The following is a 66,425-nucleotide window of genomic DNA, read 5'->3' as shown; positions in this document are numbered from 1 at the left end:
TGAGCGCAGTGAAGTGCGTACTAAGCGTTCTGTGCACCAATACTACGCGGTCGGTTTCAAAAAGGGTGGTCGATATGTAGTAGGGTTACCATACTCTTATTTCTATTTTGTTGTCTCTTGATCAGAGTATAATGTAGGCCCTAATTACTGATTGAATAACCAAAGCCAAGTGCCGATCCAGGAATATCGAAAAGGGGGGACCGCCAGAACTATTTCTGGTGCCACTTCCGGGTTTCATGGGTTGACAAGCAAAAAAAAAAGGGGGGGGGGGGCTTCCGCTCAATTTTCTGCTCCCTGGTATCTTTTTTTTTTCTTTTTCTTTCTTTTGTTTTAACAAAAAAAGGGGGTGCGCCCGGGGCGCCCCACTCTGGATCCGCTTTATGATAATGACCACAATTTACAATTGGACTCAAGAGTCTAAATGCTGAATATCAATGAGAGTGCAGTGTGATTATGTTTGTAATTAGGTGACATGACACTTGCTCTATCTATGAAAACGTTAGTATACGTCAATCATTTGTCTGACTGTGTAGAAAGGGGGATGTGTTGATTCCTTGATTGTATTATTTATTAAAGATAACAACTGACTTAAATTGAATTTGAGATATAGTACTGTATGGTATAGATCTATGTATTGACCACATTCAAAATATCTTGATTACACTGTTCAAATTCATTAAGTGAAGCTTATGCACTTTAGATTAGACTTTGCACCTACGTGTAGTTGGTTACAGAGGTCTGGGTGTACTTTTAAACTACATTGTACACAAAAGTACAGTACATGTAATTGGTGAATAGAAGTGTGAGTACTGACATGGTTCTGAAATCTCAATTTCCTATGAAAACAATCAAATGGGCTGCAAATCTCTATAATATCTTTTTGGGAGCTCTGTATGACAGGGAAAGATAACAGGAAGAGTTTTACACAATTCCTCAAATAAACATGAATTTTTGTGAACCATGTTAAATGATAATTCCTTGTGCCATCAGTTTAGCCTAACTGATGCCAGAATAATGATATCCATCAGCTGTGGTCTGATTCACCCTGGGAAACCTGTTCAGTACATGTTTGTATGAACCTGCTCTTACAGAAAACAGATGACCCTGCTGGTACAGGGTAATCACAGCATTGCCTCATATCCATTAATTCATATGTGTTAAAAGTGATTATGTAGTGGGTTTAGCACCTTGTTCTGTTCTGTTTGTGGTGCTTGCGCTATTGTTATTAACCCTTTAGCAACTAAAGATTCCATACATAATGACCTTTTGTTCCCTAGAAGGTACAGTAATATTGCTCTCATTTCAACAACTTTCTAAATTATGCAAAATAGATCAATGTATGTTTATTTGAAAGCCTATTAAGATTTTACCAAGAGACTTGTGTGCCACAAAAATAATTCTGACATACTTTTGTTTACCTTTGACTCTTTCAAATAACATAATCATATATTCTATATGAAAACAATAAAAACAGTAAAGCGTAAAACTATAAAAATGCATACAGGCTGTTGAGGGAGTAATCTGACAGGCGGTTTCTGGTGGTTCAGTTACTTATGGGTTAAACCATCCCATCTGTCTGATTCCAATCCCAAGGTTTCAAGAAAGGGGGAGAGCCCGGCATGCCAGAGCCAAGTCTCCTGAGCCTCCTGTGGGCATAGCACCAGCCAGCCCATATCCTTCCCGTTCCATCCCGAGTGATACCGCGCTGCCAGTGACATCCAAGACGCGGAGGTATGCAGAACATTCAGACTGGGATGGTCAACTCTGGGCAGAGTCCTCACTGCCTTTGTATCTGTCTCATCCTCATGATGGAAGGGCAAATTTGGACAGTATTGAGCTTGCATAGCCATTTCACTCTGGGCGTGATGTATTTGCCATCAAGAAAAATATTTCAAAACACACCAGAGTGCCCAGTGATCGATGTATGTAACTCAACATCTCCAGACAAATGGATTGGACAGTGATAGAGAGCAGGAATGGCATCTGAAAGAAAAGGATAATTTCATTGTGAAAACCAGCATACTTTCTGAGACTGCATTCTTTTTTTCAAGTTGGATTCATGTCAATTTTGTTTTTCATACTGTAATTCTCAATTTTTTAAACCTCCTTCAGATGCAGATGTGCAATGTACTACATTGTATATGCTATGAAAATTTCAGTTAGTGCAAATTTTGCATTTTCCAAGGTTCCCCCTTTTTAGAAGTACACATGTACATTGCACAAAGGAAACAATTCAAGATTCTATTAGTTCATCAAAACTTGTCTGGACATTCAGAGTAATATCAGCTTGAATTGAAGCGCACATCTAAATCATAACCACTATAATATTAATTGGATCACAATTTGGTCATGATACCCAAACCTTGCTGTACAATGTATTATCAATTGATGTTACATCCTTATGATGGTGATTGCAGAAACACCAACTCTTCCTGTGTTCGCAGTAAATGTACTGTTCTTCCCAAATTGAATTACAGAGAAACTTGGATATGAGAGAAGCTAAAAACAATGAAAATTACCTTGGGTTATACATGTATCAGCTTTCTCACTATCTCGGGGGTACAAAAACAAAGAAATGTAAAGAGATGGGACCTGCCATGAAGCACCTTTTATGAGAAGATTTTGTTCATATCCAACCTCTATAACTACAGGCTCCACTGTTCTACATGTGTGTAATGCAGGAAAGGTAAAATACTGTTTATAAAGAAAAGAAAATATATGCCTTTTCAGCCCCTAGAATATTACAGTGCTGTTTGAGGATGGAGAAAAACAGTAATATGTATGCAGTATACTTTCAAGTCTGCAGATAACTTTAATAGCTAATTTTGTATTTATCATTTTTCAAAGAAATGCTAGCCAATTCATTGTTGCAAGCTCTATAGTTCAGTGCAGCTGTTCATCCTTTGTCAGCACTTTTTGCAGTTTTATATTGATTGTATTTCACGTACAGTAGACTTCAGTTAAGTTGACGAACACAAGACTGGAAATTAATTTCATGATACATGCGACGCAAACTTGATTTAGTTTACAGTGGAACAATAATAAAGTCAGAAAAAGCCAGCTTGCTTGATTCATCCACAGCGCAAACAAAATCATTATTGACAGCACTGGAAATTGAAAAAGGAAGGCTTGAACTACAATCTTCTGATTTGGGAGTAATGGCAAGACCTTACCCCCAGAAGAAAGTTGTTTTAGATGATAATTTCAACAACAACTATAATAGCAAATGTGCAGAGTAGAAGGTTTCACTACAAAAGCAAAGGGCTTGAGAAAGTACACGTGTAGTATAATAACGCATTTATTACAATATTTTACTTTTCTTTTAAATCGCAAAATGGAGCTGTAGTACAGTGAGCTGTGTAGCAATACTTCCGATGTCATTATCTGGGTATCATGTCTTCAGTTACAGCATTAAAGAGTTGAAGTTATGATCTAAGAAATAAAGATGTGTTCGATGATGTAAAGGTGCAATCAACCTTGCAAACCTTACATTGTGTGACTGAGCTTACTGATTACTGGATGTGCATTACGTTCTCTAATTGGAAATGTTTGTTGTAGTATTTAAGAGTGTTCTCCAAATTCAGCCTTTAAAGACAGATTTGTAAAAACAGTTACACACAAGCCACAATACATTCTTCATGTATACCATGGAATTGATCTTGTATGCAGTAAGCAGTCACTTATTATGAGGAACCCTCGGAGCTTGCTAAACATATTGACCATAATATGATGTAATGCATGTACAGTACACACAAAAATTGTGTTGTGTGTGTATATATATCCACACACACACACACACTGGAAGATAGATATACAGTGTAGATATAACATAATACATGTAATATGCAATGTGTGTGTGTGTGTGTTGTAACTAGGTACGTTTGATGTACATGTAATAGGATATTTGCTTTTTCATGTACATACTGAAATAATCCATATCTCTACATTTATATTATTCTCACTTAATGACTGAGCTTATAATATGCTGCATCCTCACATGCGGGACATAAATACTGTAGTACCCGTAAAGATGTCCATGCAGATTACTGTACTTGGTCAGGTTGCTCTAGGACCTACCTCTAAATTACTGTATATTACCTGTTATAGTCTATGCCAAACGAAAAAAAAAAGGAGAAATAAGAGGGATGATGGGTTGATGCACGATGATTTTGATGGTGATGATGATGATGATGATGGTGATGATGGTGATGGTGATAATGGAGATGATAGTTGTGGTGATGGTGGTGTTACTGCTGATCACAACTGTAGATTATGATCGAAGTACAACAAAATTACAAAAAAAAGGACAAATATTCGGTCTTTAATTTTGAATACAGGTTGTACACGTACTTGTATTCATGTTTGGTTTGATTTGTTTTTATTTCCGCGTTCAATCAAATACAAATTCAGTACAAATTTCAAAGACACAAAGACAAAGAATAACAAGTGCGGTGATTTAAAATGATAACATAATATTACACAAATAGATAAGCATAAGCAATAGTATTCTGCAGTAAACATATACAAAACACGCATATAAGATACACTGTAAGTATTTTCGAGTATATGAGAAATAGTTATGAATGCAGGAGACCACCATCGTGAGCGGTGAAGTTTGAATGTAACGGGGCCTTGTGTGTAAGGGATGGTAAGCCTATACTATTAGGTTAAACGATAAATGAAAAGAGATGGATTGAAGAGGGAAAGGGATGACAATGACAATGACAAAGACAATGTTTTTTTTTTTATTTTCCCATGTCACTCAAATAAAGAGTATTTGGGAAAATCAAATCATAGCACAGAGTAATAACACGAAAACGAAGAAAAATACAATTTATAACTACTGTGTACTATTTACATTATTTACAAATCAACAGCAAAGCTCAGTAGATAATATACATTTGATATATTGGCGAAAATCTTGAACGAAATGCGTTTGATAAACTATTTACATTATTTACAATCAGCAGTAAAAACAACAATAGAATAGATGCATGTATGCATGAATGAAAATCTTGACTGAGTATGTATGTGGTTAATTGATATATCAAAGTATGCAGATGGGTTTAAAAAAAAAATATCTTAGATTATATTGATTAAAATTTCTGCTAGGCAACACCGGGTATTAGCATTATCATTTATAATTGCTATCTGGATCGAATTCAAGACACTGTTACAATATGAGATTGAATTTAAAAAGAGTGAAAAACGAAACAAAACAATCCAAATAATTAAATATAATATACAGACAAGGAAAAAAAAAAACCCGACGAAACACAACTGTACAGTATATATACATAATAATGAAATAACAGAATTAAGATATCTAAAAGGGAACAATACTAAAGTTTTATGTTAAATGGATCTTCATTATCTCTATCGAAAATTTAGCTAGATTTAGCAGTTCCTTATCACATTCTGTATTGAATAACTGATTAATCTTCAATGTATTTGGGCGGATCCTATAATACGGTTTGACAAACTTTTTTCTGCATGACTCCATCTTTGGGCATTCAAATAAATAATGAAATTCATCCCCTATCCGACCCAGGTTACAAAAGCTACACAGTCTGTTTTGTCTTTCAATTCCGTTATATCTTCCAGAAACTACAGGTAAACGGTGGTTAAGACACCTAAATTTTGCAAGTGAAGTTCTATAAAAACATGGCAATTTAGTTAAATAAGAATCCAATGATAAGGAGCTCTTAAAAATCCTATAGTTGATGCACTGCGTGCTAGTGTTAACTTTATTCATCCAGTTTTGAGTATACAAATCACAAAGCCTGAGTTTAATTGCTGGCCTCAGCCACTTAATAGACAAGTGTCCATAGTCTTGCCACACATTCGACAGTCCTAAGTCGTTTAATATTTTCTGGATGTGTAGTAACCATGGAGAGGAATAAACGTCATGTTGGTGTAAAAGCTTTAGGATATTGCACATAATCGTAGATATTTTAACTTCTTTACCATTTATAGTTCGGAACCAAAAATTAACCATTCTTTCCTTTATTGTTCGCGACATTTCAAATCTCCCAAGCTCACCAAGGGCCATGCAGTTCATTGTAGTTTTTCTTAATCTTAACACCTGTTTACAATAATTTGTATGGAAGGCTTCAATTTCCTTTAGATTTTCGTAACCCCATACATCGCTTCCGTAGATGAGAATTGGCAAAACAAGTTTATCAAAAAGGTCTAATTGAATATCTAAAGGCAGCCTTAATTTTCTAGATTTTATCAACAAGTTATACATGGCTCTCTTTGCTTGACTGATTTGTTTATCTTGGGCATTTTTGAAATTATTTCTGTAGCTGAACACCACTCCCAAATATGTATACTCATCAACAACTTCTAATATTTCTGTGTTAAACATAAATGGTTTAAATCTCCTGATCTTTCCTCTCGAGAAAATAACCACTTTCGTTTTACTGATATTGACTTGGAGAGACCATGACTTACAGTATTCACTGAGAGCATTTAAAGCCAACTGTAATTCGTTTTCGCTTGTTGCTAGTATCAGCGTATCGTCTGCATACAGAAGCGAATAAAGTTTTAAAAGAACGTCTATGCCATTGTAAGTAAGTAATATGGATGATAAGAAATATAAGATTATGAAAATCATTCCACCTCATCAAACTATAGCTCTCGGCAGCTGTGTGTTACAACAGAGCAGTTTGATATAAAGATTTGAATGTTGCTTATGTTAGATCTTTCTAACCACTTGGAAACGCGTGTGTCAAGGGAGCCACAGAACTTGAGTGTGTGTGTGTGTGGGGGGGGGGGGGGGGAGGGCTCCGACCAGAGGATGAAGGTCAGCACTCGCGTGGCTGAATCATGCAGTCAATACCAAGCTCCCTGCCTTCGAGCCTCGGGGTGGAACCCTTGCAAAATGAAAGGTTTTCTTGTGATTATTCTTATTTGTTGTTTTGCTTTTCCTTATAACCTTATCGAGACTCAGTTTAAGTGCTTGTTTGGGGGCTGATATCAGGCACAAAAAAAAAAATGAAATAAAAAATGCCGATATTGTTACGAGGCTGACCTTGAAATGCTCGGTACAGACAGGAACACTTAACGCTTACATATCATATTGGTGTTTTGATAACACCGTTATTGAATGAAATGAGTTTCGTGGATGACAGCAGGTTTTTTTCCCAAGTCTAATATGTGTGTGTGTGTTTGTGCGTGTGTGAAGATGCATATCGACAACTCTGTTTTTGCACTATAGCTATATGGAGCGCAAAGGGCAGTAACGTTTGTTATGACTGTTATGTACCACAATAATGTCGTTCTTGGCGCATGCTGAAATTCATCAAAAACCGGCAGCGCGAACACAAGGAGAAGACGTGTAATTCAGAATTCTCGTCAACAGACTGATTACGAAGTCTGGAATTTGGAATTTCCTAGTCAGGTAGATATGATATTATTGCAAACTTGCTTTGATCTGTGATACAACGTTAAAAACATGGACGTATCATATACCGCTGTATATGTAGCAGAGATAGTCACAGTACAGCCTGAATTATGTATCCCAACATAATGCTAAAATATTACTTGACTGCCATTACGCATCATCAATCACGGATCAGATAGAATCTTTATCTCTTATCATGGCGCATATTACTTAAGAGTTTTAATGTCAATGTTTAATGCCTTCACTAAATTTGAATTCTGGAAGTCTGATTGATTTTTTTTTTTTTTTTTGGCAAAACAAATCAAGGTATGATGGCTGGATAACCCACATTCAGCTGCACTATCAAGTGTCGCTGGTCTCCCGTATTGTGAGTGGGTCCTATATGGGTGATCACTTTCTAACAGGGTTATCAATAGGCCTATGTACCCTACTCTTTACGATGCAATGAATGAAGAGGGCTCTTTTACGCCCGTGGATTGTGACTGACTCACAAACGATAGGCCTACATAGTATATTTCATGTCCTATCAGCGGTTGATGGCAGAGGGAGACTCAATGGGCTTCGAACCCTCTATATAGTCATTGATTACAAATAGGCACATCTATACGATACCGACTGAGCCACCTCTCAGTCGCCAATTTCATCATTAAATCATGTTTTTTTTTTGCTGAAGTGGAACAATAGTTGTTATTAGTGTTATTTATGTACAGAATAACGAGCGAAATATTTCATGTCGGCTCATGTTTATAATTATTGGGAAATTATTGATTTGATATTATTGTTCTTAAGTAGAGTCCATAAAATTTAGTCAACAGTCTAAGGAAAAATATCAAGATCCAAAATTTGGCTAGTTTAACGTATATACTAAAGTGGCATTGTTCAGCAAATCCTATTGGCTTTGATAGAAGTAGGTCGAAGGCAGACTTACAACACACGCTGCTTCGAAAAATTAAATAGACAGTAGAGATAATAATGTTATGCAAAGTAAAAAAAAAAAAAAAGATAAATACAATCCGTTGATTAGAAATAATAAAATGGTGGTGCTGAGATACACCCTTTAGGTGATGACGTATTTTTTATTAGATGCTTTATCGCGTGACGTTGTCATTAAAACTCCCTTGAATCTGTCACATGCGATATAGCCTTGATATTATCAATCAGAAGTATTGTCAGTATTGGCGTGAGGTGCTGGAAACAAAGTTGCAATATAGAATGACAAAACTCGCGACGAACAAAAGGTGTAATGTCCCAACAAAGAACATCTTATATTATTTTACGTATTATATCTCTCCTTTCAGATTCGTCAACCAGCCGTAACATCGCGTGGAAGTGCAAGACCCTTTCTGAGAAGGGTTCCAAGGTCCCTTACACGTCAAGAAAAAGCAACGATGATACGATGGTATCCTTGCCATCGCCACAGCCCACCAGCCAATAGGAACTTTTGCCAATGTCATAATTATCTTCTCTTGCCGTGACCGCGTCCAGCGATGCATCATCCTATAACCGTCATCGTTCAGACTAGGAAATTAGTAATAGTCACCAGATAAGTACACGCACGTGTTTGTAAGGCTGGAAATATTGGCATCTCGCATCTCGCGTTCCCTATGTATACAGTGTTGCCTGGTGTCATCATTGAAAGTTCGTCCGGAGTTGCTTTTGGTGTTCTCGCGTACTAACCTTAGCATTTACAGTGTAATAGACGTGCCGTTTTCCTCATGGTGATGGACACATCTGAATTCTTCATTTTCGACTTGACCTTTTGAAATAAATTCCAGGTTTTTGAAATCGCGATAAAACGTGTTACCATCATTTTTGTGGTCTGTACTCGACACGATAATCATCTCGTGGAGGAATAAGGACGATTCGACATCACTTCAAACAATGATGCTAATGTGATGTCAATATATTTCTCCGTACGTTGCCGTAAGTGGATCCTCACAAATGGTAATCTTACAATTACACTCGCATTATTTTTTTTTTTTTCACTTCATTATGACAACACTGGGATGAAAGCTATTTACGGCCGAACATTTTATTTCACCTTTGCCGGTTTCTCTTAATTCGCATTAAACAGATATCATATGATAATGTGCGATCTCGAAAACTGTACCGAGGACATATTTTCTGAACCGATTGTCTACGCCAGCTATAATGAACGAATAGTTTATGTCGCTATCACGAGTTTTATCTGTATCACTGGGTCTTTCGGGAACACGCTCGTCATTCTGGCCGTCTTCATCAGCAAGAAATTGCGAAACAAGACGAATACGTTTGTCGTCAACCTCGCCGTGGCTGATCTGGTCAGCTGCATGAATCTGCCCTGGATGGCGCTCGCCATACTCTGCGTCGACCATTGGCCTCTCCCATCCTGGATTTGCATGTGGGAAGGAATGTGCCTCATGGTGAGTACGGGGTGCAGTCTCTACACCCTCGGGGGTATTGCCCTGAGTCGCGCCTGCCTAATTACCCTTCCAACCCACCGCTTTCACGAGATGCTCACAACTAAGACACTGACGGTTCTCGTCGCCGCGTTTTGGATGATTCCCGTCGCGGTGGCGGCCACCCCATTTGCTGTATCTTACAATTTCTTTGGATTCAATCCCCGATACAGCATGTGCATCTGGAACACTACACATCCTTTTTCGCCAACATATAACCTCGTCATCGCTACCTCCCTCTATCCGATTCCTCTCATCATCATCTTTGCGAGCTACATCCGGATTTGGCGGCATGTCCGCGTCCATTCGAGACGCATGGCGCGCGTCACTGCGCAGATCGTCTCCGTGTCGGCAAGCATCGGCGGCGCGCCCAGACCGCGGAACGTCTTCAGCGCGCGCCAGATGTCCGTCACGAAAAACCTGTTCCTCATCATCATCGTGTTCCTTCTCCTGACCTCTCCTTATACCATCCTCCTCGTTATACCCGGAGGGGAGAGACTAGTACCCGCCCTGGCCATGATATTTCTTTTCAATTCGTGCGTCAATCCTTTCATCTACGGAACGCGGCATCCAGATTTCAAGGTGGCATTCAGGAACATTCTCCGCTGTCCGGCGATGTCGAACCAGCCCATGGAATCGACGTCATCCGTCGACGACCAGAATCCGCAACGAAACCAGCCGAACGTTAAGAGATTCATGGGACATCGGGAGAGAAAATTATCGAATATCAAACCACCATGGACTGCGTCGACTGCTTGACGACTTCAGTTTCCGGCCTTGCCCAACAGTGACAGTAGATAGACCTTCGGAAAATTTGCTGTTTTTGTTCGATAGTTTTTTAGGGATATTCCATATAATGTGTTTATGTATAAAGTGTACTAGTGTTTTGTTTTTGTTTTTGCCTGTTTCTGGTTCTGTGTATTTACTGTTTCAATGGTTGCATTTAAGAACTTTATATTTACTAATTTCATTCGTTCATGGGCAAGAATATCAATGCGAGTTCAAGTCTTTTAGATTCGCAAGACACACCACTGGTCACTGCAGCAGAATGACGTCATGAAATACATTCATAAAGCACATGTTTGTATCGTTTAACATGAACGCTGTTACTCAAGTATTAACTTACTGTAGGGAGGAAAAAAAAGGGGGGGGGGGAGAGAAAACGGGGACTCTGCGATGCTTTTATCCCACTTCCAACAGCTGTCAAACGATAACACTGCTCGATCAACGGTACAAATCTCACACACAAATTTATGGACAGGTAATTACTGTGGTACGCCAGAGGATTAAAGATGTTTGTATTTCAGTTTTCACTTTAGATATTGCTTTTATTGAATCCATTCAAAGATATTCATGATATGACATACGATATCTCCACAATGTACATTTAAACAATAAAGAGATCAAGGTGCAAGTTTTTCAACTTCAGCCGTAAAAAAATGCAGATCCTTATGCTGTGTCTTTGAAGCTCGATGTCCCAAGAATTTATTAATAGACCTTGATTATCATTCATCTTGTCCTGTTGAAAGCTGAAGGAACTTTACACTATGCATTGTATAGCCATTAACGTACACTTTCGCATCAAGATCTTCACACATTTCGTAAGATCGCAAAAGGAGAACCCCTCACATGCTATATCATGACATCAGTTAGCTCTTCTTGTATTTTTTTTTATTTGCAGTCGATGTCAGAATACATGTACCGTAATATCCTTTGTTTCCTTTGAAGGCGCTCATTAATACGTAAAGTGCACTTTAAAAACAAATTTTCTAGCATAGAGATGAACTTGTGTATCCAAAATATCCGTGTGTATATCTTATTGCCTTTACGCAATAAACGGAATAAAATTATTTACAAAGCAGCCTAAGCCTTATCAATCAGTCATGAGTGAAATTGAAAGAAAAAATGTATATAATTATTATTCAACTCCTATAAATACATGCATACAGACAATATTATACCTCAACAAATGCAGAGAGAGAGGGAAATGGGGAGAGGCATCGACGGATCGAGTATCTGAGAAAGAAAAATCATGAAAATAGGGGCCGCTAGTGGAATTAGACTATTTTCGTGTTGTGATAAATGCATTAATTTCTGTGTCTGCCCAGACAAGGTGGCAGGCAATTAGATACACCCTCCCCTATAGTCGTAACAGTGCAAAGTCGACTCACTACATCGTGGAGTTTTCCACATAAATTTACCTTTGGTACAGTCATGTTCTTATATACATCAATGTGTGTGCCAAAAAGGAAATACAAAATGACATAAGATAACAGCAACAACACACAAATATGATAGCTACATGTCTGTGTTTTGTACTGAATATTATAACATATGCATACACTTGTATAGAATGACCAATAGCAATAATCCACCTCTATGGACGAAATAGTCACCAACAATGTGGGTTTTGACACCGATAGACTTTTTGTTATTCAAACACGTCTATGAAAATACTGACATCATAGTCTGCGACTAATCGACAACAGGTCCTATAAGGATGACCAGCCCTATACAAACTAATTTTCCCTGTTCATCAAAGTACTGAACGCTACCGCCACGAGAGTGTGAGGGTTAAGCCATTTGCCATTGACGTTGTAACTGTTTTTGGTTTCCATTTCCCAAACCGTTCGAGCTAATATATTGCGTGTCACCGTGTTTATATTTCTCGAAGCGATAGCGAGAGAAGAGACAAAACGTGACATCATGCGTGAAAGATGGAAGAGGTCGAGCTATTGTCCCGGTGATAGGACAGTGCCGTTAAATTGCGTCCTCTTGTCACGGCATGTCAGTGAGCGGTAAGAGTATTGGTCGATTACACCGCACGAGCGGTATTGAAAAACAAAAGGGAACAAAGCAAAAAAAAAATCCCTTTTATTTTGTAGAAAAAAAAACAATCCGTATGTGACGTTTACTGCAGGGTATATTATTTCTCATTGTATTTCATCACGATAACAGACAGGTTCATTTCACCGCATAGGGGATCTAATAATTACTTTCCTAGCAAGTCATTTATTTTTTGAAGAAACCAGCAAGATGAGTCTATTGTAGAGAGTTCTTTTGATCTTCTCTAAGACTATTCATCACAAACAACAAGGTAGTCAGTGTTACTTATGCAGTGCATGGCAGCTGAATTTCAAAACTATTGAGTAAAACATCATAACCAAGAGGTTCATTAAGTATTTAGAATCAAATACCTCCAACTTACTATGAACACTGAAAACGTCAATAGTTATGTACGTCTTCAGTGAAGCCCTCTTTATTCTTGTATTTTGTTGTAATATATTCTGTATAATTCACTTATTTGTCTTGAGCCTGTCAATTCCATGGTCAGTTCGGAAGTAATCTCTAAAGTCACTCTAATATTACATTGTATAGACACATAAATTGCTTTTCGAAGTCGGTTATATAATTAGTGTGTGGGGCAAGAATAATTCAATGATGCACGTGCATAAAAGGGAATGACATAAAATGCATCACTGCAAATAAACAGCAAAAAGAAGATATGAGTCATACAAGAAAAATGAAATGTAAAGAAGCATATAGAAGGTTTTGAGATGACTTTTTTCCCCTCATTAACAGCGTACAGCAAAATGTAAACAGATGTAATCAAAACAATACAGTGTTATGTAAAATGTGCATAATAAAATAAAACGAAAGGTATTTGCATCAACAGAACTGATGATTTTTAGTAATTTAAAGATTGTCGTAGGAATAACTTATCATGTGTTGTTGTTGTTGTTGTTGTTGTTGTTGTTGTTGTTTGTAATGCAAGCAAGCACAATCAGAGCTTAAGCAGTGAATAAATCGAGGACATAGGATTGTGATGATTGCGAAGAAAGGAATTTATAGTCTCCTAGCTGGTATACCGTGTATGTATGTTTAGGCACATTGGACGAGAATTTGAGAAGGCAAGGAGACATCTTATTTTGATTTACCTGTGAGATGAAGACACAATTTTCTCTATTGATTCGCATGCGTGCATTTCATATATTCTCGTTGTCTACAGCAGTAGTCATTTTATGTCTTATAACTTCAATAGGCGTTCTCCATGGGTGCACGATAGGAGACTGACACCCACGAGTCTACTGCGCACGAGTCGTACAGCTTACGAGTTATACAGCCCACGAGTCATCTATACAGACAGCCCATGAGTTCGACAATTAGCAAACAAGGCCCACGAGATCGACACATATAAAGCCCCATGTTATCATGTCGAACTCGTGGGCTGCTTCTACCTAGTGTCGAACTCATTTTTGCATGACTCGTGGGCTGTATGACTCATGGACTTTTTTTTTTAATGTCGAACTGTATGGGCTATATGACTTGTGGGTAAAGGTCTCGTGGGACGGCCCCTTTTCCTCGTGCCTTAAAACTAAATATGCAGTGTTATACTCTCCTTTCTTATTTTTTATTCAAACATAATAAAATATGTATTTATCTGTCAATTACCTTTTTTTTCTCTGTGTTGTCTACGTAAACTTGCAAAATAGAAAGCGTTTAAAATGACGCCTGTACCGCACATTTGTAACGGCATAAAGTATTGGATTGAGTCCAGAATTGGCCCATTGCAGTAGGGTACAAGCGTGCCAAACCTCGCTACTGACGGGAGAGTGAAACGATTCGATTGTAAAAGCTACTTCGTAGGGCAGCCAACACAACACGAAGCAAGCAGCGATTACCGACAGCTTAACGGCAGAACGTCCCACCTTCCGAAAGTGCCTGACCTGCCGAATCGTCTGTCCTCTCCTCGGGTAGCGCCCTCCTCTCCATATTGTCTTCAGAGAGACGGACAATCTCCTTGATGTTCTCGCCTCATCGACTCCATGGAAACTTGATATGGTGTAAATACCCTTGGTCTTCTTTTCTTGGTCATTTTTTCTCCTTGGTCCGTTTTGCAGTAATTTTCTCGATTGGTTCCAGAGGCAAACGTAAGTGGCAGCGTTAAAGGTGACGATAAGCGCGATGGGAACGCATCCGTCAAATACAAAGTAAAGCACCGAAGCATAATCTGTAAATGCGAAGTCGATATCGCAGATCTCGTCGTCGTTCAATGTGTTAATGTCTTTTCCTGTGACAGCCTGCCAGGCGAATATCATGAAGGCGTAGAAGCCTCCGATGACCAACCAGAGACCGGTGATCATGACCTTCACCCGTCGACGCGTCTGGAACGTCTTGTATCGGGCACCCTTGGTGACGATCCAGAGGCGGTCCAGGCTGACGCAGACCACGAAAGCTGCCGAAAGCGCCGTGCAGGTGTAGTCCACGAGCAGGTACCACTGACACGGGAGTCTTCCCCATACCCATTGGTCCCAGTCGCCCCGCAAATAGATCACAAACTTGACAGGCAGGCTAATGGCTCCGACAAGGAAGTCGGTGATGGCGAGATGCACGATGATGAGGTTGGAGGCGTGCTTGCGAACGACCCCGTCCCTCACGTAGGACATCATCACGATGGCGTTGCCGATGACGGTTACGATGGAGAAAATGACGTAGACAGTGGACACCAGTAATACTTCAGGAAGTTGTCGCACATCCGGAGCAAAGTAGCAATGACCCGCTGTACAGTTTGAAGTTTCCATATCTGATGGGTTCGTGTATGATCTGGAAAACGTCTGATGCCCTCTCTTTTAATTTTCAGTGATAAATACTGATGAAGAAATACGAGATTTGCCTCCAGATAATGTCGAACGAACTATTCTCTTTTTCAGTGTGTAGAATATTATTGTCCTAACACATTCTTTCTAATTCTGGACAAATGTTACGGAATATTTGACGCCAAAGATTCCAGCAGCATAATGCCTCTCTTAGACTACAGAAAAACATGCTAAGAAGGGGAGGGGAGGGAGACGTGGAAAGGGGAGAAAGGGGGAAGAGAGAAAAATATAGAAAGGCAGACAGGAAAACAAAGGGGCGAGTTTGACGAGCAAGCTACGCGCCCGTCAAGAGCACTGTAAAGTTATAACGTAAACTACAAGGTTCGTGATTATTGAGGACATCAATGTTTGGCCTGTATATGCTGAAGCAACATCACGCGCAAGAATAAATTATGGGCGAATAGTGAGCTACATCGATGACAAGCTGATGTTAATCATAATATGAGAAGTGCATAACTGATCAATTGCGCACTCGGAGGCAAAATGTAAACATACATTAGATGTGATGCATGGGACCATTAGGCCTACTTTGTGATATTAGTCATGTTGGTGGCAACACAACTTTTGTTTTTTTTCAACAACCATCTGGTTACCATGACGACTATTATAAGATATTGCCACGAAAAGGTAGTCATTAACGTTCGAGCTCAAATCGCTGTCACGGGTGATGCCTCTCAGATTTGTGTAGACCATAATTATAGTCAGAGATAGCTGTCAGCGACAAAGCAATTTCGATTTGTTAAATCCTGTGTACAAACCACTGATGGAAATCTAATCGTCATTATGGCATGATTGGGGACCTATCGTCTTCAGCACCTGTGATCAATCATTATATTTGGCTCAAACATTGTGTCAAACGACACCCGGGCATTTTTATGTCGTATGTGACACGCATGCATATGAAGAGTTTGTTTGCAAAAACCGATAAGTCCATATTTGCCAAATGGAGATATTTGCGATTAAAGGTCAAGAAAAATAAAGAGAATGATAAGAAATTTTTTGCTTCTTTTGACCATAACTTCAAAAATATACCTCTATATGTAGTGACCAATATATCATTTAAAAGGTATTATTTTGTACTCTATGACAGAGATCGTACTTCAAAATCTTCAAAAATGGACTTATCGGTTTTTGCAAACAAACCCTTCATATATTGCAGAGTAATCATTTTCCCGCATATTGACACTGGATTTCGTCGAACTTTGATGATGACTGACATTAATGAACAGCCATCACATCCAAGTTTATGAGAGTAGATAGTAGTCCTATAGAGAGCACCATTAGATCATGGATTTATCAGGCGCGGTGGAGCACCCCAATTATCTCGCAGAAATCCATCGGCAGCCGAGCCTCATTTGCATAAAGTAAACAACATGTACTCGCGTAGTTGAGAAAAAGTAAACAACTTCTCAAGCTAATAACAATTTAAGGAAACCTATTTTCGGATTAAAATTGAGTTAGTTTGAATTTGAAAACATGTCCGAATATGCACATATAACATATTAAATGATTTGACAATGATAAAATGTGAAATTTTAGCGAAAACCTGGCGAGCAAAATCACCAAAAATATGCCTCGAAAATCATCCTAACATTCACGAAGTGTGATTGCGGAACCAAAGCGCCATTCGAACAAAGTACACCTAAATTTATTTATCTGCTTGCATTTTAAATTTCATACCGTAATATTCCCGGCCATGGTTGTGTCGGAAAAAAACAGAAGGTGACGTAAAAAATGACACGAACGCAAAGCGTACAGGTCGGTCCCATGTATATATAATCGCGTCACTGTATAGCGCTGCATGTCACAGCCACAGCACACACAACGCATTGCTGCATGCAGCGTGCGCGGCAGCAGCTCAGCAGTCACCGTACCGCCGTGCGACACTCAGCAAAACTGACTGCGTCACATGCAAACCAACAATGAGCACGAAATCCTGAATCTCACGTACCACGCATGCCCAATATTACGGGAAAAGAAATGACGTCATTTTCAATTGTTTCGCTGACTATAATTTTCTATTCCAAACCCTGTAGAAACAAGTTGATTTCTCAAAAAGTACAGGTGGAACCAAGCGAAAACTTTCACCATATATGGATTGAGGCCTGAGTGAACTTATGTTGCCAATTTCGGACACATTGGAGCCCGGCCATAGTCCAGTCGGAAAAAAAACCAGAGAGCATGTTTTGCGAGAGGTGATTTTCAAAACGCTTTAATATCTCAAGTTCTAGTGCAGCAAATTTCACATTTTTTTCATCAAAAGGAAGGTTTTTAAAAACTTAGATAGTGTGGGAAGTTTGAGTTTACTAGCGGCACGCATAGCGGCACAAGAAGAAGGTAAAGATTTGACTTTTTCATGCACACAGTTTCGGGCAGCCGTGGATGCCCGTTGGAAATTCAAATAGAACAGGGCGATAATGAGATGCAAATTGGGGTGCTCCACCGCGCCTGTTATAAGAAGCATTCTATGACAAGGGAATATCTCTCGGCCATGCAGTGTCAAAATGCGTGTTCATTGTGTTTGTGCGTGATCGCCCGATTTAGAATCAAGCTGAAATTGTAGTTTATTGGGATCTAAAGAAGAAAATGATCAGAAGAACACCAGGCAGACGATCACATTGCTATCGAGCTTAGTCAAAATTAATCATCACCTATGTCCATGATCATCCAATACCTCGTCACTCAAATTTGATTAAAGCTCAGAAGAATAATAAAAAAAAAAACAAAGATAAAACTGATTAGAATTTGCTTATTGGTTAAAAGTTTGCTCACAGAAAACAAAGCAAGGCAACAACAAAAAAAAAAAAGAAACACACACACACACACACACACACACACACACAAAACAGCTTTGATGACCTGGCATCGTTGATTAAAAAATTATAGTTTAATTTTCTGATATCAAACCTACACAGCATTGCCTATACGGACATCATGCAGAATGATAAGAACGTCCTCAAAAAAAAAAAAAAAAAATACTCAAATTGAATATTAGTATTCCTGCGGAGAGTTTTAGTTTGTTTATTTGTTTAAATTGCCCTTCCTCGACGTAAACAAGGAACTATTACTGTGTTTTAATAGTAGCCATCCTAAGAAATTGAACTCGACGCATACGCCAATATTATTATCCCAGCTAACATTTGGACATTTTCTGAACGTTCTTGAAACCTTCCAAGTTCGTTATTTGGACATTGTCAAAACGTTTTCAGAACGTCTTTTTGTGGAAGGTTTTCGACGTATTCAAAACGTTTCAAATGGACGTTATAAAAACGTGTTTTAAACGTTTAAAAAACCAATAAAAAACCTTTCGGAATTTTTAAGGACCTGCAGAAAACCTTTGGGACGTTATAGACGTCAGTAAAATCTTTTAAGAATATTCAAAACGTTCTGTGAACGTTCTGCAGACGTCCAGAAAACCTTTGAAAACCGTCTAGAACATTCAAAAAAATAGTCTAAAAAAGTCTTATAGCCCATTCCAGAATCTCAACGTTTAGAGAACTTTTCATATCCGTCTATAATGTCCAGAAAACATTTTATGAACGTCTAATGTTTATTTTTTATTGGGTATTCAAAAAAAAAAGAATTATAGTTATGAGATTATGCAGGCAAAATCTGGGATTAATGTACCCTAATCCTAATCCTATATACTCATATCCTAACCTGTTCCTAATGTCCTACCACCTATATACCTATACTACATCCTATTCCCAATTGATGAATCTGTATCACATTCTTTTATATGCCAGCAAAATGTTGTTATGCATGAAGACATGGTTACGAGAATATAAATCACACACACCTTAATTAGGCCTATTGAAAATACCTCTTCATAACACAATCTAAAATTGTGAATAACTGAACAATAACGTAGATAAGTTTATTCTTAACAAAGAAAGTTTGAACCCAGCATAAATCTTTAGATTTCAATGTCTTTTATCTATTTCCACTATGCTTTCAAATCTTATATTTTCTTGTTTGAATATTCATAAATATGCATGAATATTCATGATAAAGAAACCAATGACGAACACGTAGCGGACCATATAAAAACGTTTTTTAAACGTTCATTGAAGACAAAGTCGACGCAGCAAACCTAATAAAATCGTTTTGTAACGTTCATCCTGCATTGACGTTTTTAAAACGTTTTCCAAAAAAAAAAAACCCTGTGCTTTGCGGCAAATGCTAAATCCCAACTTTGACATTGTATGTACGTTTTAAAAACATTTTATACGAAGACGTACGGAACCCCCCGAGAGAGAGAGAGAGAGATAGAAAAAAAAAAAAAAAAAACGTTTCATAGGAAACGTTCTGCATACGCTTTGTGTTTGCTGGGATATCTTTCATTTGAATAAAGACGCAGTAGGCGTATACTCGCTGCATAAAGCATCAGAACCAGCACTGGTTGTCTCAGTGGTGAAAGTCCAGTCGTCGAGTGGATTCACTTATCTCGTACAAGAAGATGGTTGGTTCAAATCTAACCCGAGTATATATAGTTTATAGGTCCTATCTAGGCCTATGCCCATGATTTTTATTATGCATGGCTACCACGATACATCGATAAAGGGCAACTTATCAATAGTTGCAGGAAAAAAAATAAGTATACAAGGTGTCAAGAGGGCAGCGAATAAAATAATATCTTTCCTCATTTACAATAATGCGAATACGATAACGTGATTAAAAAGTACAGTACAGTATTGCGATCATGACACTCCTCGCGGAGGCCTGAAACAAGGGCTAATTGTCATCGGCATAAAATAACGCTGACCAAATGAAACTGGCCAATGAAAAACTTTCCAGCATCATTACCGTGCTTGACCGCATTCCAGGCCGCTTGGTGTAAAAGTAAGAAAGATAACCAGTGGTGAGTCTGTATGGTCTGTATTCATATTAGCATGCACGCTGATGACAAGGCGTCTTTGCCGAAGCAAATCGTGCACTGTGCGAGTTTAACATTGAAGGTCAATCTTGGGATTGTAAAGGAGCTTCTCTTTAAAGAAGGAAAAAAAAATGCGGCTGAAACGCCTTTCTGCGCTAAGCGCGTATGCACACAGGAGCCGGGCTCACACGTACACCAATTAGCGGGATACAAATCTCGAGATTTGCATCGCGATCGTCATCCCGAGTTTTTGCACGTGTGGACAGAAAAAACTCGAAAATTAGCGGGATAAGCGTCGCGATGCTAATCCCAAGAAATCTTGCGCTGGTTCATCAATTAGCGGGATACAAACTGTATTAGTAATTGGCCCCGCGCTGGTACGTGTGAACGGTCGGGATTAGAATCGCGAGTTTTTATATCCCATCATGCAATGCGCACATCACAACAGCGAGGCCTCTGCGAAGAGGTCCTTCACCTCTTTGGCGCGCGCACCAAAACAACAGCGCGCGAACCACAACACTAGCCGGGTTCACACGTACAAAATAGCGGGATGACGATCGCGATGCACATCCCGAGTTTTTTTTTTTTGCGAGCGTCCACACGTACCAAATTAGCGGGATAGCGATCGCGATCGGTATCCCGCTAATTTGGCGAGCGTCCACACGTACTGAATTATCCCGCTAATTGCCGATAGAGATAACAGCAAAGCCTGCAAACTGGGTCACTCAGCGCCCTTCTCTGTCACTGCCAGCGCGCACTTACCTTTGTCCATTGTCTTTTACGCGTCAGTGGTATGGTTCGCGCGCTGTTGTTGTTGTGCTCCAAAGAGGCGAAGGACCTCTTCGCAGCTAGAGGCTTCGCTGTTGTGATGTGCGCATTGCATGATGGGATATAAAAACTCGAGATTCTAATCCCGACCGTTCACACACGTACCAGCGCGGGGCCAATTATTGATGAACCAGCGCAAGATTTCTTGGGATTAGCATCGCGATGCTTATCCCGCTAATTTTCGGGTTTTTTCTGTCCACACGTGCAAAAAACTCGGGATGACGATCGCGATGCAAATCTCGAGATTTGTATCCCGCTAATTGGTGTACGTGTGAACCCGGCTATTGACGCGTAAAAGACAATGGACAAAGGAAAGTGCGCACAGGAGAAGGGCGCTGCGTGACCCAGTTTGCAGGCTTTGCTGTCATCTCTGATCTATCGGCAATTAATTAGCGGGATAATTCGGTACGTACTACGTGTGGACGCTCGCAAAATTAGCGGGATGCCGATCGCGATCGCTATCCCGCTAATTTGGTACGTATGAACGGTTGCAAAAGAAAAAAAAAAAAAAAAAAAACCTCGAGATATGGATCGCAATCGTCATCCCGCTATTTTGTACGTGTGAACCCGTACCCGGATTATAATACGCGCTTGGTATGGTTGGGTGTCCATAATATCGGACACCTAACGTTTTTCTATCAATAGAAACGTGAAAAATCTCACAATTTGCCTGAAATTTTACTCACGTGTGGAGAAAATACTCCGGATTCACAAGCGCGCACTGAAAATGCGATCTGAGGTACGCGCTCTAGATGGCGGCTTCGAACGCGTGGGGTGTCATTTTTTCCGCACTCAGTTGCCCGGCTCATATCGACCGACCACCCCGCCCTCTATTGACAATACGTACAAAGCGTACTTAAACGCGTTTTTTCGACAAGCTGCTGTTTTTTTCTAGTCGTAATTTTTCCCCAATAATATTTGAATATATTTTGAATCCTTCGATATTACTTTTGAAGGACTGTTTGATGAATTTGACTTGATTTTCATTAGGAAACTTTTCATCGTAATTGAAATAAATTAGATGAGTCGGTTTGTTTTTTCACGGTATTCATTTCTCGTTTCTGCATCAACTCGTACGGTCGTAGCGCAAGCGGGCGACAAAATGTTTATGTCATGTGTATGTGTAACGTACTGTGCACGATCGTACAAGCGGCGGTGACAATTTTGCGGTCAAAATCGTCAAATTGATTACGGAAGGATACGCCTCTACATCTAACAACGAGTCAGCAAAGGTAGGCCTAACCTGTTAGTTATATGTAGTTACACGATAAACCTTATTCGATTTTGCTAAATTTCGATAATTTAGAGGGAATACTTAGTTGTTTTCGCCACATTTTACTCGGTAGCGTAGCCCAGTGAAGAATCGAACACCGTTGCGCGTAGTCCCATGCGTACATTTTCTTTCTGTACGCGCAATGCCATTATAATGCGCGGCCGGTCGTTATGGACCCGGTCGGTGGGTTGGACCCCTACCATACATCCCGAATAAAAGTACGCGTTTGAAATTTTGCAATCTCCACAGCGCAGCTGTAACAAGTAGGGCCTACAGAGGTTTCTTACTCTCCTACACTACGCACGCGTGTAATAGAGGCTTACGTGTTTGTAGTGCATAGTGCCTTAGTGGTGTATACATGACGATACAGTGGCTGTGCATGTGGGGCATTTCTACATGCATGCTTATCTGCTGCACCGGTAAACGATATAATCATTATGAACTTCAGCAGGTAAGTTATAGCACTAATATTGGGCACCCTAATATTACAGGTAAGTTATTGTACTAATATTGGTCTAGAAACAAGAATGTTATAGTCGATGTAGGCCTAGATCCTAGTCTAGGGCCTACAACTCTATTACAACTTACAAGCTATGATTATGCCCCTACGCAGCTGAAGACGGGAGCATTTAACGAGTCATAACGACAGTGAATGAAGTGAATTTTTTATTCTCACTCAGATCCTTATGTTTTGCTCGATTCTTTAAATAATGAACTTCATTTGGTATTTGAGTGGATTCAGGCAAATAAATTATCGCTTGATATAGATAAGACTAATTATATGGTTTACAGTAACACGATATTAAATCTCTTCCAGGCTTGGACTACTAAACGTTAGGCCTAGGAACAGTTTTAAAAACCAAATAGACACTAGATTCAACAAAGTTTTTAGGTATTCATATTGACAGCAATCTTTGATGGAAGGTACATGTTGATTATTTATGTAAATTGTTGTGTAAAAATGTTGGAGTTATTCACAAACTGAAATATCTCTTCCCAAAGCCAATATTGCATTCTCTTTAGAATCTACACAACTCTATTACCTTACTTGAATTACGGAATATTGGCCTGGGGGAATTGCTCAAAGACTATTAAAATCGATTCGTTGTTTCTGATTCAGAAAAGGCCTTGCGGATCATAAATCGTGCACATTTTTTTTTTTTAGGATCACACTAATGAATTGTTTGTTTCAAGTAAATTGTTAACAATTTCTGATTTGTATATTTGTATCATGTTGGAATTCTTATGTAGGCCCTATAACTAAAAGTTGAATATTGGCGGTCTTCCTATAGTATATTTTCCTAAATGTTTGTTAAAAACAGCGATATCCATACTTACCCTATCTATACAAGACACAGTGACTCCCATCATTTTCCCCCGTTCGTACAGTTTTAGCCCTTAAGACAACTACATGTACTTCGATAGGCCCTTTTTTCTGGAATGAGCTAGATTCTGTTCGGTTGCAATCAAGTTCTTTAAGTTCCTTTAAGCAAAATCTTAAAGCCAATTTTAAAAAAATCCTATATTTAATCATTTTGCCGTGATCGCTTGAAAAAAAAAAAAATTCTGCATACTCAGAATGATGCCTCGCTCGGATGACTTCATTTGTTTGATCAATTTGCTACATATCCTAGCATTGATACCTTAAGTTCAATCATGAACATCATACAATAACTTGTACATTCCGTAAACTTTATAATATTCTCGACATGTTGTATATATATTTTTCCATGTTACGTCATTTCTACATTGATATACTGTACTAAAAGCCTATATTATATTTTTGCAACCTACATCCTACAAACTTTGTTTTTTTAGTGGGTTCCTCATATTTCACGTCAATTATAATTATGTCCTTACATTTGTGCAATTTTGTTTCAATCTGACTGTTGTGTTAAAAACATTTCTTTGCCTAAAATCAAATGGAATCTAAAACTTGTATGAAATGTGAGATATAGAACATGAATAATAATAATAAAAAAGTATCATTGTAGCACAACAGGCATTCATGAAGATTCATGTTATGGGTCTAGATTCAGAGTACACCTACAGTAACAGCAGTTTATAGACATAGACATAGGCACCTTTTTGTGTGACTGTGTATATGATTGTGTGTGAGTGTGTGTGCTATAATCCAACCGACATTATCAAAGATAAAGATATGATATTTCATCTATACAAATTAAAAATGTGAATGTCTTAATCATCAATGTTTATTGTTCGAACATGAGCTGTAACTGTTGTCTAGAGCCAACTTACTAACATGTTTTCTTTGCCTTTCAGAACTGACCAGAAGAGAAAGAAGACATTACAAAGAAGAGCTTTAGAACAGTGAAAGCAAGAGAAAAAAGAAAGAAAGAAAGAAAGAAAGAAAGGGAGAGTGGAAAATAGAAATGAGTGCTGCTCCGCTCCTTATTCTTCTACTAGTCTACGTTCGAGTCACCACGTCCAATGAAGAACCTTGCCTGCATGGGACTTGCACGTGCGCAGAAGAGCAGCTGATCTGCAACCCGTACGCCATAGATGGCGGCCGGTGGGTGGAGATGCATAGGCTACCCTCCGCCATTCGTGACTTCGTCCTACCGCACCTGACAGAAGTGTGAGTCTGCTATGAAATCACATCTCTGTTTCGAATTCAATAGTTTCAGTGTATCTCAGGAGTTCCAAGTGTTCCAAAATGGTATACAAACATACAACATTCAATTTTGATGAATGTTTGTAAAACTGCTGTTGATGGGTGTGAGTATCAGGCCTGTTGTTGTTTGGAATACACGGCAGTGGCGGATCCGGGGGGGGGGGGGGTGCACCGGGCGTGCGCCAATAAAAAGAAAAAAAATTGAGATGAAACCCGGAAGTAGCACCAAAAATATTCTTTGCGCCCCCCTTTACGAAATTCCTGGATCCGCCCCTGCTAGTCATATATATTTGAGGTGTGTACCTCGACATAGACCATATTCGAATCAGTAGAACATCACCTTGTACATAAGTCAGATTTCAGGAGGAAAACTTTGCTTACCAATTTGCCTTTTTATACTTCCTTTCTTTCCACATTTTTTCCATCTTTGTATTTGTTGTGGATTTGATTTTCTTTGTCCTTCCTGTTCCTTCACTTCTTTGTGTACTTATACGTCTTTAGCATGACTTTACATTATATTGTTGTCTAGATCTATCCGTTAGATCTCAATTCTTTGTTTAAAAAAATAATTCTTGTCATCTTTAGTTTGACCTTGTCCAATATTTATCTCACACAGTGATTTCCGGTACAACAAGATTCGCGATGTTGAAGCGAATGCCTTCGGAGGACTACCAAACCTGAAAACCTTGTAAGTGAGAATTTCTCGCCAAACCTGGTAAATCTTGGAAGTCACATTGTAGACATCGATGAATCCATGAATGAAATGGATGCTCAGAGTATTGGTGCACTTCTTGTGCAATGGACTCTGATCTGTAGGCACTGAATCAGCCTAGCAGTTCCACTAGATTGTGATGAATAATTGTGCACTTCGCGCGGCAGTACACCCAGGTCAAATGAGTTAATCACTCCAGGCGTAATGCCTATATTTCAATGCATTGTACTACCTAAAGGAGCTTTTTTTTTCATTTCGTTTTGTTTCCAGTTGGTGTTTTGGTTTGTTTTGTTTTCTGTAGGACTTTCTGTTATTTGTCTTTACAAAACAAAACAAAAAAAAGACATAGCATGGTCTGATCGAGAGAAATTCAGCCAAAACAACACGCAAACGGAAGTTTATCTTAGTGTGAAGACATTACTATGTGTTGACATACTAGTTCAGCTTAGAATGAATGGGAAAGAAGTGCCGATCCACTCATATAGCAATTGAGGTATTTTTGTGCCAAGAAAACGCCTGACTCCCAGGTGTTCCACTTAGTGTTTTCTTGCTAGGTTTTTTTCAACATTTCCTTTATCTTAACAACGGAGAGAGAGAGAGAGAGAGAGAAAAGATCATTAGGCATGATGGTCATCACATGAAATACAAATGAAAAGCCCCATTTATGATGGGCAACTTGTCTTATCCTTTTATATCCCCACCCCACCCCCATACATGCTCTTCGTGTTGAACAAGGTGGCTTTCACACAACCGGATTTCATTTCTGAGCCAGTACGCCTTCAATGGTTTAACTGCCGTCCAAAAAATGTAAGTACGGCCTACCATAGATTCAGCCGTCATCTCAGGTTGTGCCTGTTTTCTTTTACTTTACTAGTCCTTTAATCGCTTTACATTCCTATTATTTTTTTTTGGGGGGGGGTGTGCTGGTGCCTGTCTGGTGACGTAGTGACAAAATAATGTTGTATAGAAGAAAGCCTGCCGTCTTCACAGGTTTTAACTGATGAAAAATCAAAGAAAAAAATGGGGGAAAACAATTTGTTTTAGCAATGCTTTATGCCAACATTGGGAAACACGGTAAAGTGAAAATAGTAGAAAAATGAGTACTCCGATTAGTTTCACTCCAAATTCGTCGTTGGAAGTAAATAAATGTCAATAACGCAATGAAGCAAGAGTAAATAATCATTCACGATTGATTAGTAAGTGTTAGTATGATTTCTCGTAAATTGATTTGGACGCAGAATAGTGTGATGCAGTATGTTATTATCATTATCATTATTGCAGAGACATCTCTTTCAACGAACTTGAGACCATCGAGGAGGGGATGTTTCAGTCTGAAACGTTGCTTGAAAGTATGAGGGTTCTGTAAGTATCGCTCCTCGGGTAAATAAGCGAGAAAAATGGGATTAAGTTTCCTTATACCTATAGGTTATTTTTTATTTTTGAGCAAATTTGTACAATCTTTTCAAGTCTATGAATATAATAATCATAGCATTTTGAAGGGATCGTCTGATTTCCTCAATGTTTCACCGCTGTTTCATCAATCTTCATGTGCTAAATGCATTTCAATTCATTTCAATTCATTTATTTTCATACTTTCATACTACATTTATGAATATTCAGAAATAATAGTAAAAGTTCTTTTACCTTGTGCAAAATCAAACAATATACATGGTAATAACCCAATAAATGTAATGATAACTGGTCGAAATGGAAATGGGGTTGAACACAGAGAAGTATGACGGGACCTACATGAAAGCAAGCTTGTTTGGCTGTAAGCCCCGAGTAATCAGTGTTTGTGAAAAAGAAACGGAGAACGGATAGAAGATTAGACCAGGCGATTTAATGGTGGTGTACCAAATAAAAGAAGCGGGGTATGCCTATGTGATAAAAAAAAGAAGAAGAAGTAGAAGAAGAAAAAAAAAAAACTATATTAAAAGTGTGAACCGTTATTGTGACCGAGCTATCATTCGATTCCGTGGTAGAACGTGATTTACATATAGGGCCTACTTTGGTATACACTAAACTGTTGTTGCATTAAAACTATCACAAGGTCAAAGGAACTTACGGATTCCTCTTTAAACCCTATACATTGGCGAACTTTAATCAAAAACCAAAATGGTACTGGAAGAGAAGAAAATTAGTTATTCTGGAAGAAGTTTGATGCTACGACACATAAATTATATGCTTCCGTATCCGAATAGAATGACACATTATACTGGCTGTAAAATTGTTGCATCTTGTACAATTCGCGATGAGCACATTTTCGATCGCGACGGATTTTGCAGCTGTAAATCATAAGAATTATTCAGATAGTTTTTATTGCGATGCTAGTATAGGTGTCTCCAAATCATAGTTTGTCATCCATTTTTTTTTTCATCCTTTCTACAGCGATCTTTCCCACAATAACATCCGAGAGTTGAAACGTGGCTGTTTTCGCGGCTTGCCCGAACTCCGGGAGTTGTAAGTTACACATATTTCTAACGATCACGTGATTATTAAGAAGTACAATTATGCTATTCATTGTTTGTTTATTCATGTGTAAGATGTATGATCCTGAACTACTCGTTTGATAATGGAATGAGTCACATTGACAAGATAGAGAAATTATACCTATACATGTAACAAACTGTCAGCAACAACGACACTCAAGCACCTCAAGTGCATTTCGTTGTGAAAGCAAACAAACAAAATGTAATGCTACTCTTTTTTATAATTACCTTTCCAGTTTATTATCTTTTCTCTTTATCTTTTATGTCTTCAGGACTTTCACTCATAATTAAATGAACACAATATAAGATGTGGTCATTGTTATTCTCCTCTTCTTGCCCTTTCATTTCGTCATTTTCAGGTTGTTCAATCGTTTCTTTTGCGATAGCCAGTAAATACTTTTTCTTGAAAGGATAGAACGTTACATTTCTCCAAATATAACAGTGCAGTTTGTTTCTATTATGTGATACGTAATTATAGGCGACATATTTTGTTGCCATCAAGCATTACTGTATAGTATTCAGTGGTTGTGTAGAGGGGGTATCATACAGGCGTCACGTTTTCGTTGATATGTATACAATGTAATTCATTCTGATGGTAACTCGAAATGAGTATGTCAAACAGTAAAAGATGCATATAGTGAAATACGTAGCACGTTATTCTAGTGATTATCAGTTCAGTCAATCTATTCTCATATTTCCATATTTCTCAGACAAATAACAAATTCTTTGACATTGATGCGACAAATAAGAATACAATGTATAACAGCCATGTCTTTGGATTGTACATTACAAATAAAGAACTTGCTAAACACAAATGTTAACGATCATGTCATTGTACAAAGATGTCTCAAAGAAGTAAAAAAAAAAAAAAAGTATATATATATATATATATATATATATATATAAGAATATAAAGAATTTATAAAGGCCCCAATATATATATATATATATATATATATATATATATATATGATGGGGCCTTTATAAATTCTTTTGTAAAATTGCAGGTCTCAGAAACAAAACAAAATATCATTCAGATCAATGCGCAAAGCGCAATGCTTTCTGAAATTGTATGAAGTATGCTTTATTTTCTCACTATTTGCAATATTATATTCGTAAAACAAAATAAGTCATGTGTGTTTGTGTATGTTTGCTTCAAGGTACCTCGAGTTCAATCCACTGGGACGACTTGACCACACGTCACTGACACACCTTCGGATGCTAAATACCTTGTGAGTGCCGAGCTCATAGATTATAATCTTTTCCTTCTATTATTCAGGCCTATACTTGTAAAATTCTTTTAGACGCATGGAGCTTCTAGTATAATAGCTTCAGGTATTCAGCCGCTCTGATTGATGCGTTGTTCTTTTACCAGCCTCTTGCAAAAAACAACAACAGCAAAAATTAAAAAAAGAAACAAAACAAAACAAAACAAACATCAATATCAATGAATTAAAACGCAAACAAACACGCCCAAACCAATCAAACAAAAGTTTAACAAGATAAAAAATAAACAACTAAAGCACCAACCAACTAAGCAAAAGGTGTTCATTTTTTTTTAACTGGTTTTTGGGAAAAGTCGGCTCTCAATGCGTATAATTCATTATCAAAAAAAAAAAAAATCTTTTCGTTCTTCCCAAGAGAAATCCCATCCTTTGTGAATGACACCTGAACATCGCAACATAGACATTGCAATGCTTTTCAGTATTGAAATACTAGCATCCACGAACTGTCCAACAGGGTGCCAAATTAAGAAGCAGTTTAAAAAAAAAAAAAAAAAACAGCTCTCTTTTGAAGGTAGAAAATGCATGTATTTTTACCTTTGATTAGAACGTAAATACCCTACTCGCATTTATTTTCTTGGTGCGTTGCTCATTTTTTTTTTTTTTTTGGGGGGGGGGGGGGGCTCTGTTTGTGTACAGAGTAATCACCTTATAACAAACATGGGGGAAAAATCGTTACAACGAAGTAAGAAATCAGGTCCCCAAATTAACATCTGTTTTTGTATACTTTACTGTTCGACAATAACGGAATTTCAATATAACGGAAGAAAGGTGCTGGATCCGAAGGACTTCGTTATAACGGAAGTCCCCTGTTTTACCTTCTTGTCTATGCTAGATCGTTGGCTCATACTTCCCCGAGGAATCCTTCAGACTTGCTGGACATCTTTGAGCCTTTGTCAAACCTGCAATACACGTAAGCTCTCTCAAACTGCTGGAGACAACGTCTAAATGATCAGACCCTATGATGATACCATTAACAGCGTAGATTATAACCATGCTGTAGCCCTTCTGTATTATTCATTGTATTGCTGCTACGTTTTGCTATACATTGTAAAGGCAATGGAGAAAATACTTTGTTTTGTTAACAAATCATGTCTAAGAATAATGTATGCCACCACCCGTTTACATGTACTGCATGTACAATGATAACACAAGAACCAATAAATCAAATCAAATCAATATAAAAATAGTTTTGCATTGTGTGTGTGTGTGTGAGTGTGTGTGTGTGTGTGTGTATGTGTGGTTTGAGGAGGATAATTGAACTGCGTGACTCACGTATTTACAGTAATGATATCTCTAGACAAGAGAACTTACTGTTGTCGGGTAGCGAGCATATACTGTATTGAAACCATGAAACAAGGACAAAATGAAGAGTATGCTTGTATACGGTGTAATTGAGGACCACTCAGTGATTGCGTTGACTTAAATGAATGGAGCAAAAGTCTAACAACCAGAATGAAAAGCGTCATGAGAATAGAACGTTAACACGAAAGTTTTGGAATTTTCAACTTCACAAAAGTGTTTTAAGAAACAGCGACACTGGTCGCATATGCATGGGCCAATTAGAGAGGGGAGATCTTGACCGTTGTTTTTTTTTTTTTTTCATATACATGAATTTAAGACCGACTGCAATTCCTTTTCCCTTAAAGTAGTTACTGCTAGATTTTCACCCACAGCAATTAAACTGCACTGAAGGACACTTTCACGATTCATAATCAAGAAATTAATCCTATATGTTTCATAATCAGTGGCGGATCCAGAGGAGGGCGCAACCGGCGCACGCCCCCCCCCCCTTTATTTTTCGTAAAAAACAAAAGAAATAAAAAGAAAAAAAGATGAAATGAAACCCGGAAGTGGCACCAGAAATATTAGTCACGCCCCCCCCCCCCCCCTTTACAGAATTCCTGGATCCGCCCCTGATAATATTACTATATTTGTAGTCTTGAGTGATATCCCCGTCTTGACTCTTGAGTAACAACGCGAGTCTTAAAAATCTCATAACTTTACTACTTTGTGTCCGATATTGAGGAACTTCTGCCTTGATGTTACTTTAAAATCATAATTATGTTACATCTGAGTGCGTTGATTGGTCTACCACCCCCTTGTTTTTTTATTCAAAGCTACATCGACGGAGTTTTGAGCACGTGCTCGTGTGAGTGGCTGACGACGCTGTTGACGTTGAAGGAGGCAGATGTTGATGTCGTCGACGAGAATTCCTTGGTTGCGGCCTGCATCGAAGAATGGCGGAACGATCCAGTGTGTGACCAAGGTAATTTCGTCTGTCTCTGTCAGCAAGAATGATAAGTCTATTTTCGAAGTACAATAAGCACTCTTTCTTTTGATAGAAAGATGACTTTCGCGAGATTTATTGTCTTTGCAATATGTTGTTTTGTGATACCTCATCTACTAGCTTTTGTTGTGAAGTTAACTTTGAAAATCGAGTGAAGATGTAGTAACCGAAGAAGGGAATGAACGCACACACAATCTTACGCAATAATTTTTCAATCAATTCAGTTCAGTGACATTTTACAGTTCCAGCAAATATCAAGATGCATAAGTATGAATAATAATGCGATCAATTTGAACATACTGGGGCACATCTCTAGAAGTAAAGAACTTGAGACGAGTGTGCCCTTAGTATTGTGAATATGATATAATAAACATAAATTTTCAAAACGAGAAAGATTAACAAAGTCGATAGCCATGATGGATGGACAATAAGGCTTTGCGCGACTTGATCCTGTCGTGCTTACTGAACTCGAAGTCGCATTCCCGATCTCAGAAGAAATGATGGATATTGCTGCCCTTTCTCATTAACATTCGAGACAAGTTGCGTTCCACTTGATTTCTGTTGAAGCCAAGTGAAGCTGCATCCCCACGCAGCAGGCTGCACCACAATTCGTCAATGCACCATGTGCCTTCTACCACATCATGTGTAATTACCGTAGGTTTTCCTAATGTGCAACAACATGAAAATCATACATGTATAGTAATGATATAAACAAAATCACCGAGATGTATGCTAGAGTTTAGCCCTTTATGTGCCAATGAGTCAAATACGGCATCATGAGATCGCTAAAAGGATGTGGAATATTATTTCGAATGAATATTTTTCTACATCGTGTACATCTTGGAAAATTCGAAGTCGTAAGTCGTGAAAGGAAAGGATTACAAAAGTTTTTTTTTGTATGCCTCCGCCAACGAAGTGGCCGGAGGCATTATGTTTTCGGGTCGTCCGTCCGTCCGTCCGTATACCGTCCGTACGTCCGTTCGTCCGTCCGTCCCGTTTTGTTTTTGTCGATATCTCAAGAACCGTGTGGTGGTTTTGCATCAAACTTGGTATGAGGGTATATCCTTGGGGGATGATACTTTGTGTGGATTTTAGGGTCAAAGGTCAAAGGTCACAGGTTATTTTGTGAAAAAAATTGAAATTTCATGTTTTTCTCCGTATCTCGCAAATGGTTCAAGGTATCTTCATGGAACTTAGTATATATGCTTGTACCGATGGGCAGTGATTATCTAGGGAAGTTGGGAGTCATGGGTCAAGGGTCAAGGTCAACTCCTCAAAATATAACTACTTTCCTTCTATTTATGCAATGCCTGAAGGATTTTTTTTAAAACTTGATGTATGCATGTATAACCCAATATATATTCTGTGGGAAGTTTCTTGCCAAAAGGTCAAAGGTCAAGTGAAAGTGCTTAATTGCACTTTTTCCTCCATATCTCAAAAATAACTCAAGGTATTGTCATGAAACTTACATATTTATGCATGTTCTACCTAACAGTGATTCTCTTTGGAACTGTGGGGTCAAAGGTCAAAGGCCAGGTTTCGATAATACTATTTTACTATTTGATACTGAAATTATACTTTTTCTCAATACCTTGAAAATTACTCAGTGCATAAACTTGTAAAAGGGTCAAAAGTCAAGTGAAAATCATCAGTTCCCCCAAATACCTGCACTCTGACGTTTTAATCATTCATCCAATTGAACCTAGTTCTAGGAAAGTGAACATTCAGCACATTTGTGGCAAACCTGTCATTTTAATATTTTGCCAATTGTGTGAAACTGTCATCACACATTGTCAAGACATTGTACTATAGACCTATTAGGAGAACCATGTATTATGGCGGAGGCATACACCAGTCGCCGTAGCGACATTTCTAGTTTAATTATGCAACTTAACAAGATTTTCTATCTTTTGATTTAGTCGTGTATTGATGAATGTATTTATGTAGGCATATTTACCGATTCATCTTTTAATTTTCCTGTTAGCAGTGTCATCTCGTACCTTTTATGATTTATAATTTTATGATTTATAATTGATTACACTAAAGATCATTGTACTTGAAGATATGGTGCAGGTTCTCGCAACATCTTAGGTGGTAATAAACATGACTAAACAGAATGATCGAGGAAATACGTTGATTGGTGCAATAGAGCGAACGAGGCGTATGTTTAATATCATACGAACGATTGGATTATCAAAGAACGAATACGTAATGACTTCTACTCTCTATTTTACAAGCAGCAGCCATTGATGCATACGACGTAGACAGTCGGTTGCAGGAGCAAGAGAACCGGCCGCAACATCGCGCGTTTCTCCAACGTAACCTCACGCTCGGTGACATCGTGGCGCCGAAGATAGTCGAGAACTCGACGATCGTCTTTCCCGACGGCCGAGGATACGACATGGATTCGATCCAAGGGAAGAGGGCGCTATATCAGTACGACCGTCACATGCAGGAGCGCATTGCTCACGTGTTGAACGACGCACAGCGAGAGAGGTACAAGGCGCTCTTCAGCCGTCGAATGGCGGAATTCATCCGAGCAAACTATAACATAACAAGGTACAGCATACGCTTCAAGCTCTCGCGTCTGATACAATAATTGTTAAACGAAATACAACGATAGTCTTTGGACCTTGAAACCTTTGACGTTTTCATACCATTATTCTGTCATCAGGTTATGTTTTTAATGCCTTGATTGGGCATTGTTGCAAATGCATGTTTATGATAAAACTGCAATACTTGAATGTTTCAGAACGGTCAAACCAAGTTGAATAAGATGCTAAGATGCAAAGCAAAGTAAACGTTCAAACCATTTCCCTTGGATTCCGTCATTGCACTGTTGTTAATAGCTTCAAGCTTTCTTAATAGTCACCAAAGGGACTCCGACCAGCGCCGACAAGAAAGCAATATCCACTTCGTTTCATTCATTCATTCATTCGTTCATTCATTCATTCATTCAGTCAGTCAGTCAGTCAATCATTCATTCATTCGTGTTTATTTTCATTTCCAAACAATATTATACAAAAGTAATAGAAACGTCAAAATGATAGTATATTCTGGTAACATATAATACATCTTGTTTCATTAGGGACTTGGTTGAAATGAAAATTGAGGGGCTGCTAAAAAGCGAACTTGAATAGTGCAGTCCCCTCACTTACGTTACATTATGTTTTATACATAGCTTACAAAACTACAATATGTACTGAACAAGTTATTCACTGCAAGTATACACTTTTCATTAAATCCATGGTAACTTTCCATTTCTCTAAAGTACTGTTGCTACAGCGGACACAGATGGACACAATTCGGTATGTTGATGCTTCTTATCTATGTAAACCGTGGTAAATTAATTTGATAGAAAATGCGTTACAATGAAAGAGGGCGGCGGAATGTAACTGGACGTTATATGCTTACGAAATCATTGCGATGCTTGTCTGTAGTTGTTTAGAAGAGAAGAAGCGATAACAACTTATCCGCCATTACCCGATGTCACCGTGCATTATGACTGTGGCGTCACCGTGGTAGTTTGCAATTGATGTATTAATGCACTGAATTGTACAGATCATCGGGATGTCTGTCCAATATTTCAGCTAAAAGGCCATGAATTGGTATCATACATGATGGAAATGACCATGCAAGAATTGTGCATGGTAGATTTAGTGATGTCCGTGTGTCTGTGTGTTGCGTGCGTCGTTGAGCTCCGACGGATCGAGGTCAGGCATATCCGAACGTCGGACGGGTTAGTTGTTTTCAGCACCACACTCATCCAAGATCCACATGAGGCGACCATTGAAATCCCCAATGGAACTTGAGTCTCTTTAACCATGCAAACCTTAAAAAAATAACAACAACAATCTGAATTTGTCGTTCCGAACCCTATGCCAAATAAACGTCAATTCTTTGTCTTTCGAATTACATCCGTGCTTCATAAGATTTTTATAGAAAATATAAGACAGGGAAAGAGTTGTGAATTCAAAACAATCGGTGATGGAAACTTCAGTGGTATAGGTCCCTGTCATATACATATATTCATCGACTATATTCTTCTTTAAAATACACTTGTAGTTTCTCCGGGCTTTAATATTTTTCTGCGGTCGCAGCACGCTCATGGAGACACCGACACTGATGAACCGGCTCCAAATCGCAACTCCAGCAGAGCGAAAGGTTCCTCCAAGGGCACCTCGGGGAAATCATCTTCGAAGAAAACCAGCGAGAAGCACGGGATACGGATGTTGGGATTCTTCCTCTACATCATCCTGGCAGGAGCAGGATGTGGGATACTGGTCGTCTGTTTGGCGGGGCTAAGGGTTCGTGGGTTATCTCATTTCGTATAATATTCCCTGAAAAACTGTTAGATGTGCAGCTATATACTCACAGTGAACAAGTTTTGCTACGAGAGTCAAACCCTGTCTATATAGCGGCCACTCTAGGGAGACGAAAAAAGTGACCATTGTATACAGATGACCGCTATAGAAAGGTTCTTTAACATGCTTTTTCTCTCGGAGGGAATTGTTTGTAGCAACCGTATACTGCAGGTGGCTGCTATAGGCAAGTGGTCGCTAATGCAGGTTTTACTGTATCTACGCATATGCTCAGTTTTCAAAGCTCTTCTTTTAACTGTATTCTCCGGAAGACAGAGTTTCCGAAGGACACTTCGGATTCACCAGAATTGTACGTCCCGTCACCTCTGCCGCCGCCACTGCCTCGTATTTTCCCGTGTACACATGACAGTCACATAAATGGTGCGCAAGAACAATGTGCGCAGTTCACAGTATAGGCCTATAGTGTGACAAGATTCACCCTGAACATGGAGTGCATAATGTGATGTTTCCGTGAAGTTCAGTCAGGGCAAACTTGGCGCATGCGTGATGCTCCAGTTTTGTGCCGATCACAGAATGCATGTAGCCCCCATGTAAAGCACGATACTGATAGGAATATAAAGTCTTGCATGCTGCATACGCCTACTTTGTGTGATATACAGTATGTATGGAGGTTCAACAGGTTTATTTACTAAAGTACTATGTATTTGGGGGGGGGGGCGGAAGTAACAGGATATCTGGTTCCATGATTTAGGCCTACTTCATTTGGACTGATGTTTTCTTAAAAGAACATCACAGTAGCGAAGAGTTCAATAAAATGATCATATCTATCTCATAATTATGTATATACTAGGCCATGCATAATCACGATTACTGCTGATGGGTAGCAGTCAGATTAAGATTGAATGCATTGATGGTATGCTTTGTTTCTTCTTCCTCTTCTTCTTCTTCTTCTTCTTCTTCTTTTCAAACAATTTGTAGCACTTTGATTGCACGGATAGATCTGTTATTGTGACAGAAAAGGAGAAGAAAGAGAAGAAGAAAAACAAGTGCTGTGGGTAAGCCATAACTTTTTGAAAACTTTGGAAACTACTCATTGTCATACAACACAGTGTACGTGAGAGATTGGAAAAGAATAAACAGGCAGATATGCTCATATTAAAGGTTAGCGTTGGTAATAGTAAAGATGTAGTGTAGGTATAATATGAGAGAAGAGAAGAATATGAAAATATAGCTGAAGGAGCTCCCAGGTCAAAGGAGCTACGATCGTCCTATTGTTGTTTAAAACCAAAACAAAGTAATCGTGTGCTTGCAGAATTGTCGATTTTTGCTCCAATCTGTACACTTTTGTAAAAGAAATGTGTGAATGAACGTCATGATAACATGATAACCGATGGGTAATGATAAAAATGCGAAAACGGTTCACAGGAAGTACTACAATTTCAGAGCTTACCCGATCATCGTTTATACGGAATATTTTACATTCGATAAAATCGATGACAAAATATCGGGCCGTAGCATAGTATCCATCGAACGTGACTTGCATGCAGTGGTATAGTAGGCTATTGCTATAACACGATTCGATCATCACGTAGACCATCCTATACACACCCACTACTGAACGGGGGAGGGCGCTTCCGGAATAAAAGCCGGTATATAGCCATTATAGCCACTTTGATTATTTCACACTCTTTTATCTGAAAATACTACAAAACCACTCGATATCAATTCTGGCAAATTGTGCCAGCCAGACAAGTTTCTTGGTAGATCTTTCCGATATATGTCAAGCAAATTCCAAATGGTGGAAGGTGAATGTGAGGGTCCTGCCGTGTAGGCCTACTATGTTTTATTTTGAAGTTAATGTGCCTGTAAATAGGAGCTGTTGGGGCTCAGCGAGTAAGACGACGAACAATCAATTACGAGGTCCCTTTTGTTCGAGTCCCTTGGTGCAAAATGCCACATACAGAGCAGCGAATATTTGTGTGAACTGCCTAGTTTTGCATGTCGTTCTTATTTGCACCCCTTTGTGAGGTATAGGGTCTACTACTGAAATTGTGCTTGCCCTCGACAATGTACAGAGTGCAGTGGACAAGTGATATTTTGAAATATAATCTTTGATTTCGCGTTGTAAGTTTACCTCATTCCGGGAAATTTCCCTTTTGTTTCACTTTCACGCCTAACAGCAATCTATTTATGCAATTTATTGCGCCACACTCAATGTTCAACGAATGTTGAGTACCATTTAACAGAATGACAGAACCTTAAACGGCAGCTGAACGGGATGGCTAGTAACTTACCAGTGGGAATCAGTGGGAATGCTGGGGGATGATTGTTCCAATCCTTGTGGAATTCATTTAAGAGTACATTATACATCTATTGTTGTGTGAAAATTATTTGCTTCAGAATGGACTCATATTCAAGTAATGTGCAGTTTAATGTTTCCAGGTTAGCATGCCTGTACAGTGACGGGGCGATCGTTAACGGGCCCGTTAACGATCGCCCCGTCACTGTACAGGCATGAATATGAATATGAGACCATTCTGAAGCAAATAATTTTCACACGACAATAGATATATAATGTACTCTTAAATGAATCCCACAACTTAACAAGGATTGGAACAATCATCCCCCAGCATTCCCACTGATTCTCACTGATCAGTTACTAGCCATCCCGTTTAAACGGACTCGTACGTAAGATCAGATGATGTGTGATTCTTAATTTGTAACATTTTTCATCACGAACCAGTGATATGAATCGCAACCTCATTAAGTAGATTTGAAGTGGGGGAGGGGGGGGGGGGCGATAGTGACGTCACGACGCATAATCATATGGTTACCAACAATGTCCTCTTTCTTGAAACCTTGTGTCACTTATGACACTTAAAGTTCCACAACTTTCGTTTTAATGACCAACTTTGATGAAACTTCTACCATTTTGTTTGTTTCCTCAATCTATTGAACTGAACTTGCACATACTGGAATTAAATTGGGCGTAGGCCTACCTTTCCAGCTGTAAATTCCCCTTTATTCCTCTAAACCGTTTTCATCTATATCTCTGGTCTTTCTTCTGCAGACATGGGAAGATGAAATGTACATATATTTTAGAATTAGTTGCTCTGTAATATGTATTTGATATCCTATCATTGTTAACACTTTATTTTAGACGAGTCATATCTCTTCCTCCCGAGGAGTGTGTTTGTTTGTGTGTATGTGTGTGTGTGTGTGTGTGTGTGTGTGTGTGTGTTAGTACCTTCATGTGTCGTTATGAGTTCATGTATTATCTAGTCTTTGTAATACCATAAAAAAAGACAACAACATTCAAATTGATTCAACCATAGAGCTACCAGAACAATTGATTAGCTATTAATGGCCACGCTTCTGCCGATCTGCGTGTCTTCACATCAGTCTGTGTCTGCCATTGCTGGTTAGCTATTTTTGTTACCTGTATCTTTATATCTTTAACGGTCATATGTCAAGACTGTATGACTGTCTTTCGATAATTTTTTGATTACCTTACTCTGATATCTGGAGAGTTCTTTCCCTTGTGCTCGATTTCTGATCACTAATTATAATCATTGCGAGAATTCGGCAGGAGTACTCAGAAACCCGTATTGATATACCTGTTCAAGGTATTGCTAATGGGCCAGTCACAAATCAGTTGCGATGCGTCGGCGATGGGTAAAACCCGGAAAATTTTAACAAAATCTTGAGACAGATCTCACGATTTTGCACCCGTCGGAGGCGCTCTCCGGACGCCTGCGGCTTGTCGCAGATTTTTTAGGCATCGCCACACCCGTCGCGGTCCCTAACTTTGAACTTAAAATTGCAAGATTGCTCGCAAGATTTTTCACCCATTTTTGACATCCCAGACACAATATCCGATGACGTACGATGCCCTCCGATTAATCGGAGGCATCCTCCAAATAATCTGAGACTAGTCGCAAGACCCTCTTTCCTTTTCCCCCACATATACCCAGGGGGAAAAATTAAAAGAAAAGACGATCGCAGATATCGTCTCCGATCGCCTCCGATGCAATCGGAGGCGATCGGAGGCTAATCCCACGATTTTTCGACGAAACCGGGTCAAAATCCTTGAAAAAATCTCAGACAATGTGACTGCTCCACTTTTATTAGGATTATTGCTAGGATTGTTCAAGGATTCTTTATTTTCTACGACGACCCCCGGCCAAAACTAATCCCCGACAGATTGCCGACATTGTGACTGGGCCATTAATGTGTAGGAATTCACTTCATGGTGTTAGTGTCATAAAGGAAACCCTCAAAGACTTCGAACAGATAACATTTCAACTGTCATGGACAAATGTTGAGTGATTTTTTTTTTTTCGGTTCTGGATATTCTTTTAATCTCTTTTGCTGTTTTACAGCTGGTTCGGTGAAATGACCGGCAAACTAAGCGTGAGGAAAGACTACTTGAGAGGTGCATCCGAACGGAAGCACGCCAAGCAGAGCTTCGTCAAACTCCACATGAATGTCAAAAATGTAAGTCTTTAAAGGGATGGTATAGTTTGGGTTGATACGGGTGATTCAGTTTTAGAATTTTGTGAGATAATGAGAAACCTCTTGTAAAATATCAGAGAGTACCGTATACAATTCTAAGAGGCATTCAAAGTTTATTTGATGAAAATTGGTTATGAAATGGCTGAGAAATCCAAAACCAAAGTAAAACAAAATGTCCTTAATAAAAGGTGGGTCCCACCTTTTATTAGACATTGCTGGATATCTCAGCCACTTCAAAACCAATTTCCATCAAATGAATGCCTCTTTGAATTGTACGCTCTTCAATATTTCATAACATATTTCTCCTCATCTCAACCAAAACTATACCAGCCCTTTAACTGTTCTACTTTTGTTATACAGTGATACTGATAAACTAAGAAGGCCTACTCATTTTTGGAAAATCTTACAACCGATAACAGACTATAAGGTCGATCACTGATTTTTTTCTCTCTCTTTTCGAAGAAACCTTTCCTCTTTTTTTTTCCTTTTATATTGGACTTGGGGAAAGGGTATTAAAAGAAACCATGTATTTTGTCACTTTCATGTTAACTCACATGGTCAGACTCGTGTAATGCGGGATGTATTGCACAAATTATTTCCAAAAGGGGAAATATTTATTGGTGGGGTTTTTTTGTTTTTGTTTTTTTTTCGTTCTGTCGCAAACCTTCTCGACCATAACTTCCTTGAGTCTAATATTTTACCATTACACTAGATAGGTCTTAGTGTATATTGGTCCTGATTTTCCTTGTGATCAATGTCTCAATAAATCATAGAAATTACCAGTTTGTTCATCTAACTCACTCAGTTTTGAGCACTTGACTTGAGATACATGTATATCACATGTGATTTATCATCTAATGACTTCATCATGGTGGCGATATTATTTTCTTGTATACTGACGTCACTTGACGCGCCGTATTCTGGTTCAAACGGAAAATTCTTGCATTTACCTGACGAAAGACTCAGTGTGAAAATTTGACAGGTGATTTGTAACTTGGAGTGACGAATATGAATTAGAATGCATTTTGTGCTACATGATGTATTTTATTACGCAACGCCCAACATGATTATCTTGAACCAACCACACAAAAAGGAGGGAAATATAAAAAGAGGTGTTGACGAACGTTCTTTCTTTTCTTTTTTCTCCAGACATAACTTTGTATTTTGCTGGTATGCATGTATAATTTTGTATTTGTTAAATATTATCTACCATGTAAAGTCGAATACATGCCTATGTTATATTTTTTTATTCATTTCGTGTTATGTTTGCCGAAAAGGAGTGAAAGAATGAAATAAATGAAATGAAACGTTTCTTCATCAGCGAATACAGAGTAAATACTTACTTAATAACAATCTTCTGTAGTGATTATCTAATGCGCCGGGCATTCGGCAATCATGGCAATGTGCAATTGTAATTATTTTTTTTTTTCCAATATGCTCAACTAGCTCCGTTGATTAGAAAGACTTCCTATGACGCTCACAAGATGGCTCTCTCCATTGTGAACGGACAGACCATGATATATTGACCGCAACAAATTTCCAAGAAAAAAAAAAATCAGCAAAATGGAAAGGAACTATTTCCGGACTTTTTCTCACGCACGCACATGTGCAATCATGAAGTACACTCTCTCATGCAATGTTCTCATTCAAAATATCAGATACAATCAATTCTTATAAGAAATGTTTGATGCGCTTTATTATTATCTTTATGCGCTTTATTATTATCTTTTTAATGGCCACAGAATATGGACAACGTTGGAACTCGACGACAGTTTGATCTGTACACAACCCCTTCTGGCCACGTGATACCGTCGAAAGCGGCCTCAGCCAATCCCCGCCAAGTAAATGGGCAGATGGAGACGCCTGTAGCGAGCAAGTCGGGACAATCCACGGGCCCGTCCAGTAACGGGCTTCGAAGGATGTCCTTAAATGACGGAATCCGCAGCATGATGAGCTCGCAGGGTGTGGGAACGACGGGAGGTCATCGGACGCCTTCGACAGAGTCGGACTACTTCCGACATTACTACTCCGAGTCCGACGATGACGACGTAAATGAAGAAACGGACTTGTTTCGAAGATGACATTATCGATTTTGTTGAACGACTTTCGCAGTTTCCCCAACATGTTGCCTTAAGCTTTTGTTCACTGTTTCTATTTTTTGTGTGCGTGTGTTTAAGGGAAGGAAAGGAGGGGATTATCTGTTGTATAAACATTTCATTCCTTTACCTTAATGGCGTTGATATTCATTCCATTACAAGCAAGTAGGCCTAATAGAGCAGTAATGTCTCTCGTCACTTTTTTCTTTGAATACTTTATTTGTCCTTCATGCACGTTGTGCAGATATGTAGTCAAATTGTGTATATGATGTAAGTGTATATAACAAATCTTCTGAAACAATTCCTCGCTTTTGGAGTTTTCTAAAATTGTGTCCTCAGCCTGAGCCTCGTTGTTTCCGTGCGTTAAATGAGTAGACCTGCTTTTTTTTTTCTTTCAATCTCTCTCTCCCATGAACACCCTTCCCCGTGAGTTTTGATTGATTTCATTCAAATAATCAGAAAGTGCATGAATAATATATGTATAACGTGCATAATACAAATCAGCTACACGAGCAATCAATCTACATCATTCTCCCCCACCCCACCCTCATAATTCATTCTTCTTCTTTTTTTTTTTGTAATGGCCTCCCTCCAATCCTCACCTCTCATCCATTGAAGCACTGATTATCTACTTCCTTACAATTTATGCACTGTGATCTCCTCCCATTTATCTCACACAAACACATTTACACAAAATTACACATAATGAAGCACATAAGCGGCATACAGTCAGACTTCTCGTACATCATAATAAGTACACATTCCTGACTGTGGATCCTATACACACACGTACACACACACAACCTGCTAACGTTTCTCAAATTCGCATGTTTTACGACTGGCCATGTCTGAACAATATGTCACGGCATGAATTATAGATACCATTTGTAGTTCGATTGACGCCTTGTATTCAAAATGCATTTATTCACGAAAGACAAGCAAGCGTGTGAAAGGCTGCGCGCTACTTGGATGGGTATTGAGTGAAATACCCATTCAGCGTAATAAAGAGCTCTAATGTATATATCCTCTTTTGACTGCTGATTCATTTTCATCTTCTTTGTATTCCAGAGAATTGTCTTTAATTCAAGAAAAGACGAACGTGCACTCACACACACACACACACACACGCACACGCACAAATACTCGTATACACCCACGCATAGTATTGATCTAAGGTCACGGTTGCAATATTAATCTATTTCTCTCCAACATTTTTTTTTTAAGAATACAACACTACAAACAAAATACAACTACTATAAAGTTTGAGGTTTAATTGAATTTCCAAAAAGCCCCCCCCCCCCCAAAAAAAAAAAAAAAAAAAAAAAAAAATCACAAACGATGCGACGAATCGTTTTAGATGCAAGATACAGGCTATAGATTATTGTATTTTCTTTTCCATCAGAGTTGAAAACTATTGCAGGGGCCGTCAATATTAAAGCATACCATGATCAAGAAGATGCTTGTTTTCAATAAGGTTTCACACTAAAGAGTTAGGGGGAAGTGTAAGTGCCGGGAAGGGGGATCACAAATTACCTTTTTATTTTCATTGAAAGGAGAATAATACATAAGAAATGTGGATATACATGCTTAAAGCAATAATGAACTTGCCTGCCTACGTGTTTTTGTACAATGCCTACACTGACTTTGTGGTCAGCTTGAGGTAGTAGTATGGTCTGAAGCAAACTCGAGACACAGAGCGTTCTCGACAACATGTCGTAAACGGAATTCCTAAGAGCGTATTTCTAAATAACATTCTGAAAAAACAACAACAACAATAAAGCAACAATTGCAGAAGTGCGGTTTTTTATTTGTCTTTTCGGTTACGGTTCGGCCAGTGACTATACCATCAGAAGCCTAACAGCGGGCCGCAACGAAACTTGTGCTGCGTTCATCTTCTTAGTCCATTAGCGTAAATGCACTCGCCAGCTGTCTCTACTGGAGATACGGTCGTTCATGTTACGTTGGCTATTTAATAGATCCATCGTCACTGTCCAAACCATCAACGCTGATCAAACTGCTCCTGTTACTCATGCTGTAAAGGCTTCCTGGTTTTGACTCTGAGATTGGAGAGTTGTGACGGATCCTCCACCCGATTAGCCTTTTGTCAAGGCCCTCTCGCTGTAATGGGCGAGCGAAGCGAGCCCAGCCGAGCGCGCCAGCGCGAGGGCCTTTTGAGATCTGCTGCACACATTATTATTCATGACACGTGAACCCTTCTGAATACTCATTTTAATGGCTTCCGGTCAACCAATGGAATGGCGCGCTCCCCGCATCCTCAGCCTTGGTGGTCATGCCTGTTCGCATGCATCACTGACCACCCGAGGAGGTCTGCCACGGAACTCTGCACACTATGTGTGTAGAGTTCTGTGAGAGCATGGACCTAGTGAGGTCTGCGGCAGCGGCGTGCATTCGCTCTATTCAAATCGGGTTCGAGCAGACAGACACGCTGATTGGACCCCGACTTTTGCTCCCGAAATCGGGGAGCAAAAGTCGGTAATTCAAAGGGCTAACAAAGGGATGCGAAGCAGATCTCAAAAGGCCCTCGCGCAACCCCACTCAGCTGGGCTCTCTTCACCATACAGCGAGAGGGCCTTGACAAAAGGCTACCACCCGATAGGACTGATGTTGCGTCCATCTTCTAAAGTCTCGTGACTCGTCCTAAACGTCTGTCTCGTAGTGAGTTTTACGATCAGGGCAGTGATGTTGGCTAAGTCCAGAGTCACTGTCCAAGCTGTCCACACTGATCGCACTGCTTCTCTTGCTGACACTGTACAGGCTCCCTTTCCGTGACGGTGGGTAGCGGTTCCGATTCCCGATAGGGCTGATGTTACGCTCATCTTCTAAACTGTCCTGACTCGTTGTACTGTCTCGCTTTGGGATGCTGTCAGGTATGTGATGTTGGCTAGGTCCTGAGTCACTGTCCAAGCTGTCAACACTGATCACGCTGCTTCTGTTGCTGACGCTGTACAGGCTCCCTTTCCGTGACGGTGGGTAGCGGTTCCGATTCCCGATAGGGCTGATGTTGCGCTCATCTTCTAAACTGTCCTGACTCATCGAACTGCCTTGCCTTGGGATACTGTCAGGTCTGTGATGTTGACTAGGTCCAGAGTAACTGTCCAAGCTATCAACACTAATCGCACTGCTTCTGTTGCTGACACTGAAAAGGCTCCTTTTTCTTGACGGTGAATAAGTGTCAAAGTTCCCTATAGGATTGGTGTTGCGTCCATCTTCCAAATTATTCGCACTGATTTTTCTTTGTTGACTGGGCGTACTGTCAATACTCTGACGTCTGCTAGGTCCAGTGTCACTGTCCAAGCTATCAACACTTATCCAACTGCTCCTGTTGCTGACACTGGTCAAGCTCCATTCTCTTTGGGGTGATCTATGACAGTCAAAACTATCTGCAATCGTGCTGCTCGTTTTGATTTCGATGCTTGGTGTTCTGCTGAGTGCGGGTACACTCTCTCTGCTGTTGTTTCTCGAGAAACTCAAAGTTTTCGTGGAACAACCCATGTTATCACTCAGAATTTTAAGCTGCACCCACTGCTGTACCTCAGTCAGTAGAGATTCTGTCTCGGAATGACACTTGTTCACATTTCCATAACGCTGAAAACGCCCAAGTGCATCAGTGCTTACTGAAGAGGATGGAGCATGGTCGGAGTACTTAGTAGCAGCTTGATCGGAATGACTAGTCGTGGTTTCGCAGCTTTTAGTTAGAATAATCCTAGGCAATGGTTTAGGGTCGACTTGGTCTTCATCGTCCTTTACCTCTGTCTTAGAGGTGGAATCAGCTGGTGTTTGTGGCTGAATGTGACGTCCGTTGTTGTTATGAGCGACTACGTCGTGAGGTTCCGCTGCTGGTCCTGCATCCAAAAGTTCACCGTCAGGCACTGACAGAGCGGTGTGATTAGTAGTGTTCCAGGGCTTGATGTTTCCACGCTCCACCGATGGACCGCCCATGGATGTGCCGCGTGCTTGAGCGCAAGGTTCGGACACAGTGGATCTGATTTGATCGCTTCCGCGACCCTTCCATGCAGCTGTCGAGTAATGAAGGTGAGATATGCAAGCGTTTGAAAACTGGTAAAATATCAAACAAGATAGGCCTATACTACGAGAAAACTTTATTCTTTTTACTATCAAAGCAAGATTTCCTGAGTGTACTACACCTAATCCTCTCTGCTGTCTATCACAAGGTTGAAAGATGACGAAGAATGGATAACATTCAGGGAATATTAGTTAAAGGGTTTTGGGGAAAGTGTCCTGGGGTCCTTTTCATGAAAGTCTTGTGAGAGATTTTTTGCTAATGAAACACACTTATGAATGACTCCATGGAATGGATGTTACTTCTCTTTGCAAGTCACTCATAGTTTAATATTTGCGACTTTGGCCATACTGAGATTTGTGTAGAGACTTTTATGTGATGATTTCATAAAACGGACCCCAGGTCGTTATGCGATACTAAGAGTGAAGCGCTATTACTAGGTACGGTGTGGTGCACACATAGGATACGGACAGTGTTTAGGTCTACTCAACGTCCACTTATTGAATTCATAGCCCATGTGTCCATTCCTTCAGCCTTGTACGTTGCGTGTTCGCGGGCATTTATATAATTGTGAATACTATATCCCTTACAGTGCTTCAAACTAATTTTATGCAATAGATATTTAAGCCGTAATATATATCATGCAAACGTGACACAAGATATTTTAATTAGATCGAGAAATTGTGTCCACTTGTAAAGTAAGCGATATGTTTCATAGGTAGTGACACTATTGCTCTGGTCTTATTTTTTCTCCAAAGACAAATTCATAGGGTACAATCAGGGTTGTGATAGGGTTTATGGTTTCATTGATGCGAAGATTCAGATCAGGGTTAGGGTTATCTTTGTAAGGAATTTGATACAATATATTTGGCTTAGCATGCAGATGGGAGCAATTGTCGCCGGAGCAAATGTCGTGGGGGATATAAGTCCCGATGTCTCATTGATACCCCAACAACACTCCTCAGTTCGAAGAAACCAGGTTTTCCCTATATCTTAACTACATATTGCACATAAACTTTCAAAAAGCCTGATAGATTTTGGCCTCTCAATTAACCCTTATATGTAAACCTAGTTGCAATCCATGTCAGTACGTACAAAATTATCATAGTTTAGTATGAATAAAAATTTAGTACACTGTATGAATAAACTTACCCCATTTCATGACGAGGTATTTTCGGACTCTGAAACGTCTGATCATAAGCAGTAGGTCCAGGAGATAGTCCACGCTGTCCTCATTAATTTTGTCGCGCTTCATCAGAATTTCAAAGAGATCTCTGGCCGTCCTGATGGCCTCTCTCTCCTGCTCGCATGCTATCACTCCAGCTGAGAGAAAGACCAATTGATCAACGTCTTCTTTCGTCAGTTTATTGGCGACACACAGGAGAATGTACCGCAGCCTGCACTGGCCTGAAATTGGGGTGATTGGTGGCTTCTCCGATTGAGGCTTCGCATCCAAAGAAACGTTCGGAGTGAGGCTAATGTCAGCCATCTTTGCTGCAGGTTGGGTTACTATATAACCTAGTTATAGTATCCATACGGACATCGACTAGAGATTGTCGGACAGTTCGGAGCATTACATTTTGATGGTACGATACAGCCCACATCACAGGTTGATTTTCAAACAACTCAGTCGCTACACATGTACTCTACAGCGATTTTCCCATTTCTCTGCCAATACCTTGACTTTTGGGTCACGCCATGATTGTTTCGACATGGGCCTACACCTGCAGATACGCAACAGGCACAAAACGGATTGTATGAATAGTTGCTGACTTGTGCGTGTCAAGAAAACTGAATCAATGAAGAAAGGAGGCTGCAGTAGTAACCGCAAAAATGCAATGGGTGACAGCATACCACCAAAAAAAACAAACAAAGAGAAACAAAGGGAGAGAGAGAGAGAGAGAGAGAGAGATCAGACAAACACCGCAGAGCTTGAAACACCATTCATTTATTGCATTCACTCAAAGTATCCGGCGTGCAGGTATGTATCCTTTGTTATGGGCGGGTGACACTTTATCATATCAGGGATGTGGAATAAGCCCCCTGCATGGCCTTTGTCAAGAGAGTCTGCACTCTATGTGGACTTTGAACTCTGATATGCACGAAAAATCTTCAATGATGTATTTTAGGTTCATTCTTGCAATTCCTGCCGTAGTATGGAATATAGGCCTACAGCAGAAGTGAAAAGGGATGGAAAAATACGTTTCACAGTTTCATTCATGAAACTTTGAACAGAGGCATGTCATCGATGTCATAACTAGACGAAATTAAAAGATACTACAGACGTTTCGATTTGTGAGAAAAACAATTTTTTCTGACAAAGGGAAGTCTGGAAGTGGGCGGAGGTTAAGATGGTGTCTCATTTCATCGAAATTGATGTTTGATGCCAATCCCAGTATTTCGCCAAATTATCGGCGTGTTACCAAAAGAGCAAACTAGCTTGCGTCAAAATATTACCAAACAATACCTACGGATGACCAATGCCAGACAATGAATGCTACCAAAATGACGGTTAAAAAAAAAAAGAAAAAAAAGATCGAGATAAAGGCATCTTTCAATAAGACGTTATTCCAGTTACGCTTTTTGAACGTGGATTATAAACACATAATAATGTCAAAACGAAATTGAGAAATTGGAATAATGTTGATGATATTGGGTGAAGCACATCGAACAGAATGACATCGTAGATTTTGCTCTATTGTCATAACGGAAACGAAAGTCTTTTTTTTTTTTCTGGTTGACTGATCTAATAGATTTCCATCGCACAACTTACACAGACCAAGGAGGTCCAAGAGAATGGAGTCACAACTGTCTCATTTCCTTTGGTAGATGTTCGATGCCGCCACTCAAAAATATTTGAAGCATGTGCCAAACAGGATCTGCCACGCAGATAGGAAGACAATAGACTCGTGCCTCATTGCATAATCACCAGCCACTTTCTAAGAAGATATTTCTTTGTGATGGTAATTACTTTTCGCTATCCCGTCGTATAAAAGGTAGGTTGTACTGACATGAGGACGCGCGAATAGAAATTGGGCAAAAATACTGAAATAAAGATGAAAATTACTCGACTGGGCATACCCGGGCACTAATCTGACATGTCTATCAATAAAGAATTATACTTGAAGATTAGTCCATATTAGTTTCATTAAACTGTTTTGTGGAAGTTAAGGGGAAAAGTGATAAAATCAGCTTTCAAGGATGGTACAGTTTTAAACATTTTCAGATGATACAGCTCTGATTTACACTTTTGCACAACTTTCTGGACGGGATTGACTTTTGTTTTATGTGCTTTATTAAGTGAAATTTCATTTCATTTGATAAATAAATAAGTGAAATATGGCCAACATTATAATAACGTTCAAAATGAATCTTCAGATTGCTCAGCAAGACGGCGGCGTCGAACGTCGATCATCAAAGGCACAAGTGCACCTGTGGAATTCTTTTGTACATCGATAGTAATCTGACAACTGTTTTAGTAATTGCAGCCAGATGGAACTCCAACTCTTAAACCTCCTTGCACAGACAGACAGATATCATAGACATGGCGTGACATACTAGTATAGTGGAGCTGTGGAATCGATGATTGTTCGCCGCCCGTCAGCAAATTATGTGCATCGAAGCGTACGCTAATCGGCAACGGTAGACTTCAGATGTGACATAAAATCGTATAGGGACGATCGATGGTATTGTGTGTGTGTGTGTGTGTTTTATATGTTCCTATATATTAGAAAACGGGCTAAACATCCTGCACCTGCTATTTGTCGTTGTCACTGACGCGATTCATAGGCAGCCCTAACTGTGATAGAGGGGAAATCCCTCCAAAGGCTACGCGAATAAACCTGTTGTTTGTACAGACCTGTTGTGCACAGCGATTTCTTTTCACTTTCATACCTCTGCTGTCACAGAACACGTTATGAATACAGTTGAACTGTATCGTGTTTATGGGGGGGGGGGGACAGCTCAGAGATTTTGCAAGGCAGAGGGTATAATAAACGTAGAACGCAAGAACAACTTACTGATAGTAATTTCCAACTGTCATTGAATGCTGTATAAACAAAAATGGCTTCAGAAGCAACTATTACTATTACAGAATATTCAATGACAACTGGGCTCTGTTTCATAAAGCTGTTCCTAAAGTTACAAACAACTTACGAGCGACTGGTGATCAGTTCTGATCAGTACTTACCAGAATTTCCATAAATCAGCACAAGAACTGATCACCAGTTGCTCGTAAGTCGTTCATAACTTTACGAACAGCTTTTTGAAACACCCCAGGAGTTCTGTTGGCTGGTCATGAATTTGTGAATGCCGTTACGCAAATGCAGCGTTCGAAATGTTTCTAGATATTTGTTACATTACAGAAATACATCCGTCCAAAGATTTACCTAGACAAAATAGTATACAGACATTATGTATAGCAAACAAAGTATACTCAAAATAGACTTTATGCTCATAGTCATAATTATCCGTCGTATAAGGCAGAGAGAGAGAGAGAGAGAGAGAAAGTGTGTGTGTGTGTGTGTGTCATTCCAAGCAGATAAGAGTTGCAACAATATGAAATAAAAATGTCGAAAGAGATTTAGAATGACGAAATGATGATTATATTACCGGGAAAATGAAAGACTGTGAGAAATGCATATTTTTGACATAGATTGTCATCCTCACTAAACACATTATCATCGCAGTTTTCGGATCGCTTGAGAATGTGTTTATTTCAAATATTATATACATAATATATAATATGTATATATGGTAGGCCTATATGTATAGCAAGATAATTTGCACAAGAAGGGCTAGGAGCAGAAGAATAACCTTGTATGTATATCTGCTTCAGAAACAGATTTAAAATTAACAGATCTAAATAAATCTAACATCACATCGCATCATGGTCGCTGGTAAAGAATGCTATGAATAACCCGTTTTGTGCTTTGCTTCTAAAACAGTGGAAACGTTCGCTTTCGAGCCAGGCTGAAACTTTTTTATGCAATTTGGGTTTTGTATACATCACATTCACTTCTGCTCGTTTATTGGTCAGTGACTACCAGGAAAGGCTGGTTGACTATCAGGTAGATTGACTACGGGGAAAGACCGTTGACTTTCAGGAAAGTCTGTTACTGTATTCCATCGCTGACAGGGCACAACTATACTGGCTGTGATGTCTCTATGGGGGCCGGAGGCGCCGGAGGTGCGAGGTGCATGCGTCAGTAGTTACGTTCAGACGGCAGACCCTAACCTCGAGGTTAGGATACCTCGAGGTTTAGCTCTTGCCCCCTAACTACGACGTGTGTCCACACGACGAATCTTAACCTCGAGGTAAAGCTTCTGCCCCCCCCCCCCCCCCGTAACTACGAGTGGGTCCCACTCGATGTTAAAACCACAAAACCGGAAGTTTCAGCCCACACTGCTAACAAGACGTCTATTTATTCTTTAGTCCAACCCTGTCGGACTCGCTTACAGGTACTCTTGTTCTCTGTCATGGTATGCAGAGATAGCACTGCACTGATGACTTTATGCCTTTCTGCCTTTATGAAGATATTCGTCGAAAACATTTTTTTTTCTTTTTTTTTTTTAGCGTCGGAGAAGAATATAGAATACAGTAGCGAGTTCGACGTGTTCAGTTTCAGAGATCAAGCGCATGGGAAGAAAAGATGATGATGTTGTTGTGTCGTGCGTCATGTATAGGTTTTTCACGTGTAGTGTATTTGTGGTGTACGTTTGGGAGATTGACCCGGAAGCAGAGGGAAATTGTGGGGGCTGGAGTTTACGGCGAGGTAACTCTTAACTTCGAGTTCGTTGTTTTTTGTGTCCACACGGTGCTTAACTACGAGTGGGGACCCCCCGCGGCTCGTGGTTATTTCTCGTGGCTCGAAACATCGAGCAAACCTCGAGGTTTGCCAACTACGAGTGCGTCTTCACGGTCCCTAACTACAAGCTCTAACCTCGAAGTTTCCTAACTTCGAGGTTAAGGGCTCCCGTCTGAACGTAACTAGTGAAAGACAAGATGAGATGGGTCTCACGATGAACCGTTTATCTTCGTGATAGTAAATCGGAGCATGACGTTGGCAAAATTCCAATGAAAAGCTATCAGGGATTCATGTTTATCTTGTTTTATTTACACTGAAGTCATCTTTGGCTCATGAAGGGACCCATGCTACTACCCATACTACGCCAAATGTGCTTCACTGTTGGTTTGTAAATAATGTAAATAGTTGTAAATTGTCTGTTTTTTCTCAGTTCGTGTTATTACACTGTACCTTGATTCAATTTTCTTCAATACCCTATATTTGGGTGACATGGGGAAATTAAAAAAAAAACAAACAAAACAAATAACACCAAAACAATGTCATTGTCACAGGAACAGCTTCGCAGTTACCATGCACTGTGGCAGCAACAACCAGACTACGACGTATTCCATCACAAGCAGGTTAGTTTTGAAATCCATCTGACCAGGAGCAGATATATAACTTTACCTTGTATGTATGTCTGCTTCAGAAACGGATTTTAATCATTTAGGAACTACACAGTTCTTACAAACAACGTGATAGGCCCTATATTATCTGGTATGCAAACACACCACAACCTTGTATGACTTTCTTCGTCACTGTATAAAGCTATAAGCCAGAGAAACCAATGATGACATCATAGTATAATCGGTTTCTGGATGCCACCTCTCCAACGCCTTCGACACATTAAAAAATATCATTATTTTCCTGTTGTACAAATTACCACATTATTTGGAATGTAGCCATGTTAGTGGAAAGGCGTTGGAGTGGTTCAGGAGGTACGTCTCATGCACACATCTTTATCGCTAAATTTTGTATATTCCTGTGTCTTATCATAATGTTGTCTCGCAGAGATCTCTGTTAGGTCCGCCGTATTCAATTAGAAATGCAACTGTCGTCCGACCTCTATCAAACATACTTCGCAATACTGATGTGTCGTGCCCCAACTGCCCCAACACTTTAACACACACACACACACACATACATACATGTACATGTACCAAAGAGATAAAATCTCTTTGACACACACACACACACACACATACACACACACACACTCACTCACTCTGAGAGAGAGAGAGAGAGAGAGAGGGGGGGGGGGGTGCAGATCCAGAGTTCCGCGAGAAAGATTAGGTATGTATTTTGTCTCAGAATATACACTCGACTGATTTTGAAGCACAGGCCTATTGAAAATGTATTACATATAACGTTGGTTTATGGCAACGGAGAAGATTAAAACGCCAACTTGCTAGGACTCGGTCCGACTTGTCAAATCAACTCAGTGTTTATGGTGATAGACCAAGCATAAGAATCAGTCATTTCTGCTCACCGTAATTTTCACGCTCATGACATGACCTCTGTTTCTGCACAGCACGTGACTATAATACACGTATACTTTCACATTATGAATTAATGGTGGAATCTGTCAACCGACAAAAACAATTACAATGGCATACCATTTCATTCTTGGCGATTTTACTTCAATCTTTGAAGTTTTCTTTGTCCGGAGGTTGGGGGTGTTTTCCGCAATATTTTCTCTAGCTGGATCCCTTGCGAAATATCCATTGCTTGCTTTTCAATGTCAGAGTCACCTCTTTATGGAAATCTTGGTCACAAGGTCTGGTTCTACTGAAAAATGATTGACAATAACAATTCTGTTTCGCCACTGATGTCGGTGACTCATTTCGCCCAGAAAAAAAAAAAAAATACGATAACAAAACGCGCTTCCAGGAAATGGCATACATGCATAACATGAGCATAGAGCGAGGTACAATTCCTGCACTGTATAATAATAACAAGGGAAGTGGGTGGGATCATCAGTCACTGAGCGATAGCTCCATGGTCGGATAAAGTGTTATTCCAGCTTGACACACATCTCCGGTCTTTGATGATTTGCTTTATTTTGCAAGGGTATAACGCCGATGTTGTAAGAGAAGGACCGAAAACCCTGTTGGTAATTGATGTGACAACAACTGAATTCGATCATTCTCATTTCATAATGTGGCTTGATACTACAATGGGGAATTATGATTATTACCTCCGCCAAGGGAGGAGGTTATGTTTTCGTTACCGTTCGTTTGTGTGTTCGTGTGTTTGTGTGTTTGTCCTTGTGCAAAATAACTCAAAAAGTAGTTAACGGATTTGTATGAAACTTGCTGGAAAGATTTAGAGGCTACAAGACTAACAGATGATAAATTTTGGTAGTGATCCGATAATTTGGGGGGAATTTATGAAGGACTTGATATTTTGGCAGGTAAGGTCAATGAACTTGGGAGTTTAGGCTGCGCGTATTTGAGGTTTGCATCAAAGACGCTTAATAAATAAGACACGAAAGTGCGCGCTAATCCTGTACAAAACAAATGGACAGCGCGCGGTCTTCAAGCGTATACGCACATCACCTGAGACGCGCTGCCTTGACGCTTGATAAACAACAGCAGCGGCTTCAGGGACAGCGCGTCTCAGGTGATGTGTGTCTTTGCCTGAGACGCGCTGTCTTTGCAGATGTTGTTGTTGTTTATCAAGCGTTTTTGATTGTGAGATCATGTTGTTGCCAAATTTTTACCTCCACGAAATAATCCTTATTACTCTAAAATCTTGTTCTTCAAAATAATCCCCTTAATCGAAAAAAAGCTACTATAATTTTTAAATTTTTTTTAAGATAATAAAAACACCATTACCTTTGGAAATGAGCGATGTTCCTAGGTGTACTGAGTTTGTACTTAGCTCTCTTTTGTATCGTCATGTAGGGTAGCCATTTTGTGTCCATCTTTATCGCGCGCCTTCGTATCTTATATCTCTACTATCTTTGGTTTGCATCAAAGACGCTTAATAAATAAGACACGAAAGTGCGCGCTAATCCTGTACAAAACAAATGGACAGCGCGCGGTCTTCAAGCGTATACGCACATCACCTGAGACGCGCTGCCTTGACGCTTGATAAACAACAGCAGCGGCTTCACAGGGACAGCGCGTCTCAGGTGATGTGTGTCTTTGCCTGAGACGCGCTGTCTTTGAAGATGTTGTTGTTAAGATTGTGAGATCATGTTGTTGCCAAATTTTTACCTCCACGAAATAATCCTTATTACTCTAAAATCTCGTTCTTCAAAGTAATCCCCTTAATCGAAAAAAAGCTACGACTATAATTTTTAAATCTTTTTAAGATAATAAAAATACCACTACCTTTCGAAATGAGTGATGTTCCTAGGTGTACTGAGTTTGTACTTAGCTCTCTTTTGTATCGTCATGTAGGGTAGCCATTTTGTGTCCATCTTTATCGCGCGCCTTCGTCACAGAACTATATAGGTAGAATGATCAAGTGGGGTATGAAAGCATAGCCAGCGCACGCGATCTCCGCCATTTTGGTTAGTCTTTTGTTACGTCACGGCTAGCGTGCGCAGAACAGGGTTTGCAGAGTTGCAGCATAGCGCAGGCCTACGCTGACTTTTTTTTTCTTCTTTTTTACCTCCCCTTGTTCATCGCAAGCCGTGACGTAACAAAAGACTAATCAAAATGGCGGCATGTAATGTGCGCGCAACTGGCTATAAAGCTACGCGTGGGTTGTGAATGGGCTTGATCAATCTACCTATTTATATCTGTGGCCTTCGTATCTTATATCTCTACTATCTTTGGTTTGCATCAAAGACGCTTATGCGCGCACTAATAAGTGCGTGCTCTAGTTTCTGCTGGGGCGAGGCGCGCCGTGCAGCTGAGGGTTTATGACGCAACAAAGGCTTCTACATTGGGAAATCGGGCGACTTTCAACACACAATGCTAGTACAGGTACGTATGGGTGCGGGTGGAAATCACTGATATCTCTATGGAAGAACAAGATCAGATGGTGGAAATGAGCTGCATGCTTGGCGGAGGTCTGCGCTCTCAGAGTACTTCTCTAGTTCTGACTAGATTTATACCAAGAAAACGAATTAGGTAAGGGCCACAACATTATACCTATTCATTTCGTAATCATATAGCAATCGGCACCTTCTTTTTAAAAGTTGTCGAAATTACACATAATTACACGTAATATGTTTCAAGTTCCATCAGGGGCAATCACCACAACTGAAAGCGCAAACTATATAACCTTCACTTTTGTTCGGCAAGCACAAACTTTCAAATCTCATTCTTTACTGAGTATTATTGTTTTCTTGTGTTTCCCTGATCTGTTTAATCATCATTCATTTCAATGCATTATACAATAAAGGTGGGTCACCATACAAACCAGCGAGTCAAAGCGTCAATTTATTTCATTTAATTTTTATTCATTATTTCGAAATAAAATGATAATAAAACTATACAAAATATACACAATAGAAAGAGAGGAACGTGTACACGGATTTAGTAAAAACAAAGAAGGCAGAATGGTTTTAGAAACCATAAGCACTGCCAATAGACATGATAGATATAGGCTGCACTAAGCATAAAAGTGTAGTATAAACGGAAAAATTAGTAAACAAGTCATTCATGTTATATATACAGGTCAGTTAGGAAATAGATTTGGTAGTGGAAAATACAATAAACAGGTATGTCAAAAAAAACAAACATTAAAATGAAGGGGAGAAAGAAACAGGTTGAGTAAAAAAAAAAAAAAAACTAGACTTGGAATTTGTCAACACTGACAAATTAGGTGATCCGATTTTTTTTTAATCGATGATTCGAGTGCTGATCGCAATAGGCATGACCATACAGGCTTCATCTGTGTTTAATGACATTGACCGTGTGATGTTTTAATTCTCATTTAGAAAAGAGAGTCAGGTCTGCCATCTTTGGTACCAAATTCGGTATACACTACAACGAAGATACAGAATGAAACATTTATGACCTTTGACCCTAATTTACCTACCCAAGATGGTGTTCGATCAAGTAGTTGTTATCTTATAATAATGTACGTGACATGAACTAAACATGTGCAAAATATGGGGGTAATAGGGAATATCTTTCTTGAGTTATTGCAAAGAAAGTTGCAGAAAGAAAGAAACATGAAAATACATCGAAGCTAAGCTTTAATTTTAGCGAAGTTTTTCGACGTGATTTCGATGTCGTATGAAAAAGAGTGGGCAAAGAAACGATAGCGCAGCTTTAATTTCAACCAAGTTTTTTAACATGATCCCGACATCGTATGAAACAACGAAGGGCACACTACGATAGCCTAAAGTCTCAGCTACAACATATTAAAATCTGGGAGAAATTCACCGAAAGGTAAGTGAGATAGTGCTCGATAAAGACAATCATGTCAATTTTCACATCTAGACAAATTTCCTCCCATAGAGTTAACACGTCATAACGAAGATAGAGAAAAAAGTACACATGACCTTTGACCTCACTTTGCACAGACAAGATGGCATCTGACCAAAAAGTGGTTATCTTGTGAAATGATCCTTGTAACATGGTCTTTCGTGTGCAAAATATGGGAAAGATAGGACATGTATTCACCAAGATACAGGTTGAAAAATTTATGACCTTTGACCCTAATTTACATACCCAAGATGGTGTCTGATCAAGTAGTTGTTATTTTATGAAATAATGTACGTGACATGAACTAAACATGTGCAAAATATGGGCGTGATAGGGGCTGTTTTTCTTGAGTTATTGCAAAGAAAGTTGCAGAAAGAAAGTAACATGAAAATACATCGAAGCTAAGCTTTAATTTTTGCGAAGTTTTTCGACGTGATTTCGATGTCGCATGAAAAAGAGTGGGCAAAGAAACGATAGCGCAAAGTCTCAGCTACAACATATTAAAATCTGGGAGAAATTCACAGAAGAGTAAGTGAGCTAGTGTTCGATAAAGACCGTCATGTCAATTTTCATTTCCAGAAAAATTCCCTCCCATAGAGATAACACGTAAACTGGTTAAATTTGACAAGGTTACATTATATCTATTTTCACGAGGTGAAGACATCATCCGATTAAAACTTTGATTGAAGAAAACTTAAAGAGTATCACATTGGCTACAACATACTAAAATCTGGAAGAAATTCACCGAAGGGTAATTGAGCTAGTCGTCGATAAAGACAATCATGTCAATTTTCACATCTAGAAAAATTCCCTCCCATAGAGATAACACGTCATAATGAAGATAAAGAAAGAAGTACATATGACCTTTGACCCTACTTTGAACAGACAAGATGGCGTCTGAGCAAAAAGTGGTTATTTTGTGAAATGATTCTTGTAACATGGTCTTTACGTATGCAAAATATGGGAAAGATAAGACATGTATTCACCAAGATACAGGATGAAACATTTTTGACCTTTGACCCTAATTTACATACCCAAGAAGGTGCCCGATCAAGTAGTTGTTATTTTATAAAATAATGTACGTGACATAAACTAAACATGTGCAAAATATTGGGCTGATAGAGCTTGTTTTTCTTGAGTTATTGCAAAGAAAGTTGCAGAAAGAAAGGAATATGAAAATACATGGAAGATAAGCTTTAATTTCAACCAAGTTTTTGGGCATGATGCCGACTCCGTATGAAAAAACGAAGGACACATTTACGATAGCCCAAAGTCTCAGCTACAACATACTAAAATATGAAAGAAATTCACCGAAGCATAAGTGAGCTAGTGCTCGATAAAGATAGTCATGTCAGTTTTCATTTCCAGAAAACCTGCACTCCCATAGAGATAACACGTAAACTGGTCAAATTTAACAATGTTACTTTTAATCCCTTTTTACGAGGTGATGCCGTCATCCAATCAAATTGTTGTTATTATATATCTGAAAGACCATTTAATAAGCTACAACATATTGAAATTTGGACGAAAATCAACTAAAGAATAAGTGAAATATGCTTGAATGAACTTGAAATTTGATGACGTCATTTTGAAAATTTACTTTTTAAAATTCATTAAGAAATTTGATATCTTTTTATCATTTTTTCAGCATCGCCAACCCATGAAATGACATGTACAACTCATCAGCTTTCAGAATATGTAAAGAAAATGGGGGGTCACCGTCCATCCTGACGAGTAAAATCGGATTCAAAATTGGCGGTTTTTTTGCATTGTTGCACTGTATATCGCCATTGACGCGCGCGCGGAATTTCAACTTTGACGGGCCCGTATGACGTCATATTGAGTCGGATCGACTTGAAACTTGGTAGAAATATTCCTTGACATTTTACGCATCCGATAAGTGTGAAAAAACGGGGAATTTCTATTGCGTATGAGCTGTACGTGCGTATATGTGCGCGCGCGTACGCGTCCGTCCAATTTTTTCAATTTTTCAAAAAATGCTCCAAATGGTCTGAAACGTGTGCAAAAAAAATTTGAGCTCGATTTGAGCATAAAAATATTTTAACGCGCGCGTACGCGCACGTTTTAAGAGAAAATATGAATTTTGAGAATATGAGTAAAATGCGCATAACTTGAAATGTATGTGACGTAAATTTCATTGAAAAATTCTATTCCATTAATGAGATATGAATGAAAATGTGTTTTCATATAATGACGTCATAGTGACGTCACGGTCGACTGATCACAGTGATACATAAAATTTGTCGTCTTTGGGACATGATACATATATGGTATGAGTTTGAAATTGATACTCTGAGAACTTTTTGAGTAAGTAGATACACAACTTTTGTCCAGAAATAAGAAGAAGAACCAACAAAGAATCCGTACAAATACAGAAGGTGATCCGAGAGGATACTCGGATCACCTAAAAAAGTGTGGATACATGAGAAACAATAAACGCCAGTGTGTATATAGTGATGGGGGAGCAACAATAACAAATCTACGGGCTTACACTATGGAAAGAAACAATTCAAAAGACATCGCGAGTTCTTAATGAAAGCTGAATTGTGCTTTATGTCCTCTGGACGCATGTTACATTCATCTTTGGTTGGAATCAAATATAATGTCAAATCAAACATATCGAGAATCAAATCCAACTTAGAAGAAAACATATCATATAATACAGTTGCATAAAAAATCGATAAAATCAATCTAAACTTAACTTAGGTTTGTTTTTGAGCGAATTGATATATGTGGACGAACCTAAAACCCCTTTTATTCTGATTGACTGAAAGCAAGTTACGTTTGATTGTAAGTTTAATATCAAAGTTAACTTTTATGCATCTTGATGGCGTGGATCAATGTGCCCCATAGGTAGCAAAGAAGGGCAATGCAGTGCCCAATTGCGTCTGGCATATCTCTGGATATCCCTCCATTCACGTCAACAAGGAAATTGCAGCTAATTCTCGCGAAAAACGATATTTTTGGCTTTTCTTTGAATATATTCATCTCTGTAGGAATCCAAAATGAGTTTTGTCACAGAAAGTTCTCTTCCTCCTGAGATGCCCCTTGATATTTTCCTTCACTACTAGATCAGCCATCTTGGTTTTCAAGGAGTTGAGCAAAGCCAATACTATAAATGTTTGATTTCAGACAATAATGTTTGGTTTTTATCCATGCATATAATTATGCACGTTTAATCCATGGTACTAGTGTTGGATTTTTGTGTTTGGAGTCATAACAACTCTTCTTGTAACACAGAAAAATGAAACATCATAAATTATAGATGATGACTAGCGGGGGAGGGAGATGATGACTGGTGGAGGAGCGAGGGAGGCTATAAGTCCCTCGACTTCGTCTCGGGACTTATAACCTCCCTCAATAGCATTTCAAACTCTGAGGGTGGAACGATGTTCCCGGCAACAAAAGTCATCCGTTATGGGTTAGTCAAATACGTCAACGTCAACCACCAGCACAACGCACTCGATCGCTCGCGCAGAGCCAAATTCACTGCACGCGGGTCCTTCTGTCATTTGTTACGTGAAATGTTTTCCCATGGGAGAATATTACAAAAATGTTCTCCCATGGGCGAACATAACCAATGTTCCTCCATCACGTGACTGTGTTCAGCCAATCACTAACCGGTATTTGACACACCCATTTAACATAAGCTTATGTATCATTTTGCAGACTTATGTGTGATTTTTTTTTTTTGTGTGCGACAGGATCCTGAAAAAGTATAACTGAACTTTGAGGAATTTCACATCGAGAGTGGACGCAGGGTAAAGTTGTGGTACGAAACTCCTCTGACGGATATCATACGAATTAATAAAACCATCAGGGATAGACATTTACTGTGTATCAACATAAGTATGTGACAATATGCTATAGCGTTGAGTACGTACATGAAAACCATAGAATTATATACATCAAATCGGAAATGATTACCACAGGAAGAAAAATCCTTTCTGGCAGGAATATACTAATTATTATCAAGTACAAATTATATCATATTTACAGAAGGAAACAAAGTCATAGGTTGGGAATCAAGCCTTCTTTTTAATACCTCTTTTGAAATAATAAGTTATATTCTGTCGAGGAAAAGATGGCTTAAAGTGCAGAAACAGTCCTACGGCTTGTCTTGATGACTGTGCAAAACTTTTAAATCTGAACCTAAAACATGAAATCTGTGAGTCTATCTTTTCTGAAAATATCATTCAATAATGTGGCGCACCTTTTAATCATTCAGGAGCACATTTTATCCCAAGATAAGGTGGGTCATACGGGAGGATATTTCCTTATCAAAACTGGAAATCCAGCCTTCTGATTGGCTGAATAAGCCCAGCTCGGATGTTTTGAATGGATCACATATGTGGTACATGCACACGACCTTCACCAGGCCAGCTCACTATGATCAAATCGGACGTTGACCAATCTCGCTCAGGCACTCAATGCCAAATCATTGCAAATGGGGAAGTTTGCCAGCCAATTTCATTAAAGTCTTCCTTTTGCTACACGGAACTATTTTGCACTTGGCGGAGGAAAAGTGAATTCTTGACCCGATTAAGATATAACAACTATCACTGACTATCAAAACACACATTATCTTTAAAAGATATATACTATTTTGCTTTACTGTCTTGTCAAATTAACAAGGCTCATTAATGAAAAAAAAAAAGTTGCAACACGACTATACTAATTACGTTAAAAGATATTTTCGTACCATTTTCACTGCCGTAGATTTCACCTTTTAAAAATTCTCGTTTTCTTCCCTTATACATTGCTACATACTAGAATCAGAATAATTGAAAAAGATTCAAAGCAGCTAGAGCAAAATAGAAAGAGCTGTTCTAAAAAGGGCTTACCAATCATATAATCATTAATGTAATTAAGGACTTCAAAGTCTATAAAGTCTATAATAAATAGGACTGCAGATTGGCCAATGATAATTATGTTATAAAACTTTGTAGCGCAGAAATAAAGCAGAAAGGCACGTGTACAGTTGCTTCCGTGAGTGTAGACACAATAAACATATAATTATTGTAAGCGATTGGCAAACTCTAAAAACTCTACTGTTCGCCTACCTACGTGCAAACCGTGAATTTCCCCGTCTTCATTATCATGGAGAGTATAAGAGTATGTCCAATTTATTAGTGTTATGCATCATATTCGCCCAGAAACTCTGCGCCACTGAAATAAGCTTCTTATCCATACACACTGCATGCTGCTTATATGCAAATATACATGTCGACGAAAGTGAACTCAGGCAAATTTGAAATGTGATTTTCTCCATCCAATATGTCAGTAAGCATCGATGACATAAAGTTGATCTATTTCCTACTTTTGCACAAAACTGTAAAACTCTTTACCATTTTTCAGCTCCTATGCAGGAGGCGTGCTGTTGGTTTTTATTTTGTTTTATTTGCTTGTTATGCTGCTTGCGGGGAAATATACTAGATGAAACATTAATATCACAGAGTTATAGGGATAACCCTGTTAAACATTAACAGGGTTATAAGTAGGATGTGATAATATGGCATAATAATTTTTGTCCACGGTAGCCTCTTCAGTGTTACCACTGCTCTAATGGAGGGCCCTGTCATGATTATTACCCCAGCGTTGAGAGGTACAAATTCACACAACTGGTCAAGTGACACATTGTGGGTAAAATCACCTTGTCCAAGGACGTAGGCACTTGACGGGATTTGAACTCGGGACCTCCGATTTAAAGTCAGAAGTCTTATATCCACTATGCCACAGTGCTTACACTGAAGAATTTTGCACTAATCTGCAGGGACTTCGTTTACGCCTGCAGCTCTAGCCGGCATCGGCAGATCCTCCTCCGTTTTCGTCATGGAGCTGACGTTCGTAGACAGACTCTCCGCTTCGCGAGATATCTCTCGGTTCGAACTCTTGGACGTATCGGACGAACACCGAAGCAAGCTCCATACACGACGTCGTAAGTAGTCTCGCGTCAAGACGTAGAGGACAGGGTTGAGAGTCGCATTGACCAATATAAGTATGTCGCACAGCATATGGAGCACCATGTGGGTGATCACGTTAAAACGATAGAAACGCTGCTTCCGAATCAAGGTCCACATTGTCATGAAGTAGGCGTGCCAGTAGCCCCAGCAAATCATGAACGACAGCGAAAAGCTGCCGACGACTGTCAGGAATCGAAGTTTCTTCTTGATTTTCTGGCTGCTGACGGTTGAGTCCTGCACTCGGCGTCGGGTAGCAGCCGCCCGTATGGTCAGCCCGGTTGAGACTGCAATGACCAGCAGAGGGACCAGGTAGCCGAGGACAAAAGCAGCCGTGCTGAACTTGGAGGCGACAGACATTCGTAAGGTCACGTCAATTGGTACAGTGACGACACCTGCGAAGATACCCACTGTATATACCAAAGGAAGGAGGCATAACGTATGGTTACTAATACACTCTTTTGATATTCAACTTTTAATACGCACACAGTTCTCTGTGTAAGAGTCTTACGGCGCTTAAATACGTTGAATCACATTTGAAATCACAGTCTCCTTTAGTCAGCTTTTTTTTTTTTTTTTACATCCATGACATCAGCAAAATTAAAGTCACCATAAAGTTGCATTTCAGTGTTTTCCCTGAAATCCAAGTTCATGGTGACTCCTGCTGATGTAAAAAATAAAACACATGAAAAAAGGATTACATCATAAAGTCAGAAATTGTGAAACCAAATTTCAACATGTTCAAGTACATGGGGGTATCTCAGAATTCAATTACGTACTAGTTGTGATTGTGTCCTCCCTGAAAAACAACAACAGCAGCAACAACAACAACAACAACAACAAATCGTTGCCTTTCACGAGATCTTTGAAATGTTCGACAAATTTAACAGATATCATAGCCAGTTTGACAGAATATGCAAGTGGAAACATGATCCCCTGGGGGCCATAAAAGTTCCCAAGTTTGGTGTGTTCTTCTTCGGTAATAGTCTTAAGAATGCGCAGGTGAACTTGCTATACTCAGGTGACCGCTTGATCCATTGGGTCTCTTGTTGTACCATGTCATGCATTAATAACATTTCCATTGATTATTGATTCAATGTAAACTGACTTTGGGAACCTGATCTAGCAAATTTATAGTGGCTGCATGCAGGCTGAAATTTTGTGATCGTGAGTGTGTGTAAATGATGATTGACGTATCTTTCTAACATAATAACAATGTGATGCCAATATTCTGTCAAGCATAACTAATACTTACCACGGTTGCTAGTGGTACAAAAGCAGTAAATTTTGCTCCTTTTTTTTCTAGATTTTGTCTGTATTTATTAATCTAGTCCTTTCACAGTGGTCACAAGGGAACTTTAATATTGTGTCTTAGGTACAGCATGAAACTGAGATGAAAAATATTGTAAATATGACCCCAAGACATGAACAGAAACCAATCAACTAAACGAATGACAAGACGTAGCTGTGACGTACCAGCCCAAATGACTGCGCAGACGATGCGGGCGTTCTTTATGGTCCGCCAACCCAGTCGTCCAGCCTGATCGGCTATGACGAAGTATCGATCGAGTGCCAAGGCTGTTATAGTGAGACTGTTGATCGTCAAAATCGCCTGTTTGAATGAGGATTGCAACCCAAACAAAGAACATCAAACTATGGATCTACTCAGGGTCAACCAACGTTGAACGGAATTCACAAGGATGATTTGAATATATTCCATGGATTTCTTTTTAAAAATGCAAGTTACGACTGCTCGGCGTATGTGCACGAAACACATCGCGTACGGCGGCAGCCATCCAGTCTTTTAAACGAACGCACATGCGCATGTGGAAGGTCTATCTTTTTTCGCGTTTGCTGTAGCTCATAATGCATGAACTGACTATCAAATTTAAATAAATTAAACAAACAACATTTGGTTGAAGGATTGTGACGGAGGGGAATTGGTTGATATTGATTAATTGTCGGTGACTGAATTAGATTACAATGAAGATTGTAGAAGGAAAGAAAATCCAATATACATTTCCAGAACTAGCCTATACAGTATGGATGTGACAGCGGATATACAGATCAAACATAATTATTATAGATAGACGCGAGAGAGCGAAGGTCACTCCACTAAACTCCTGAAAGTACGAGCAGGAAGGACCAAGATATGATCTGTTTTCGATATCGAGCAAGACATCATTGCAAAGATAGTAACAAACAGGTACATGAATTCACATCAAAAAAGTATTCACTCTCCGTAAAATATCGTGTTTGATATCAATAAATGATCGCATGTTGCATGGTCTACTCATTTATTCCCCTCCTCATCCCCATCACCCCCAAAACACACACACACACA

The 66,425-nt window shown here is 39.3% G+C and overlaps 4 protein-coding genes and 1 long non-coding RNA gene across 7 annotated transcripts in view; 3 read left to right on the top strand and 2 right to left on the bottom strand.

Annotated features, from left to right (window-relative positions):
- LOC140243252 (uncharacterized) overlaps nucleotides 1–3,489 on the top strand; it is a 4,391-nt gene extending 902 nt beyond the window's left edge. Inside the window, exon 2 of the long non-coding RNA XR_011902226.1 lies at nucleotides 1,594–3,489. This is a non-coding gene — a long non-coding RNA (uncharacterized lncRNA). The remainder of the gene's footprint in view (nucleotides 1–1,593) is intronic.
- Nucleotides 3,490–9,495: 6,006 nt separating this feature from the next.
- On the top strand, nucleotides 9,496–10,605 carry LOC140243568 (melatonin receptor type 1B-B-like). The gene has a single exon (XM_072323237.1). The coding sequence runs from the start codon at nucleotides 9,496–9,498 to the stop codon at nucleotides 10,603–10,605; it is 1,110 nt and encodes a 369-aa protein (XP_072179338.1).
- A 3,276-nt stretch (nucleotides 10,606–13,881) lies between these two features.
- LOC140243567 (probable muscarinic acetylcholine receptor gar-1) lies at nucleotides 13,882–15,428 on the bottom strand. Its single transcript, XM_072323236.1, has 2 exons — nucleotides 14,529–15,428; nucleotides 13,882–13,953 (listed from the first exon to the last, which is right to left on the bottom strand). The coding sequence occupies exons 1-2, from the start codon at nucleotides 15,426–15,428 to the stop codon at nucleotides 13,882–13,884; spliced, it is 972 nt and encodes a 323-aa protein (XP_072179337.1).
- A 6,918-nt stretch (nucleotides 15,429–22,346) lies between these two features.
- Nucleotides 22,347–43,843, top strand: LOC140243294 (uncharacterized). 3 transcript variants are annotated; one of them, XM_072322964.1, is made up of 15 exons: nucleotides 22,347–22,439; nucleotides 24,764–25,079; nucleotides 25,732–25,803; nucleotides 26,563–26,634; nucleotides 27,109–27,189; nucleotides 28,216–28,287; nucleotides 29,477–29,548; nucleotides 30,435–30,512; nucleotides 31,720–31,868; nucleotides 34,130–34,448; nucleotides 35,161–35,197; nucleotides 35,990–36,196; nucleotides 37,190–37,266; nucleotides 40,594–40,708; nucleotides 42,469–43,843. In XM_072322964.1, exons 2-15 carry the CDS (start codon nucleotides 24,874–24,876, stop codon nucleotides 42,805–42,807), a joined length of 1,896 nt encoding a protein of 631 aa, XP_072179065.1. In that variant the 5' UTR covers nucleotides 22,347–22,439; nucleotides 24,764–24,873; the 3' UTR covers nucleotides 42,808–43,843. The 3 variants fall into 3 exon arrangements, with proteins under 3 accessions (XP_072179065.1, XP_072179064.1, XP_072179066.1); XM_072322963.1 differs by lacking the exon at nucleotides 22,347–22,439 and adding an exon at nucleotides 22,756–22,931; XM_072322965.1 differs by lacking the exons at nucleotides 22,347–22,439; nucleotides 35,990–36,196 and adding an exon at nucleotides 22,756–22,931.
- Nucleotides 43,844–63,883: 20,040 nt separating this feature from the next.
- Nucleotides 63,884–66,425, bottom strand: part of LOC140243566 (nociceptin receptor-like) — a 3,123-nt gene continuing 581 nt past the window's right edge. Inside the window, exons 2-3 of the mRNA XM_072323235.1 lie at nucleotides 65,558–65,693; nucleotides 63,884–64,491 (exon numbers count right to left, since the gene is read on the bottom strand). Of these exons, the coding sequence (XP_072179336.1) occupies nucleotides 63,884–64,491; nucleotides 65,558–65,693 (744 nt within the window). The remainder of the gene's footprint in view (nucleotides 64,492–65,557; nucleotides 65,694–66,425) is intronic.

The sequence above is a fragment of the Diadema setosum genome, chromosome 20, assembly GCF_964275005.1.
Source record: "Diadema setosum chromosome 20, eeDiaSeto1, whole genome shotgun sequence".
NCBI lineage: Eukaryota > Metazoa > Echinodermata > Echinoidea > Diadematoida > Diadematidae > Diadema > Diadema setosum.
This window is presented reverse-complemented; position numbering and strand designations above follow the sequence as displayed.

What these genes read in the sequence shown, in the direction of transcription:
- LOC140243294 (XM_072322964.1), top strand. Translation starts at nt 24,874, where the DNA reads ATGAGTGCTGCTCCGCTCCTTATTCTTCTACTAGTCTACGTTCGAGTC. An exon ending in CTACCGCACCTGACAGAAGT is followed by an intron (nt 25,080 to 25,731) that starts GTGAGTCTGCTA and finishes TATCTCACACAG; the next exon opens with TGATTTCCGGTACAACAAGA. An exon ending in CTTCGGATGCTAAATACCTT is followed by an intron (nt 29,549 to 30,434) that starts GTGAGTGCCGAG and finishes TGTCTATGCTAG; the next exon opens with ATCGTTGGCTCATACTTCCC.
- LOC140243567 (XM_072323236.1), bottom strand. Translation starts at nt 15,428, where the DNA reads ATGGAAACTTCAAACTGTACAGCGGGTCATTGCTACTTTGCTCCGGAT. An exon ending in GTTCTGCCGTTAAGCTGTCG is followed by an intron (nt 13,954 to 14,528) that starts GTAATCGCTGCT and finishes ATAACTCGTAAG; the next exon opens with CTGTACGACTCGTGCGCAGT.
- LOC140243568 (XM_072323237.1), top strand. Translation starts at nt 9,496, where the DNA reads ATGTGCGATCTCGAAAACTGTACCGAGGACATATTTTCTGAACCGATT.